This window comes from Musca domestica, unplaced genomic scaffold (genome assembly GCF_030504385.1).
Source record: "Musca domestica strain aabys unplaced genomic scaffold, Musca_domestica.polishedcontigs.V.1.1 3, whole genome shotgun sequence".
NCBI classification, from domain to species: Eukaryota; Metazoa; Arthropoda; class Insecta; order Diptera; family Muscidae; genus Musca; species Musca domestica.
The window spans coordinates 26,324,784-26,385,731 of NW_026712299.1; the positions used below are offsets into that span (position 1 = coordinate 26,324,784).

General features: G+C 35.1%; 2 protein-coding genes across 3 annotated transcripts; one reads left to right on the forward strand and one right to left on the reverse strand.

The window, feature by feature from the left end:
* Positions 1-16,257: 16,257 nt before the first annotated feature.
* On the reverse strand, positions 16,258-23,783 carry LOC101887577 (D-3-phosphoglycerate dehydrogenase). The gene is made up of 6 exons (XM_005183040.4): positions 23,535-23,783; positions 23,340-23,390; positions 22,436-22,590; positions 17,740-17,959; positions 17,491-17,623; positions 16,258-16,973 (listed from the first exon to the last, which is right to left on the reverse strand). The coding sequence occupies exons 1-6, from the start codon at positions 23,616-23,618 to the stop codon at positions 16,618-16,620; spliced, it is 999 nt and encodes a 332-aa protein (XP_005183097.2). The 5' UTR covers positions 23,619-23,783; the 3' UTR covers positions 16,258-16,617.
* Positions 23,784-30,594: 6,811 nt separating this feature from the next.
* LOC101887902 (kinesin-related protein 4) lies at positions 30,595-60,488 on the forward strand. Of its 2 annotated transcripts, XM_005183042.4 has the most exons (11): positions 30,595-30,977; positions 31,563-31,685; positions 31,769-31,883; positions 33,205-33,439; positions 33,502-33,830; positions 33,889-34,479; positions 34,712-34,927; positions 51,324-57,141; positions 58,928-59,246; positions 59,321-59,850; positions 60,021-60,488. In XM_005183042.4, exons 1-11 carry the CDS (start codon positions 30,839-30,841, stop codon positions 60,144-60,146), a joined length of 8,541 nt encoding a protein of 2,846 aa, XP_005183099.2. In that variant the 5' UTR covers positions 30,595-30,838; the 3' UTR covers positions 60,147-60,488. The 2 variants fall into 2 exon arrangements, with proteins under 2 accessions (XP_005183099.2, XP_011292344.2); XM_011294042.3 differs by lacking the exon at positions 34,712-34,927.
* The last annotated feature ends 460 nt before the right edge of the window (positions 60,489-60,948 follow it).

Here is a 60,948-nt window from a genome sequence, read left to right on the forward strand (position 1 = left end):
AATCAGCATGTTGACTATATAAAAGCATTCTGAGAGCCATCTAGATAAAATGATTTTCTTCGATACTTACCTCTTTCAGATGTGTTTCTGCTATATTCACTTCTCACATGGTGAATCTCTTTAGCCCCACTCGATATGATCATAATACATTTTTTTTTTTTTTTTTCGGAGGGTGTCTCTGCTAGTGGTGAATATTAAAACTTGAAATGTCACCATCCCATACACAGTTTTGGATTGTGTCTGCGCTAAACTTAGCGCCATCTAGTAGTTCATATTAAAACTAGCAACGCCAACATCCCCAATATAATTCACCGTGGTACATTTCAAAAGACAACATCCCCAATATATTTCACCGTGGAGAATTTACCCTAATCAACATCCCCAATAGAATTTGCCGTGGTACAATTCCCAAGACAACATCCCCAATATATTTCACCGTGGAGAATTTACCCTAATCAACATCCCCAATAGAATTTGCCGTGGTACAATTCCCAAGACAACATCCCCATTAAAATTCACCGTGGTGAATTTTCCCAAATCAACATCCCCAATAGAATTTGCCGTGATAAATCGTGGTGAATTCCCAACATCCCCATTAAAATTCACCGTGGTGAATTTACCCAAATCAACATCCCCAATAGAATTTGCCGTGATAAATCGTGGTGAATTCCCAACATCCCCATAAGCACACTACTGTCGGATCTTCACGAAATTTAAAATGGAGGTGGGGTTAGGGTCAGAATAGAAGCCTATTTCTTTTGGAGATGATCGCCAAATGTTTAGGGGTTGAAATGGACCAAATACTGAAAAAATATCGGATTTTGCAGTAGCTATACAGATCGCAATTATATACCAATCGACGCGGAATTTCGTATGTAGCTAGAGTTTAGGGCGGGGAAGAAGCCTACCAATTAGAGTGGTCACCGGATAATATTTAGCGGGTAAAATAGACCATATCTTTTGAAAATGTTGAATGAATGTTGAAAAACTTCAACATTTTTCATTAAACCGCGAATATTTTAAATCCCCGCGAAATCACTAAACTATGACAAGGTTACTTCTGACCTTTACATTGATGTTAACATCCAACAAATCGGATATATAGCAAAATATGTGCGATATATATATCTATCAAAGAAGATATGCTTGAAAGATCTCTTATATGTCGAGAACGGCTGAACTGATTTCGACAGTTCTCATTAATTCAGAATGGCCTATTGGCAGGAAAGAAAAAACGTCTAAAAAATCGCATAAAAATATCTCTCTAAAGATGAAAATATTGATTTGGAACATTTTCTCATATTTTTTCAATTTTGTCATATTTTTGGCATATTTTCATTTTGAATTAAACATTTGGTAATATTTCTACAGCTAACAAAACTAAGTAGTTAGGATATCATATACAGATCGCATTTATGGCCCGATCCTTACGAAATTTTGCATAAGATTAGGGTCAGAATAGAAGCCTACTCTTTTTGGAGATGATCGCCCTATATTTAGGGGTTGAAGGTCGAAATTATCGCCCGATCCTCACGCACATTTGAATGGGGGTTACCGGACATTGCAAAAACCAAGCAGTTTTGGATGGCCATCCAAAAATATTCAATGTGTGAAATAGTTTGCCAACTTTTGTAAACAAAATACGAAAATGTCCATTTCAGTGACTTTTTGGAGAATTCACAAATACAGGAATGACGCACTTCAGACTATTTCGTTAACGCTGATTTCGTTGAAGAATATAGTCAAATGTCTGTATCTCATATAGATGCGTTTCAATAAAAAACCAATAATAAATGTTAATCTTTTGCCACTTCTGAGAGATTATAGGTCTTTGGGAAATATTGGTTCCAGATCTAGGAAGACCATCTACGTGCAACATCTACCAATAAATTGGAAATTAGCAAATTAGTTTAAGTTGCTATTATTTGAAAATTAGAGAACGGAACCTGATGGTTTTCTTTTATTATTTGTCACAATATCTTGTGGAATTCTTTCGAGTATCTCGCCTATATAAACTGTATCGTTTATTATAGTGTTTTAGGGTATTCAACGGTCGGCTGTAGCCTTTGCTTACTTGTTTTTGTTGGCAATTATTATAAACAATTGTTGTAAATTTAAAATAAAAATTTACTCGAATAGGGTAAATATTTTTTCGAATTACAATCAAATATATTTTCAGCTGTATGGGGTACGGACAATTGTTTGAGACAGTGTATATATATATATATATATGTCTGACTTCAAATTAATTTTGCACCAAATGGGTAATACAAGTCCGAATTTAAAAGATACAAATGCTTCGGCATATTTAGTCCTTTGAACTTTAAATTATAATTAAAATCATAGCGTGTATGATTGAATTCTTCCATAAAAACTTTCAATTGTTATATGGAGCTCTACTAAATTAGCAAAGTGGTGTAGGGTATCATAAAATCGGCCCCGCCCGACTTAAGGACTTTCTTTACTGGTTTCTTTCTGGAGCGGTGTAAGTTCTTGCACTTTTTAGAATTTCAATGGCTTTACCCCGAGCTCATTTTTCAATATTTGCCGAATGGAATATTGCGATATTTTCAGCTCACGAGCCATTTTTCAAAAACTGCGACGCGGGTTTCGATCAAGTCGCTTCTTTACGCTACCAGTGTATAAAAAACCCCGAAAACGCGACTCAAAGAAAGTTATAGAAGGCAAGAAGATAGTCTTATAACCCTCAGAGAAATAATTGAATAGAAGAGAACAAGGAGACTAAACGACCATATTTCCATAGATGACAACAAAGGTCTTCTAATAAAATTCCAAAAAAGGTATTCTCGCAAAATCAATGATATCCTAAATGAATGCAGAAACTATCTACTTACATGTAGACCTACCAATGATACTTAGTAGAGATCGAAAAACTCCTTTTTATGAAAGTCTGAAGGTTTTCTTATGAAAAACTGCAATAATGAGTTTAACGCACAATAGAAGAAACAAGGAATTCTCTTACATAATCAGCAGAAGGTTAATACGGGAAACAGTGGGTCATTATTTAAAATGCTCTTGCCTTGGTTCATATCGACTCGTTTAATATGTGATGAAGTAGGATCACAAGGAGTGGTCCAATATTGTCAACTCTCAAGCAATTAGCCTAATATAAATATTACCATTTGCCAAGCTTGGAATTAATCGGCTACTCCCTGGGTTTTGGCAGTGAAACATGTATCACATATTTTTTGGATTTTGAACTCGTGCAGGGGCAGTACTCTGTTTGACAAAACATTGGGTTAGAAAACACATTGGAATATACTAAGATTGACAAAAAAATAATCGGACACTGACTAATATCGTTAAGGAGACATTGATGAATTTCAGTCAGTCACACAGTCATTACTCTACGCTCTATTTCCTTCGCTCAATACAAAAGTTTTTTTTTTACCAGACAGAATGGACTCATTTATTCCATTTTCACACGTATTCTTATATCGGCAAAAATATTGATATGAGTAAGTTTTACCAAACTTAACGAGAAGGAAGGAAGGAAGGAAGGAAGGATTAGTGCTATATATCCAACATTCACATTAGAACTATAGTTTGTTGATCTATATTTTAGAGATAAAGGAAATTTGAGTAAAATCGCTGACAGGTTTCGTATGCTAAGAGATTCAATATTGAAAGTCATATTGAAGAAATCTCATGCAATAGAAAAATATGACAAAAAAAATAAATAAATTTAACAAATAATATTCACTTTTTCAATACGAATTGGTGAGAATTATCAAAATCACTCCAGCAATTCTTGAGTTATAAGCGGCGTTACTAACATCAGCATCAATGTAGTGGTCTAAAGTTAAATTTTCTTGTATTTGTGATTTTGCTGGAATTAAAAATATTCGTGGTTTACTGGAAATGTTCGTATTTTTTTATAAAAACAAGTTATAGTCTATTTTAAACGCTAAATACTGTCCGCTGACCAAACAAAATCGTAGACTTCTGCCCAGCCCTAAACACTAACCCCCCGACCCGTAGAGCAATTGCAAAATCAAGAAAATTGTCTGTTTTGGGTCTATCCCAACCCCTAAATATTCTGCAATCGTCTCCAAAAACAATAGGCTTCTATTCATTTGGATCTATCTATACAGGGGTAAATCGTCCAAATGTGGATTTTCACCTTATTTTCACCAGGTCAACGTCTTCGTATAGAACTCAATACAACAGTAACTCCATATATTCGACATTTTTAATATTTGAACAGAATTTTTAACGGATTTTATTTTATTATACCCTCCACCATACTATGGAGGGTATATTAACTTTGTCATTCGGTATTTTGACGTACAACCGTACCCACCGAAATTGTTTGAGATGTGGTATTTGAAGTTCATAATGGATGCTACAGCCTGTGACGGAAATTTGTCTATGCATGTCCAGGTCTTCGCACAGCTCCGATATTACGGTACCTCCCTATATACGATATCTTGATGATTTTAGCTACAATAACGGTGAATAACGTTTCGAATGTGAATATGGTAATGGCTTATGACAAACAATGTCTATGTAGGTTCACGTCGTATAGATCCCAATATAACGGCTATATTTGGTATTTTTAAAATTTTAACAGAATTTTTTAAGAATTTTATTTTTTAAAAATTTCCAAATTCGTTCCAAATGGTGGAGGGTATTTAAAGTTCGGCTTGGCCGAACTTACTGCTTTTTAACTTGCTTTACTTTCTTATTTATTCTTATTTTTTATTTATTTATTTATTTTATTTTATTATTTATTTATTTTTTTTTTTTTTTTGAACATTCTATTCTGTACAAATGGTAAATGGTGTGTGTTGACTTCTCTTTCGAGACGAACTAATTAATGATCTGAAGTTTTCAGTTAAAAGGAAAGCCAGATAGGGACTATCACAAACTCACCACAATGCGACGCATTTCGCCGTTGATTAAGCGGCTCATAAGGCAAATTTGGTGTGGATGATGGCTTACAAAGGCCGTTCTCTGGAAAGTGGTATTTATTTCGAAATTATTGCGATTAAGTGTATGCGAATGTAAGAAACCTTCCAAGTTCGACTCAAGTTCTATTATCAAATCTTGTTATACCCTCCACCATAGTATGGAGGTTATATTAAGTTTGTTATTCCGTTTGTAACACCTCGAAATATACATTTTAGACCCCACAAAGTATATATATTCTTGATCAGCATAAAAGCCCCCATGTAACGGTACCACGCGATATTCGGTATTTTGATGATTTTAGCGACATTATTTACCAGAATTGTTTCAAATTTGGTATTTGAAGTTCGTAATGGATACTACAGCCTATAACAGAAAATTGTCTGTACAGGTCCACGTTTTATAACCCCTATGGTACCTCCCTATATTCGGTATTTTTATGATTTAAGCTACATTATAAACAGATTTTTTTCAAGTTTCGCATTTGAATATTGTAATAGCTTGTGACAAAACTCGCCTATGCAGGTCCACGTCGTCGTATAGACCTTAACAGAATTTTTAACGGATTTTATTTTTTGGAAAATTGCCAAATTTGTACCAAATGGTGGAGTGTATTCAAAGTTCGGCCCGGTCGAACTTATAGCTTTTTTACTTGTTATACCCTACAACACTATGTGTTGGGAGTATTATAAGTTTGATTGGGCCAGAATTTATGTAACACCTCGAAATATTGATTTCCCACATAGGAAAGTATATAAGGATCTTCCTAGCCCGACGAGCTGAGTCGATATAGCTATGTATGTCCGTCCGTCCGTCTGTCCGTCTGTCCATGTTAATTTGTAATCACGCTACAGGTCGCAATTATGCCCGATCCTTACGAAATTTTGCACGAAGGTGGGGTTAGGGTCAGAATAGAAGCCTATTTCTTTTGGAGATGATCGCCAAATGTTTAGTGGTTAGTGGTCGCAATTATAGACCAATCGACGCGGAATTTCGCATGTAGCTAGAGTTTAGGGCGGGAAAGAAGACTACCAATTTGGGTGGTCATCGGATAATATTTAGCGGGTAAAATAGACCATATCTTTTGTGTAGAAAAAATTCAAAATTTTTCATTAAACCGCATTAAACGCCATGACAAGGTTACTTCTGATTTTTCCATTGATGTTAACATCTAACAAATCGGATATATTGCAAAATATGTACGATATATATGTATATCAAAGAGGATATGCTTGAAAGATCTCTTATATGTCGAGAACGGCTGAACTGATTTCGACAGTTCTCATTAATTCAGAATGGCCTATTGGCAGGAAAGAAAAAACGTCTAAAAAATCGCATAAAAATATCTCTCTAAAGCTGAAAATATTGATTTTGTAACATTTTCTCATATTTTTTCAATTTTGTCATATTTTTGGCATATTTTCATTTTGAATTAAACATTTGGTAATATTTCTACAGCTAAAAAAAACTAAGTAGTTAGGATTTCAGGATATCATATACAAATCGCATTTATGGCTCGATCCTTACGAAATTTTGCATGGGGATAAGATGAGGGTCAGAATAGAAGCCTACTCTTTTTGGAGATGATCGCCATATATTTAGGGGTTGAAATGGACCAAAAAACTGCAAAATTGTCAGCAGGTCATAATTATCGCCCGACCCCCACGCACAACTTTTGTAGACAAAATACGAAAATGTCCATTCCAGTGACTTTTTGGAGAATATATAGATGCGTTTCAGTCAAAAATCAATAATAAATGTTAATCTTTTGCCACTTTTGAGAGATTATAGGTCTTTGGGAAATATTGGTTCCAGATCTAGGAAGACCATTTACGTGCAACATCTACCAATAAATTGGAAATGAGCAAATTAGTTTAAGTTGCTATTATTCGAAAATTAGAGAACGAAACCTGATGGTTTTCTTTTATTATTTGTCCCAATATATTGTGGAATCGTTTCGTTTACTATAGTGTTGTAGGGTATTCAACGGTCGGCCCCGCTCGACTGTAGCCTTTGCTTACTTGTTTATAGATAAGTTTGTTTTTGTAGTGATAGACTTTTTGTCTACAACAACTAACGCATACACCTGCTATAGTTCAAATCCCTTTACCTGGTTCGGCAGAATTTTTAATTTTTGCTTTGCCTTGTTAAGGAGAAGATCATATGTTTATGATTTTACGAGCTTAATGATCTGAAATTTTCAGTGAAAGAAAAGTCTTGTTTAGTTCGTAATTTCTTTATTTTGAGGGTCAGCAGATGGTATGTATCGCATTCTCCATAAGGCCCTGACGTAGATATGGCATAATATCGATGGGTGCCGCATTCGTTATATGCCATAGCTGACTTCCAACATATCGATATTCTTGATATAATCAACGTATTTTTTCCAGAAAAAAAGATGAATCCATTTTTTGTGTCCTTTTCGAGCTCGAAGGAAGTTTATATTTTGAAATATAAAAAGCAAATCGGAAGAAGATTTTGACCGATTATCTCCAATTACAATAGGGTTCGTCCTTGGGCCAAACAAACGACTTGTGCAAAACTTCACCTGGATCGGCCAATAAATGCGACCTGTACTTTGTTTACAAAAAAACATAGACAGACGGACGGACATACATAAATCGAATCAGAATCAGCCCTTCTAAGCCTAACCCTAACCTTGTGAAAATTTTTGTGAGGATAGGACGATAATTGCAATCTGTATATAATATCCGAAAGTGTTGTAAGGTAAACGATTATTGCAAAATATAACTTATAAGTTAAAATATAACTTATAAGTCAAAAAATCGCATGCGATAAAAAATATGAAAAAATATCACAAAATAATACAAAATCTATATTAACATCATTATTGCCATCTTTTTATGCAATTTTTTTAAATTTTATTCTTTTATGCTAAGAAGCCATTTGGAATTGACAAAATTTGTAAAAATTTTCAGGTGTTGGTCCACTTCATGCGATCATCTCCAACAACAATAGGCTTCTATTCTGGCTCTATCTCCAACTCCATTCTGAATTTCGCGAAGATCGGGCCATAATTGGGACCTGTAGAGTGATTACAAATTAACATGAAAAGACGAACAGACGGACACACATAGCTAGATCGACTCAGTTCGGCGAGGTAGGAAAATCTATATATACTTTCCTATGTGGGAAACCAATATTTCGAGGTGTTACATAATTTTTGGTCCAATAAAAAAAATTATAATACCCACAACACATAGTGTTGTAGGGTTTAAAGCTGGGATAGTCCTCCAAAGTTATTCTTAAACAAGTAAGCAAAGGCTATAGTCGTGCGGGGCCGACCATGTGATACCCTACAACACTACAATAAATCCACTTTTCAACCCCTAAATATATTGCGGTCATCTTTGAAAACAATAGCTCTTCTGAGCCTAACCCTACCCTTTTGAAAATTTTCGTGGAGATCGGAGGATAATTGCAATCTGTATATAATAACCCCAACCCGTGTTGTAAGGGGGAAATTTTACAAAATGTACATTACAATATTATAAGTCAAATTGAAAAAATCGCAAGCGATAAAAAATATGAAAAAATAAAAAAATGTCACAAAATGTTACGAAATCTATAATAACACCATTATTGGCACATTTTTATGCGATTTTTTTAGATTTTATTCTCTTATGCCAAGAGGTCATTCTGAATTGACAAAATTTGTCAAAATCGGTAAAGCCACTCTTGGGATACATGCATTCTAGCTAACATCACCTTCCATTGTATATTTACATTGTATATATTTTCCGATATATATCAGATATATTTACTGTCGGCAGTCAGAATTGACCTCTTCATCTATTTGTGATTTCGCCGGGATTAAAAATATTCGCGGTTTAATGCAAAATTGACTTTTATTTAACACAAATGCTATGGTCTATTTCACCCACTAAATATTACCCGATGACCATCAAAATTGGAAGACTTCTGCCCTAAGCTCTAGCCCCATGCTAACTTCCGCGTCGATTGGTCTATAACTACGATCTGTAGAGCAACTGCAAAATCAGGAAATTTTTCAGTATTTGGTAAATTTCAACCCCTAAATATTATGCGATCATCTCCAAAAGAAATAGGATACTATTCTGACCAAACCCCACCTCCATTCTAAATTTCGTGAAGGTCGGACCATAATTGCGACCTGTAGAGTGATTACAAATTAACATGGACAGACGGACGGACATACATAGCTAGATCGACTCAGCTCGGCGAGATAGGAAGATCCATATATACTTTCCTATGTGGGAAACTAATATTTCGAGGTGTTACATAATTTTTGACCCAATCAAACTTAATGTTGTAGAACCATTAAGTCTATAAACATGGATTATTTAATATCATATTTGAAAGACGCCAAAGACATATATTTCTAAAGTTTTTATACCCTACACCACAAGGTGGTCAGGGTATTATGTCTTTGTGCATTTGTTTGTAACAGGCAAAAGGAAACGAGATAGACCCATAGTTCCTTTTGATGATCTGCATAGAATCACATTCTGAGTCGATTTATGCATGTCCGTCCGTCCGTCTGTCCGTCCGTCTGTCCATGTATTTTTGTAAACAAAGTACAGGTCACATTTATTGCCCAATCCACATGAAATTTTGCACAAATCATTTGTTTTCCCCAAGGACGAACGAATAATCGGTCTAAATTTAGATATAGCTCCCATATATATCTTCGTCCGATTTGCCTTTTATTGTGCACCAAACGTGTAATATCAGCTCGAATTGTATGGAATTTTGCATATACACCCAAATTAGGCCTGAAAATATGTTTGCCAAATTTGATCCAAATCGGTTCAGATATAGCTATAGCTCCTATATATATTGTTCATCAAATTTGTTATTTTTGTACACCGCCGCCGTAATATGCACTCTACAACAACAATATTTGTGGAAATATATCAAATACAGCTCAGAAATACATCTGCTAAATTTTATCGAGATCGGTTCCGATTTGGATATAGCTCCCATATATAACTACGTCCGATTTACCCTTTTTTGTGCACCAAACGTCTAATATTTGTCCAAATGGGATGGAATTTGGCACTTACGACCGAATTGAGTCTAAATGCTAGTATGTCAAATTTGGTGAAGATCGGTTCAGATATAGCTATAGCTTCCATATATATTACTCATCCGATTTGTTATATTTGTTACCCACAACCGTAGTATGCACTCCGTAACAACGATATTCAGGGAAATATATCAAATACAGCTCAGAAATATCTTTGCCAAATTTTGTCGAGATCGGTTCCGATTTGGATATAGCTCCCATATATAGCTTTATCCGATTTCAAATTAATTGTACACCAAATGGGAAATACAAGTCCGAATTTAAAAGATACAATTGCTTCGGCATATTTAGTCCTTTGAATTTTAAATTATAATTATAATCATAGGATGTATGATTGAATTCTCCTTTTTAATTGTTATGTGGAGCTCTACTAAATTAGCAAAGTGGTGTAGGGTATCATAAAGTCGGCCCCACCCGACTTTAAGACTTTCTTTACTGGTTGTAATATTTTTTTAAGGACAATAAGACCAATAAATGAGGAAAAATCACTTGTACAGGCCTTAAAGGTTTTTAGCTTCTTCTGAAAATATTCTTAAAAAAATTCCCTAATTGTCCTCCAACAATGTTCCCAGAAAATCCAAAACTCTTGCTCTGTTGTACAAAAAACCTTCTTAAACACCGATTTTAAACTGTATGACCCTTCTTTTGGCAATGTCGATTCTAAGCCTTTGACGAAAATTGGGCTGCATAATTCCTATCCACAAACAAACTATTAAAATTGCATAGGCACTTCGCATTTACAGTTCCCACCAAATTTTCCCTTATTTTTACTTTAGTATATTTTGCCAATCTTTCAATGTAATTTTTCTCAACTAATTGCCCACCGGAGAATAAACTTCCAACACATTGTTTTGTTCTGCCAAAATAACTGTTCAATATGAATATTTCAATGCATGTATACAAGTTATCAGAAATACAACATCAACTCCATGGCGAGCTTGTAAATATTTGTAAACATTAGCAGTCGCTTAAAAAACACACACCCACACGCACATTTGACCTATGTATGTACAGCATGTATTTATGACCCACCCAATTGTCTGGCTGCATTATTCACCATGTAATTGGGTCAGCCACATGCTGCGTTTGTTTACATTCGCTGCATTCAATAACAACTGGCATTCAATGCGTCGAGTGACGACAGGATATGCTGCCGCACACAATATGTTTTCGCATTGGAATTTCACATAATGCCAAAAGTCAAAGCGAAAAGCAAAACAAAATTGCAAAAGCGGGAAAATACAAATTGTTGTATTCGATGAATGAATTATTGTGGGTACGGATGTGTGTGTGTGTATCGGAGAAGGTGGTAAGGGAGATGAGGTATGGTATTTACTACATTCTTTTGCAAATATTATGCTGGTATTATAATTCTTTAGAGGAGATTCGACTAGCGTGAAAATGTTCTGTATGCATGTGGGAAGTTGGAAGCATACAACTATGATAACAAGACGAAATACATAGTTCTCAGTGTGTATTGAAGTTTGGAAAGTGAAAGTTATACTAAAGCCAAATTGCTTTAACTCGATGCAAAACATAAACAGTTTTCCATGAGTAAATATTGAATCAGGCACATCTGATTGCACATGTACATTAAAATCTATCGGCCTTAAAGTATGCTTTACTTTATGTATAAAATATTCGGCGTGACTATCCTACTTCATATTCGGCCAGATAGTACTCAACTTGTTTATCAACAGCCGCATGCATTCCAACATTTGGAACAAATTTGGATAAAAAAATAAAATCGGTTAAAAATTCTGTTAAAATTTTAAAAATAACGAATATAGACTTTATAATGGAGTCTATACGAAGACATGGTCCTATATAGGCATTGTTTGTCATAAGTCATTACCATATTCAAATACGAAACTTGAAACAAGTAAAAAAGCTGGAAGTGAGGCCGGGCCAAACTTCGAAAACCCTCCACCATTTGGAACAAATTTGGCAATTTTCAAAAAAAAAAAAAAAAAAAAAAAACAAGTAAGCAAAGGCTTTAGACGTGCGGGGCCGACCATGTGATACCCTACAACACTACAATTTGTTGGAAGTCCCCTTATATCCAAATCCATTTTGGAAGATTTCGTTTTTGAAATAATGACCCGGAGAATTTGGAGATTGGACCATAATTGCGATATGCATATAATACCCTCAAAAAGTAGTGTTGGGGGGTGTAAAAATAAAAAAAAATTCAATTCAAATTGTAAGTCAAATTGAAAAAATCGCATGCGATAAAAAATATGACAAAAATTGAAAAAAAAAAACGACAAAAGATATTCACTTTGTTATTGGTACATTTTTCCGCTATTTTCTTAGATTTTATCGTTTTCTGGCAAGAGACCATTCCGAATTGATGGGAATTGTGAAAATCGGCCCAGCGGTCCTTGATTTATAAGCAGAATAAATAAGATCAATTCTTTTACATATATATTTTACCTATTTTGCTATATATCCGATTTCTTGGCTATTAGCATCACTGTAATGATCAGAAGTGATATTTTAATGCAATTGTGATTTGGCTGGGATTGAAAATATTCGCGGTTTAGTGGACATTTTCCTTTTTTCTAATATAAAAGTTAGGGTCTATTTTACCCACTAATTATTGTCCGATGGCCGCCCAAATTGGTAGGTTTCTACCCACTCCTAAACTCTAACTCCATGTAAATTTTTAAATTGTGACCTATAGAGCAACTGCAAAATCGGAATTTTTTTCTAAATATCGTGCGATTATCCCCAAATACAATAGGGTTCTATTCTGACCATAACCCTATCCCCATTTTCAATTTCGTGAGGATCGGTTCAAAATTGAGACCTGTAGCTTGATTACAAATTAACATGGACAGACGGACGGACATACATAGCTAGATCGACTCATCTCGGCGAGATAGGAAGAATCATATATACTTTCCTATGTGGGAAACCAATATTTCGTGGTGTTACATAATTTTTGCCCCAATCAAACTTTTAATACCTTCAACACATAGTGTTGTAGGGTATAAAAAAAATTAAACAAGTAAAAAAACTGTAAGTTCGGCCTGGCCGAACTTTGAATACCCTCCACAATTTGGTACACATTTAACAATTTTCAAAAACATAAAATCCGTTAAAAATTCTGTTAAACTATTGAAAATACCTAATGTAGCCGTATATTAGAGTCTTTACGATGACGTGGACCTGCATAGGCAAATTTTGCCACAAGTTATTACAATATTCAAATGCGAAAATTGAAAAAAAAAATCTGTTTATAATGTAACTAAAATCATCAAAATACCGAATATAGGGAGGTACCATGGTCGTTATAAATCGTGGATCTGCACAGACAATTTTCTGTCATAGGCTGTAGCATCCATTACGAACTTCAAATGCGAAATTTCAAACAATTCCGGTGAATAATGTCGTCGAAATCATCAAAATACAGAATATCGGGAGGTACCGTTATATGGGGGCTATACGAAGACGTGGACCTGCACAGACAATTTTCTGTCATAGGCTATAGTATTCATTACGAACTTTAAAACCAAATTTGAAATAGTTCCGGTAACTAATGTCGCTAAAATCAACAAAATACCGAATATCGGGAGGTACCGTTATATGGGGGCTATACGAAGACGTGGACCTACATGGCTCGTTTTCTGTCTTAGGATGTAGTATCCATTACGAACTTCAAATACTAAAATTGAAACAATTCCGGTAAATAATAACGCAAAAATCATCAAAATACCGAATATGGGGGGGTACCGTTGCATGGGGGCTATACCAAGACGTGGACCTACATGGCCCATTTTCTGTTTATGCTGTAGTATCTATTACAAATTTCATATACGAAATTTGAAACAACTCAGGTAAATAATGTCGCTAATACCGAATCAAAATACCGAATATCGGGAGGTACCGTTATATGGGGACTATACTAAGACGTGGACCTACATGGCATATTTTCTGTCTTAAGCCATAGCATCTATTACGAACTTTAAATATTAATTTTAAAACAATTCCGGTAAAAAAATGTCGCTGGAATCATCAAAATACCGAATATAGGAAGGTACCGTTACATGGGGGTTATACCAAAACGTGGACCTACATGGCCCATTTTCTATACCAAAAGTCCTGCAGAAATAATATACATTTGAGTCAAATTTTTTCAACCTACTTCATTTCGTTCAGAAGCTAGAGTGATTTGTACAGACGTACGTAATATACCCTCCATGCTATGGTTGTGGGTATAAAAACAGTTTAGTATCACTTAGTACTTTTCAAATAATTATAGTACACATTTTCTTAACCACCTCCATATTTTAACCACAGACACCAACAGTGACATCTATCTTATATTCCGGATAACAGCTCTTTTCCTTCATCCAATACCAAATTTAGTACTTTCGTACAACTATAGTACACAGCTTCAAATACACCTCCATATCCCAATTCCCGGTACTAACAAAGACCTCATTATGAAATTTGAGGATCCCAGCCCTATGCCTTCATCCAATACCAAATTTAGTACCAGTTAGTTCTTTTATATTACAAATTTCCGAAACCAACTCTATATGTCTAAGCTACACATTAACAGCGACTCTGATACAAAATTTTGAAATTTGTCGACAAAAGGATCAAAATTTCCACTGCGCATGAAGCTCATAAAACGCGAAATTAACATACAATTCCATTCAGACTTGGCACATCTCAATATTTCTATCAGCACAAGATCTAATATAAAGATGGTAGAGATCGAACCATTGCTTCTAGTACCTCCCCCACACAGGGCCAAAGTTTTGAATAACCAAAACGAAACGATTATAAAATCCGGTTCCTTTGTATTTCACCCATGCCATTTTTTCTACTAACACAAGATCTGCTGTAAAGATGGGATATATCGGTCTACTCCTTCTGGTACCTGCCCCACAAAGGGTCAAAATTTTGTACATTCGTGAAGCTTATAAAATGCGAAATTAACATTCGATTCCATTCAGACTTGGAACAACTCAACAGTTACATCAACACAAGATCTGTTATAAAGATGATAGAGATTGGACCATTTCTTCTGATACCTCCCCCACATTGGGTTCAATGAACGCCCAAAGAAAGCGAAAAGCATCCAGCTCTCTTCAAATTTCACACATACAAATATTTTTGCTAACACAAGATCCGTTGTGAAGATGATATATATCATGCGAACCCCTTCTTGTACCTCACGAACAACGGGTCACAATTCTCAATACTTTTATAACTCGCGAAACAAGTCAGCGATTCTTTACATCCCGATTTCTCAAGGTGGCCAGGGTATGATGTCATTATGCATTTGTTTGTGACAGACAAAAGGAAACGAGATAGACCCATAGTTTCTTTTGATGATCTGCATAGAATGACATTCTGAGTCGATTTATGCATGTCAGTACATCCGTCCGTCTGTCCATGTACAGATCGCATTTATTGCCCGATCCACATGAAATTTTGCACAAATCATTTGTTTGGCCAAAGGACAAACCCTATTGAATTTGATAAGATAATCGGTCAAAATTTAAATATAGCTTCGATATATATCTTCGTTCGATTTGCCTTTTTGTGCACCAAGCGTGTACTATCGTCCCAAATAGTATGGAATTTTGCACATACGATCAAATTAGGCCTGAAAATAAGTATGCCAACTTTAATCGAAATCGATTCAGATATAGCTGTTGCTTATCGAGGTCGATTCGAATTGGATATAGCTTGTCCGATTTCAGGTTAATTGTGCACCAAATGGGCAATAAAAGCCCCAATTGAAAATATACAAAGTCGTCGGCATATTTAGTCCTCTGAACTTTAAATTACAATTATAATCATAGCTTGTATGATTTAATTATCCCATAAAATAGTTTAATTGTTATGTAAAGCTCTATTAAATATCCGAAGTGGTGCAGGGTATCATAAAGGCGCCTCCCCCCCCCCCCCCCCCCCCCCCCCCCCAGAGTTTAAGACTTTCTTTACTGGTTTTATCTGTATCAGAAGAAGTATCATTAATATTACCGAATGCACTATATACCCAAAATCAAAGGATTCCAAGGAATCTTAATCTGAAAATGTCCAAAACTCCCTTCTTTCCAAATGTCCAAAACTCCCTTACTTTTCGTTGGAAAATTGGACCTTCATTAGAAATTGGACCTTCATTTCATTTTTAATTTTTCAGAAATCAAAATTTGTACAAGTTTATTGACATTTTCCAATAAAAATAATTTAAAATTAAAAAGGCACATGTATTCTTTCAATTTGATTTGTTTTTTAATAATTTGTATATTATTGTTCAATTTCAATTATACAAAAATAAATGTTTAATTTTAAATTTAATTCCATGAAAATACCGATGCATGTATAAATGTGTGAATGTAAAAGTATGTAAACAACAAAATTGATAACGAATGAAAACCAAAAAATAAAATGGCATAGAATATAAAAAAATGGAAATTAACTGATGCAATTTCTATATATTTTGCAGGCCATCAATGTCAGTTAATGGACCCCCAATGATGATGATGCTGTTACTATCGGCGATATGAGTTGGTAGACACCCAGTTTTCCATCCATCAAAAAAAGACAAACAAACAACTCATCATGTCCAATTACTGATAATTAGCCAATACTTCACGATTGATAACCCCCGGATAGCTGGTATAGACTTGTGATTTGCCTGTCAATGCAATAAATTGCTCAGCAACTTCGACGGCCACACGAACTTGAGCCTCCGCCGTACTGGCGCCCAAATGTGGGGTAGCCACCACTTTAGAATGTTGAATGAGTTTTTTGGTGACTTCTGATTTAGGTGGCTCCTCGGGATAGACATCAAATGCAGCACCACCACATTGTCCCGATTCCAGGGCATCGAGCACGGCCTGTTCATCAACAATGCCACCACGGGCAACGTTCACAACCTTAACGCCCTTCTTGCATTTTGCCAAGGCTTCTGCGGAGACGAGATCTAAAGATGGGGTAAAAAGAGAGAGAGAAATTAATGCATTGGAAAATATTAATGTAAGTTATAATTTTGAGAATACACTTTTAGAGAACTTCAAAGTCAAAATCACAATATTGTATGGAATTTGTCAAAAATGGATTTGCCAGAATTTATTTAAATTATTTTATTTTTTGAAAAATTTGTTTGAAAATTATTATTTATTTGAAATTATTAGGTGAAGAACACAAATTTGAAAATCGGAAAAAGTTATTTTTGCTCCGTTCCAGAGCCTGCAGAATGTAAAGATTTTACTACGATAACCGATTTTTCCTTTATGATGTCAAATTGCAAAAGTAGTAGATTCTTGCAGGTTCTGCACCAGAACATTTATAAACTCCTAGACCACCATATTTTGTTTTTAAAATTCATGAAATTGAAACCTTCTACAAGATTAGAATTTTTATAAATTTAGTGGTGTTAAATCCCGAAAGAAAATTTCCACTCGCAACATTTTTGTTCCACTTCTTATTTCTTAACTTACTTCTTGTGGCTGGTATCAATGGGGTATGCACGGTAATATAATCTGCCAAAGGCCAAATTTCATCCAATGTCATTTTTTCAATGCCTGCCGCCTTTGCTTCTTCCTCCGTTGTGATGGGATCATAGCCAATAATCTGCAAGACACATAAACAAAGCCCCAAAAAATGGGTCACAAATAAATATGATGCCAGACAATATGACAATATTTTTGTAGGTTATTTTCATTGAAAAGAAGTAGAAGGTCACATACCCTCATGCCCCAGGCCTTCATGCGTATGGCCACCTCACGGCCAATGCGTCCCAGACCCAATACGGCCAATGTTTTGCCATACAATTCACTGCCACTGTAGAGTTTTCTATCCCAACGGCCCTCTTTCATGCTCTGGACAGCCGGCACAACTGGACGTGCTAAAGTTCCGATGGCAATGCATGTCAATTCACAGGCCGAAATTGAATTACCACCTGGAGTGCTGCGCGCGTGTATGTGTGGGAGAAAAAAAAAACAAAATAAACAAATTGAGGTTAGGTGAAAGGAATTAAGATACGTTTTCAAATTGAAGAGAGATAGAGAGAGAGAAAGAACAAACATCATTAAAGAGATTAAATTGATACGCCATCAATGAAACTTTGTTCTAGGAAGCTTTGTTTTGCAACTCATGCCAATTTTTTTTCATTTCTCGTTAGCCATGCAAAAAAAAAGAACAAATTGTTTGGCTTTATTTTGACTAGACACAAAAATTATGCAAATCAGTCAGCCAGTCTATTGCGCTCACAAAAAGTTTACACATGTCTTATGTTAATTATTCGCCAGATAGCTGGAGCTGTCTGTCTGTTTACTTTTACACTTACTAGAAGATTGTTTGCAAAAATTTTAATGTGTTTCTACTCTGCCAGTGAGAGATGTTCTCTCCGGGGAAAAAGTCACATAAGTCAAATTTTAACTTAGGTGAACTTTGAAAAAACAAAAATTATAGACACCATTCAAAGGTTAATAACTGTCGTCGAGGGGTCGTAATGGAATTGTCAATAACCTGAGGAATTTTTGGATTTTAAATAATATTTTGGAAGTGTAATATGAGGTAGAAACGTAGATTTTTCAATGCCACCCTGCAACAAAATGTAACTTTTTCGATAATTGCAGGGAAAAAACCAGTATACTATATTAAACATATTCTGTCAAAAAATTGTTAACCCTCCGAAGAAACCAAATCGACCCTCGCAATAACTAAATCATATTTTACAGCACAGAAAAATAAAGGATAATCCCATTTTGCTTCAACTTTGTATATCCTAATATTTGCATTAGTGCTAGATCAGGTGCGAAAATGGGAAATATCGGTCAAGTACCTCCCCCACAAAGGGTGAGTAAATATATAACTCTTTTAAAATGTGATGGAAGTGTCCGATTGTCTTGAAATTACACACATCACAATATTTTTATTAATCTAAGGTCTGATATGAAAAAGGAATATATCGGTCCAATCTTTCTGTTACCTCCCCCACAAGGGGTCAAAATTTTGAGAATCCATGAAGCTCCTAAAACACGAAATTAACATCCGATTCCATATAAACATGGCACATTTCAATATTTCCATTGACACAAGATCTGTTATAAAGACGGTTGAGATCGGACCATTCCTTCCGGTACCTTCCCCAAAAAGAATTAAAATTTTGAATTACCAAAACGTTCATAAAATCCGAATTAAGAATCCGGTTCTTTTCAAATTACACACCTCACAATATTTTTATTAGCCCAAGGTCTGGTGTTAAAATGAGATATATTGGTGTACGCCTTCTGGTACCTCCCCCACAAAGTGTCTACATTTTGAGAATCCATGAAGCTCATATAACGCGAAAATAACGTCCGATTTCATTCAGACTTTATACATCAAATTATTTCCATCAACAGAAGATCTGTCATAAAGATGAAGGAAATGGCACCATTTCATCTGATACCTCCCCCGCATAGGGTTCAAGATTTTGAAAAATAAAACGCTCAAAGAAAGCAAAATAAGTAACATTTCTGGTAAAACAAAATCTGCTGTAATGATGATATATATCTGCGAACCCCTTCTGGTACCTTCCCCACAAAGGGTCACAAAGTGTAAAGAAAATATCGCACATGTATCGGCCAGTGTTAGGTATGACAATTAATTATCGATTCGTCGCCATTCGCAGCAATTGGGCTTCTGTTGGTCTACAACGTGGACAATTTGACCGAAGGATACACGTGGACAATTTGACCGAAAATACAGATGGTGCAAAAACTGAGGCCGAACTGTTGGAAATTTGGCCGAAAGATTCACTTTGTTATCAAAAAAGTATGTCCATGTACGAAGCAAATTTTTAGCTCAAATTAAATAAGTAAATAAGCTGAATTGTCGATTTTTGAGTGAATATCGGCCAGAAGTGTCGCAAAAGCTCCATTCAACTTAATAAAAAAACTGCGGTCTATGGGCTGGTGGCATCATTGAATAATACTTCATTAAAGATGTTTCGAATCGTAACTGGTAATGGTGAGCGCTATGTGATATGGTATACAACGCAGCACATCTAACAATGGACTTATTGAGATGAGTCCGATGAACATTTTATTTCACTTTCAGTCCAAATGTATGTATAGCTTCCATATATATATATATATATATATATTATTCCGATTTCTAGGTAATTTCGCGCAAAATGTGCATTATCAGTCCAAATATTATGAATTTTATGACATACCACCGAAATAAAAGTTTAGTTCAAAATTTGGATATATCTCCCTACGTCCGATTTCAAGTTTGTTGTGAACCAAATGTGAAATATGAGCCCAAATCAGCTTACATTTTGACACAAACAACCAAATTAAGTCTAGAAGAATGAATTTGATATTCATTTAAAACGAAGCCGTAATATGCACTCCATACCAGTGATATTTGGTACATAATATCAGATAGAGCCTACAAATTTCTTCGACAAATTTTCGTCCGATGTCGAATTTTTAGTTCAAAAAATGTGTAATATCAGCCCAATATTGGCACCTGCTACCGAATTTAGCATAAAAGTCAGTTTGAAAATTTGGTGAAAATTAGAAAAAGCTATAGCTCCTATGTATGTTTCATCCAATTTAAATTTACATAAGTCCCGCAAGATCGTAATGTGCTCTCCATAACAATAATATTCTTTATAATTTATACCATAGAGCCTATATACAGTCTATAAATGCGTTTGACAAATTTTGTCGAGATCGGTTCAGATTGGGATATAGCTACTACATATATTTCCTTTTAATTTGATATCGAAAAAATTGCAAAACATGTAGATTCTTGCAGGTTCTGGAATAGAGCATATGTTACGATTGTCCGATTAATGGGTGTCCCAACTAGAACGAAACTTCAATTTGTTTTGTAGCTACAGTTCGCAAATTGCGTTCAATTTGGGGCCACAATAATGCTAAGAGATGGATGGATAAATTTGCCGAAACTGGGTCTGTTAGTGATGTAAAGACAAACACTTTGACCAGTTCTATCGACCGAAAATATCACAGCTCTACGTGGTGATGTCGCTTAAACTCCATCCACTTCAATTCGACACCGAGCTCAGCCAGGTTTTGTCCGTCTCAAACTACTGCTTACACAATTTATTCATTGAAAGAGAATTATCTATATAGGTCCATGATATCATATAGTCCACATATAGCAGTACCCCCCGGTATTCGGCATTTTGATGATTTTAGCCACATTTGTCAACGGAATTGTCTGAAAATCCACACATGGAGTTCCTTGTGGGTACTTTATACCTCGACAGAGAATTATCTATATAGGTCCACGATATCGTATAGCTCTTATATAACGATACCCCCGATATTCGGTATTTTGATGTTTTTAGCCATATTTTTCAAAGGAATGGTCCCAAAGGGTTCTTTGTACACAAGGTGTTCTTTGTGAGTATTTTACCCCCCGAAAGAGAATTCTCTATATACGATAACGTATAGCCCCCATATAACGGTACCCCGCGATATTCGGTATTTTGATGATTTTAGCCTCATTTTCCAATCGTATTGTCTGGAAATCCACAGACGGAGTTCTTTGTGAGCACTTTAACCCTGAAACGGAATTGTCTGTATAGGTCCACAATATCGTATATCCCCCATATAACGGTACTCCCCTATATTCGGTATTTCGATGATTTTACCCACATTTTTCAACGGAATTGTCTGATAATCCACACAAGGCGTTCCTTGTGAGCACTTTACCCCCTGACATAGAGTTCTCTATATAGGTTAACGATATCGTATAGCCCCCATATAACGGTACCCCCGTTATTCGGTATTTTGATGATTTTAGCTATATATTCCAAGGGTATTCTCTGAAAATCCACACAAGGGTTTCTTTGTGAGCACTTTAACCCCTGAAAGGTATTTGTCTATATAGGTCCACAATATCGTATATCCCCCATATAACGGTACCCCCGATATTCGGGATTTTGATGATGTTAGCCACATTTCCCAATGGAATTGTCTGAAAATCCACACAATGAGTTCCTTGTGAGTACTTTACCCCCAGACATAGATTTGTCTATATAGGTCCACAATAGCGTATATCCCCCCATATATCGGCACCTTCCGATATTAGGTATTTTAAAGATTTTAACAGAATTTTCAATGGATTTTATTTTTTTGAATATTATCTAATTCGTTCCAAATGGTGGAGGGCATTCAACGGTATTTACGGTCTCTCTCTAACCATCTGTTTTTTGTGTTATCAAGTTTCAGCCCAATTTTCAACCAAATCGTAATGTAATGTGATATTTCGAGTTGTTCGCTTTGAGAATAACTGATCTCAAAATATTAATATTATATAGCTTATTCTCTATTAATATAACTTATTCTTCTTATTCTTCCAGTTCTCTGGAGAACCATAAAGACACTGCCAACAATAATTTAATTGACCGTTGGTACTTACTTTAGGACAATAACTTTGTTCTTTGTTGCTGCTGGTACATCAATATTATCCACACCGGCTCCGGCACGACCAACTACCTTCAAGCTTCCCGCCCCAGCCTCTAAGACCTGTTGGGTGATTTTTGTGTCAGATCTAACAATGGCAGCATCATAGTTCTGAAATGAAATAGTAATCACAATATAAATATAAATGCGATATTTATAGACTGAAGTAGTAGTACCAAATTAATGGTATTGTTAATAGATCCATAATAACATAAGTTTTTTTTCCAGAACTTGCAAAAATATACAATTTCACCATTTTTACCGGGCAACTGTTCTCGAAGCCTTGGCACAACCAAAAGAGATTTTAACTTTAAACGAACTAGGAAAAATGCAACTCTGTGCTAGAACCTTATTATTTCAAATAGGCATTTTATTATTTCATAGGCGTTTTAAATTAGCATATAGAACTCTGCATTCTATGAAATTTAATACATAAAATTAACTAAAGAGATAACAGATTCCCATCTCTGATTTATGTATTTACAATGGATTTACGAATATTAATTTTGTCTAGTAAAATTGAATGCCATATTTGGTCATATTCTCTTGAATTTCACTTCGATTTTTACAACTTTTCAAGAGAATCTTATTTCTGAAAAAATATCCCTTTCCCAAATTTTCTACATAATGCAATTCTCTCAAAGTTATTTCAACAAGTTTTTATATCGTTTTAAGATGGATTCTTGTTCTATGAATGTACGAAATGAAAAATATTTCCTTTACATTTTTCTTTTAACATTTCTTCCCTTCATAACTGTTTTCATTCCATATTTTCATAGAACATGAATTGAGCCTCATGACACCCTAATATACACCAAAATTTATATTTTAATCCATGCAAACAGGAGGCAAATACTTACTTTGACTTCTTTGCAGAGTTCATCCACCGGCAATTTCAGTTTATAAGCCACCTGATGACGATAAACAAAAACAGGAACAACAACAAAAGAGAAAAAAATTGCAATTAAAAATAAATCTTCAATGAAACACACACAGAATTTAAATAATCAGCAAAATATGAAAGCATAAATTAAGACGACGAAACGAAAATTTACATTAATGCCATTCTTTTGCAAAAGCTCCACACAGGCGCTGTCTACGGCATCGCACACCAAGACATTTTTAATATCAACCGGCATTTTTCTTGTTTTCTGTTTTAATTTTCTTAAATTATTTCTCTTTTATGTTCTACACAAAATTGTAGGCTTTAGAGAATTTCTTCTGAACGTAGGATGTGTGATCTCCACTTGTATGTACAACCAACCAACCAACCGGTCCGGACGGTATGCGAAACTCAACTGATTACAGAATTGAAAAAAACCGGCCGCCAACTTTGTAAGACTTGCATTCCATAGCATGAAAGTGGACAATAACAACAGTGACACTGACAGCGGGACAGACGTGCGAACAACAAACAAAACAGCTCACATTGAAAAATAATAAAAACAACGATCTCCAGACTGGACGTACTTAAGGCTTGCACAGTGTTGTGAGATCAAGATTTTTGAAGACAAAATCAGCAAAAATATTGAAAAACAAATTGCATTTTTCAAAATTGTTTGCAAAATGCAATTCTTGTGCGACAAATTTCAAATAGTTACAATTTTTTTCAATAGTTACGAGGAAAATCCTGCAGATTATGAAAGTAGAGCTAAAAAATTTTAGAAATTTTTGGATTAAGATTCCGCGGAATCCCTTATTTTTATATCCCCCACCTTGGAAAGGAGGGTATATTAACTTTGTCAATCCGTTTGTAACATCCTTAAATATTCGTCGTAGACCCCATAAAGTATATATATTCATAATCAGCATAAAATTCTAAGTCGATTTAACGATGTCCGTCTGCCTGTCTGTCCGTCTGTCTGTCTGTTGAAATCACGATACAGCCCACAAAATTTGACGTAGAGCGCCAAAATTTAGCAGAGCAATTTTTATTGTGTCTGGTATAGTCCCCATATGACGATACCTCCCGATATTCGTTTTTTTGATGATTTATGCCACATTTTTTCACGGATTTGTCTGAAAATTGGTATTTGTAGGTCATAACGGGTCCCTGTGCGTGTGGCAAAACATTGCATGAATAGGACCACGTTTTGGTATAGCCCCCATATAAAAGTAACTCCCGATATTCGGTATTTTAATTTTTTTGCCACATTTTTTCACGGAATTGTCTAAAAATTGGTATTTGTTGGTCATAATGGGTTCCAGCTCCGGTGGCGAAACATTGCATGTATGGGCCCATGATTTGGTATAGCCCCCATATAACGGTACCTCCCGATGTTCGGTGTTTTAATGATTTTTGCCACGTTTTTTCACGGATTTGTCTGAAAATTGGTATTTGTAGGTCATAATGGGTTCTAGCTCCTTTGGCGAAACATTGCATGTGTATGTCCACGATTTTTACTTGTTTAACCCTGAAGCGAGTCTTTTTGATCCTTTCTTTAAATTAGGGTTAAAAACTTCCTTTAAACGGGATCGTAGCAAGTCGAAATATTCTACAAAACTATTTGCCATAAAATTCTACTCTAGGTCCTACAAGACGTCAAGAGTCTAAATCCTACATATACTCTAGGAATTCATATACATTTAAAATACTTTCCGTTGTACATATATTAAAAAAAATATTGGCATCAATGTTCTCAAAAAAAATTCCCAATGTTTGTATAATTTTTTTTTCTAACTTTTTTTAAGTTGACAACTGAAAATAACGTAAAATTTATTTTACGCAAAAGATGTCAAAAGAAGAAATGTTTTACACAAAACTTCACTGTTAATCTCAGAAAAAACCATCAATGTGGGTGCAATAGTTTTTAAGAAAATTAGATTAGAAATTTTTGTACTACAGTGCAAATTTTGTGGTACAAAAAATGGGACATATCGGTCCACTTTTGGTGTAGACCCCATGTAAGGATAATTTCGATTTCTAGTATATTTTTTTATTATTTTTTTCATACTTTCCATGTAGTTTCACCAAGTTTTGTCATTTTGAGGTCTACTTTTTGATACAACCCATATAAAAAGACCCCTATAAAGGGTCTTGAATATTTTCAATCAATTCTTAGCAAAATCTGAATTGTACATCTGTGTAATATGCCGTTTCCACACACTGTACCTTGTAAAAAAATATCAGTACTATTTGCCTTATATTAAAGCGAAAATACTTGTTGCCGTGGACAACAGCGTCAATCATAAATGAGAATTTGTCATAAATTATTGTGTGGTCTGACCGATAAGAATTTTTTTCTCAACACGTTCTATCTCTCACTCTTTTGGTATTTTCTCAGACAGATTATATTGCCATCGGCCCTATCAACGGTAATTGTTAGTGTCTTATGCACATGTGGTCTGTGACACCTTAGATAATGAAAATGGGCTATTGAAGTCGATTAACTAATGAAGTCTGATAATCTTTCACAAGAATCAATAGAGATATGGTGGAAATTTTGGTCAGTCTGGTTCATATCTTATCAGTAGAATGTTTCTACATTAACCGGTAATAGCCAGTTAAGAAATTTGGAACATTAATTTTATGACGAACCATGAATTTATGACGGGGGTCATTCACGCTTGTCGTGTTTTAATTTATTTTTATTTGTTTTAAGTGTGTCGCAGCTAGAGATAAAAGCGGGAGATCCTTTTAATATACAAATCTATTGTTTTCTATCGATATTTTGAGTGAATAGAAGATGGTCAATATTTCCCATAAGATCTCTTCATTTTAAAGCTTGAACATCTTAAAAGTACAACTTTTAAATACAAAAGTATTGATACCTTGTTTCACTTGGTATTTTATTAAAATAGACATTTTTAATATCTTCGATAAATGATTAAAGTTAAGATACATAGAAGGTTTTTTACTGGCTTAAGTTATCGGATGGCTTGTTTGTAAAAGAACAAAGAAGCGTAGGGTAAACAAATATAAATTATGGACCAAAATTGATCTAAGTCAACCTAAAACCGCTTTGTTATTTTACGAAGAAGCCAGCCGATAACTTAAGCCAATAAAAAGCCTTCTACATATATATCTGCACTTTAATGTTTATTTGTATATATTGCAATTCAATGTCATATTTTCGTTCATTAATGGCGCCATCTTATATTCAGGCAACAAAAACACCAAAAGTGTTTTTACACTACAAAATGTTATGTAGCAACGTCCATATCATTATTTTATTCAAACATTACATAGCCCCATCTAGATGTGAGTTGTGTCAATGAATTTTGTTTTAAAAGGTTTGGAGCATTACTAAATATTACTATTCTGTCAAAACATATACACAAATGCTCTGTTCCATGATAGAAGAATATAGGTAGATGCATGGTAGAAGAATATAGGTAGACGCATCGACACAGGTGCTGGGACAATGAACTGTTAAACCAATTTTGGAATTGAAACTGTTGAATGAAAAAATTATTTAAATTTGTAAAAATTGTTGAAAAACGCGTACTATAATAATTTCCTAATGACGTCGTATAAGAAAACATATAAAAATCTGCTTGTATTTGAAATGACATTTAAAATTTTTTGACATATCAACGCTTGGAAACATTGATATGTCAAAATTTTTTAAATGTATTTTCAAAAATAAGTTGCTTTGTATATGTTTTCTGATACGACACCAATCAGAGTTTGTTGTGATATGCATTTTTCAACAATAGTTGTGTTCCAGAACCTACAAATTAGTACTAAATAATGCTAATTCTGCTACAACGCGTTCCCGTACTCCAAAAACTAGCAAAACTTGAAGCTCTCTCCAGAAAAAAATTGGCGCTGAGTGGTGCACATTTCTGCTTGTTTTAGCTACATGAATTTGGTCGAGCAGAAATGTGCAAATTGTAAATTTGACAAAAGATAAACTTAAAAACTAATATTTGTCTTGCAAAAAACAAAAAGAGAAAATATGGAGCAACTGATTTATTCACTTTTGGATGATTCCAGGAGTGAAGAGGACTGGCTGAATGAGGAATAAGACGAAGAAAATGGATTGGAAAACAGTGCAAAATTAGTGAAAGGTAAATTGAAAAAATAAGCTTAAAATCAAAGATGTTCGCTTATTACTACGAACATTTTCTTATTATTTTTTAGGTTGGCTGTCTTCCCAACTTGTGGCATTAAGTCTTCTAGCAGTCTTAAGGGCTAAGTACATAAAAAGCTTGAAGTCATGGCTAGGCATATTTTGTGACATTTCACAAAGGGATTACAGAGCCGCATTAAATCCAGCCGTAGTTTTCCATTATAATTTGACATTAATATGACTAGCCATGACTTCAAGCTTCTTATGTACTTAGCCCTTTAACATTAATTTAACCGGCGCCTCCAACCATGTCAGCTTCTCTGGGGTTGGGATTTGAGAAAACTCCACCTCTAAATACTCTTCAACGCATTCTGAAAACAAAACTTTCTAAATAAACAGCGTTTAAAAATAATTATTTATTTTAACTTATTTTCAATACTCATTTTTTAAATTTTGGCGTCCATTTCAGTAAGCTTTCACCAGTCCGATTTAGACTGTTTTCTTTTGGAATTTTGAATGTTGACATTTTATCGCATTTATGCTAATTTTCTGTTCTCTCTGGAAAACTAATTTTACAAATTTGAGTAAATTTTCATTTAAAAATTTGTGGAACAACTAATTTTACAAATTTGAGTAAATTTTCATCTAAAATTTTCAATTTCAAAATTGGTTTGACAGTTCATTGTCCCAGCAGCTGTGTCGATGTGACTACCTGTATTCTTCTACCAACAAATAGTACAATTTTGGGATAAACCTGTATTGTCTTACTATCTTAGATTCAATTTTGTGGAATTACCCCAGTATTCCTTTCATGTTTTGTGTTTTTTTTTCAATCTAAAAATATTGTTAAAAATGTGAAATAAACTAAACCAATTGTTGTATATTTAAAAGTATGTTTGATACTATAAGACTCCTCTATAGAGTTGCATTTTTCCTAGTTTCTTGAAGTTGAGCAACCTTTCTGATTGAGCCATGGTATGTTCCACAACCTGCAAGAGTTTTTAATACAATAACCAATTGCCCTTTATGATATCGAAAAATATTTTAAAACTAGTAGATACTGGAACAGAGCATTTTTTTTCATCGCTTACTTATCGAACTTATGGTAAGTTCACATGACACGTTATTGACTCTCTATGTAGAAAAAAATTTAATCAGCTGGTAGCTCTACTTTACCTCTTTATTGTACCATGTGTTTATGTATACATCTGCGCTTTTTCAAAAATGATTGGAAATTAAAAATAGAAAGAATTGTTTGTGTTAAGTTTTAACTTATGTTTTTCCTATTTTGCAATCGGCAGAAAAGTCAGCAAATAATGCTCATTTAGACTAGTCATTTTAAATCGACTCGATTTCTAAATCCAACTTTCAAAACCTATTTTTTAAGAATACTTTAAAATAATATAAAATGTCAGTCAGCTGTTCTTTGTTTATGTCTACATACGCGCTTTTTACTCAATGGACAAAAGATTTTCCATATCACAGTTCACACTACGATCATCTGCGGAATATTTGAATTATTAAAATTTGTAAAAATAAAAAATGCATATCATAACAACCTCCGATTGGCATCGTATGGGAAAACATATAGAAATTTTGTGGAAGATATGTAATCGATCCCCACATTTACTCAATCTATTTATATTCCTGATATTCTGATAAAAATATTTGAATTTTCATGGGAATGTCTTCTTCTTTTCCGAAAGTTCGAGTAGAGTCTCTTCTCCAGCTTGTGACCAACGTTTACGAGTTTGTTTTTGTTTCCAGCGAAAAATGCCCAACACAAATTATTGTCAAATATATTGTTTATAATTTATATTAAATAAAGCAATATTTTTTCTGCATTTACATTATTTTATTTGTTCCAAATGCTTGCGTTAGTTTTGTCTGTTCCTTTTTGCGATTATTTTAAAATGTAAATAAACGTCATACTATCACAGTTGACAATTTATTTTAATTCCGGTGCGGAATGTAAACATAGCATTAATACACTTCAAAGTTCCTAATGTTTCCCCAAAAATCCTTAATAGTTAAAGCCCATTTATTCGGTTCGAGATTAGCATACTGGGTTTTTTATTATCCAGTGGGCTTATTAGATCCGAAAAATTTCAAAAGTAGTGGATTCTTTAAATTAAAAAAAATTAAATTTTAAAAAATTTAAAAAGCTTACACTGATTAAATTTACGTGGGAACATGGCAATAGTGTCATATACATTCATGCATGGTAGAAAAATACAGGTAGATGCATCAACGCTTGGGAACATTAATATGTCAGAAATTTTTAAATATTTCTTCAAAAATATGTATATTTCTGTATGTTTTCCTACACGACGCCAATCGGAGGTTGTTATAATATGCATTTTTAACACAATATTTACAAATTTGAGTATTTTTTCATTCAACAATTTCGATTCCAAAATTGGTTTGACAGTTCAATATCCCAGCAGCTGTGTCGAAGCGTGAATGCATGGTAGAAGAATATAGGCAGACGCGTCGACACAGCTGCTTGCACAATGAACTGTCAAACCATATTTGGAATTGAAAATGTTGAATGAAAAATTATTTAAATTTGTAAAAATTGTTGAAAAACACAAATTATAATAGCCTCCGAATGACGTAGTATAAGAAAGCATATGAAAATCTACTTATATTTGAAAAAACATTTAACGCTCCCAAGCGTTCATGGCAGAAAAATACAAGTAGATGCATCAACGCTTAGGAGCATTGATATGTCAAAAAAATTTAATGTTTTCTCAAATATAACTATATTTGTATACGTTTTCTTATACTACATCATTCGGAGGCTATTATAATTCGCGTTTTTCAACAATTTTTACAAATTTAAATAATTTTTCATTCAACATTTTCAATTCGAAAATTGGTTTGACAGTTCATTGTCCCAGCAGCTGTGTCGACGCTTCTACCTATATTCTTCTACCATGCAAGCGTTGATGCATCTTCCTGTATTCTTCTGTCATGTATACATTCATGTTCATCTTGCAGCCTTGCCTCTTTATTTTTGCCATGACATCTGCTATCGATAACAAATCGTTTCGATAAAATCGATAGTTGTTTGTCATTTCAATGCCGCTCATTTTGAAAAAAACAGTTGAAGGTGGCGGAGTTTTTGTTTAGTGGTTTGTTGTTGGGAACAAAAGAATCCTTCGTTTAATGTGTGTGGAGCATTTTGATTAAAAACATTTGCAAATTTTTAAACAATTTACGTCTTGGTGTTTTGTTAAGTGATATATAAATGTGAAACAACAATTGATTTACACGTCAAATAAGGTGTCACACAAAAACAAAAATTAACCTAAAAAAGTGGGACAAAGACCTCGGTCGACATGTCTGGAAAAAATTCCATACAAGTGGGCATTAAAGTGCGGCCACTGCTGAAAAAGGAAAAGGATCAGCAGCCGCTGTGGCGTGTAGTGAATAATTCCATTCAACAAGTGGATTCACAAAGCGATCCATATTATTTTGGTAAGAAAGGACAAATGCAACAATCCACCATTTCGAATGCAGTTGCTTGTTTTTCATTTTTTCCTTTGTGGTACAGATATTTTTTATTCCTATGTGTGCATTTTTCGTTCTGGATGTGTATTTTTTCGTGTTGTCATGTATTTAAAAATAACATGCCAAAAGATTTTTATATAAAAAATTCAATGCATTTTGACTTTTGTGTCTACATAATATGAACTTACATGACACACATAACGGTTCTTGATACTTCTTAGTCAGACATATTTATGCATGACAAGGCTGCTGCTGCTACAAAAGCATTTCTGGCACTATGACACAGACGCTGCAGCAGCACCACTAGCTTCCTAGAAGAACTGGGAATAATGCATTTTCTGTGTGTGCCTCTGTGAGTGTTGTGTTGACAAAAATAGAGTCAACGTTGCCTTCCACTATGTTTCTCCAAATTTTCAAAATATCTATTTTTAGGAACTTTCTTTTGGTGTTTTGTGTTTTTAATTAATGGTGGTGTTGATTTGTCTAAACATACAAATTGGCCACCACAGCTGATGGAGATTTATTAAGAATTGTTTTTATTTTTGTTTATAGATCACATCTTTGATCAGGATGCCACAAATCAGCAGATATTCGATAAAATGGCCAAACATATTGTTCATGCGGCGATAAAAGGTTTTAATGGCACAATTTTTGCCTATGGTCAAACATCATCAGGTAAATTTGAATTGTGAACACTTAAGTTACTATGTTAGCTATTCCCAAATGGATGAATCAATGCATGTTTGTTTGATTTACAGGTAAAACCTATACTATGATGGGGGATGAAGATAATCCTGGCGTTATGGTATTAGCCGCCAAGGATATTTTTCGCGAACTTGAACAACTATCTGTACATAGACAATTTCTTCTCAGGTAATAAGGGAAATTACTCTTTTTTCTTATTAATTTTATATTAAATTGTATTAGCATATGAATATAGTGTAATGATCGGCACAATTCCACCCTTGTAAGATTATGTATTTTTTCTTAATATTAATTATTATTTATTAACATTATATGTCCACTTTATACAACTTCAATTGACGTAACAAAATTCAAATGCATTATTTTGGTTGTGGAACTCCTTTGGCTATATTCCTAGATGAAGATGAATGCATACATATTTTGCCCTAATCCAATTATTAGTGTCTCATTTAAACTAAAGAACAATTATAACGTTTTTCAATCGGAGATTCTTGCAATCAAAAAGGTTATCGAAATGCTAAGAGAACTTTGTAATAGCATAACAGGACCAGTAACTATATATGCCCATAGTCAAGCGGTCCTAAAAGTTATCAAATCAAAAGCCATTAAATTGAGAACTATTCCTGATTTAGAGTTTTATGTTGACTTAGACCATCATTTATATTTGTAATCTTGAGAAGAACAGTATGTTACCTCCTATTAATAAGCCGATCTAATCTAAGAATCTCTATAACCCACTGCAGTATCAGATATGTGACCTCACAGTGGAATAACAGTAGTCTTGATTACTGCAGGCTATGTAAAAATAAACAACTAAAAAAGCTGTAAGTTTGGCCGGGACGAACTTTGAATACTCTCCACCATTTGGAACGAATTTGCAATTTTCAAAAAATAAAATCCTTTAAAAATTCTGTTAAAATGTTAAAAATACCGAATTTAGCCCTTATATTATGGTATATACGACGACGTGGGTTTGCATAGCCATCTTTTGTCATAACCATAAAAATATTTAAATGCCAAACTTGAAAAAAATCGGTGAATAATGTAGCTAAAATCATACTAATACCGAATATAGGGAGGTATTATTATATGGGGGCTATAACAAAACGTTGACCTGCACAGACCGTTTTCTGTCATATGCTGTAGTATCCATTACAAATTTCAAATACCAAATTTGATACATTTCCGGTGAGTAATCTAGCTAAAATCATCAAAATACCGAAAATAGGGAGAGGTAACATTATATATATAAAAGTTTTTAGTATTGTCTTACATTTTATTTTTATGCTCTCCACCATATTATATAGCCATTTCGGTTTGATGATGCGGCTTGGGGCTCTCGAAAACTGCTGTATAATATAGATCAATACTGAAATTTTTTTCTAGTTAGAAATTTTTTTTACTAAAATCCTTCTTTTGAACGAATACAACCATCCCTTAAAAAAGAAAATAAATTAACTCATCTATTCTATTTTTTCATATTTTACAGAGTTGGATACATTGAAATCTACAATGAGAAAATTTTCGATTTACTCGATAAGAAAAATCAGGATTTAAAGATCCATGAGACCGGCAATGGTTTAATCACGGTAAACTGTGAAGAACGTATTATAACCTCTGAAGAGGATCTGCTGTATTATCTAACGCAGGGTAGTAAGGAACGTACTGTTGGCGAGACCAATATGAATGAACGTTCCAGTAGATCTCATGCCATATTTCGTATTGTAAGTTCTAAACACAAATCATTTGTAAATTTAATTAAAAGTAAATTAACATATTATTGCAGATAATTGAGTCACGAAAAGTGGATCGCAGCGAAGACGATGCCGTCATACAGAGCGTTCTCAATCTCGTCGATTTGGCCGGTTCAGAACGGGCCGATCAAACTGGGGCTCGTGGAACACGTCTTAAAGAGGGAGGACACATTAACAAAAGTCTTTTGTTTCTTAGTAATGTTATTAAACGTTTGTCCGAAAATGAAGATGATAAATACATTAGCTATCGCGATTCGAAGCTAACACGTATTTTACAAGATTCCCTGGGTGGCAATGCTTTGACAGCAATTATATGTACAATAAAACCAACAGCCATTGAAGAGACTCAATCCACATTGAGGTGAGCATTTTACTTTGCAAAATATACAACATTTATTTAAATACATGTTGAATTCCAGCTTTGCAATGCGCGCCAAAAGTATTAAAAATAAGCCACAAGTTAATGAAACTGTTTCTGATGCCACAATGATGAAACGTTTAGAACGTGAAGTTAAAATGTTACGTCTACGACTGGCCGAAGAACAAAAGAAAAACGAAAGTCAAATAAAAGTGCGTCAATTGGAACAACGCATACGAAATGAAGATTTGAAAATTATTTCCTGCAATTCGTTGCATAGAAATCGTGAAAAGCGGCGTCGGACATGGTGTCCATCGTCAAATTTAAATACATCAAATATACCTTCTGCATTGCCGGTTCCATCGGCACTACCGGTACCTTCATTCCATAATGGTGCGAATAATGGTGGTGCACCCCCATCTCGTCTTCAACCACCAAAGTCATTTTATTTAACGCCATTGATTACATGTAGACCCACAGAGCCACCGCCAGCTCCCAAGCTATCATCCGGAGAAATTATTTCAGAAATCGATGAAGAATTTGCACCGGCTGAAATGATCAATTTCGATAGATTATCACCGTTGTTAACACCCAAAACGAACATGCCACGTTGTAGCATGACACCCAAAGTTACATCGAATTCAAAATTAACGTAAGTATTAATCCCCATTCCCAAAATAACTAACATCACTTGTTATTGCAAAATTCACTTTGTTTCGGAATCACTATTGCGCACCCAGATCACCACTGCACGCAACCTAAAAAATCATTCCTTTTTTATTTTTTCAATTATTACTAATTGTATGTATCATCCAACCAACCATCCATGCTGTTAATCCTATTTTGCTTTTTGTTAACTTAAACACCAAAAAAATGAACCTTAGTTTAGAATCCGTTGAACAAGATTTGATGGAATTGCAAAGCTTTACTAATTTGGAGGATCGGTATGAGGTTCAACATGAAACGGATTTATCATTGAAACAAATGGTCAACTCATTAACGAATCGCATATCATTGCTTGAAAGTGAACGAATCGAATACATTCAACTAAAAGATGAAATTACAGTTACACGAGAACATTTAACTGAGTATGAAACTAAGTAAGTAAATGGACCTACGTCACATCATTGTAGATATATCTTTTTCATTGTTGTTGGGGCTTGTCTTTTTTAATTACGTACAATGTGCAAATGGATAATTGTTGGTTATAGATAATTGATTGTTTTTGTTTGTATCCTATGTTGATCAATAGAATATTTTACATGTGTCGTTTTGTGAACGTTTGAATCAATTGAAATTCCAAATCTTAAAAATTCTACTTAATGTAAAAAATTACTATTAGCTAGAAAAACTATTATAAAAGGGCTCTCACGAAAAACTCATTAATCATTTTAAACAAAACTCACGGAACTATTTTGTTTGATGGCAAGACTCTTCTCAAAAAAGGTTGAATGTTAAACGTTGCATCATTGTTGATAATTGCATGACTGACCTTCAAAACTTTAACATCAGAAAACTATAATATTTTGAATTCTATTGTAATTAAATAATATTTGAAAGAACTCTATCTTATAGGTTAATACTCTCCCAAGGTAAATAATGTCCTAGTCCTGTATATAAGTAAAGACCACTTTTATTTTTGGTTGGTTTTAATGTTGAATTTCTAAGTTATTAGACCTCCTCACAAAAATTTGGTCTTTTTGGTCCAAATTTGATTAGAATCTACATAACCATTCCACCTTATTATTGGCATTTTGTAAATCCCAGATACATTTTCAAATTTAATGGTTTTATTTGGTATTTGTAATTCATAACGAGTAGAAGACCATCTTGAAAAAACATTAAATTTTGGTACGGTATTGGACTTATTGCCTACGTATAGTGGCAACCCCAAATTTGAGAGAATTCATCCGGAAATTATATATTACTTCCCAGCGTATTGTTACAACGCATTGAGAAATGTTCGGTGATAGCGTGGGATTGCTTGTAATTAAATCTGAATTATCTTATTTGTCCGACATAATCCCGTTTTCGTAAGACAATAACCACTTGGTACTGTGAAATTTCAATGCCCACCCTGGGCCTCAATTCTTGTTCTATGAAAATGTGAAATGAAAACTTTTATAAAAGAAAGAAATGTCAAATGAAAAATTGTAAAGGAAATATTTTTCATTTCATATTTTCATAGAGAAGGAATCCAGCAAATGACCATATTAAGTCAGTAATCAGAATTAGGAGGCCCAATCCAAACAAAGACAATGGGTCATATTCTCCAGAATTAACTATAGAGTCAGTAGTTCTGATAAATAACGTTAATTGACAGCCTGTCATTACTCTTAGATAAAATCAGCTCTTAAAAATCACCTCCATCACCTGATTAAGTGGTATTCAATGTTAGTGATTGCACATTACTCGTCAAAATTCGCTATGTACGACAAATTGAAAAGTAAAACAAAGTCTCAAAATCGCTAACCGGTGGCACTTGTTGATCTAATGCTGTAGGTCGACTTTTGGTAAGATATGTGGCTCCACTTAGTCAACGGCCACACTATTTACCACATGGTCTGCGGAGATGAGAACACAGCTGAACGCGCAGGTCGCATGAAATTTAATAACGACCACAAACTACTCCAAGATCGTAGAAGTCGCATTTGAAAATATGTTCGAGTCGTTCGAGCCTGACACAGCTATCTTTGACAAAATGAAAGGTAGGAACAGGGTGCTTAAGGCGCTAGCCGGCAGCACTTGGGGTGCGGATGTGGAGGCAATGCTGTCCTGAGAACTGAGAACAACAGGGGAATCCTCATTATACCGTATGTCAGTATAACCTTACGTCACCAGAATCACATGCTTTCGAAGCAGTGCCTGCTGTATGCGTGCGTGTCTTCCAAACCATTATATGGTGGATAAATCTCCTCCAACTTCCAGGAAAGACCTACACGTTTGCCGTTTTCAATTCATCAAAATTATCATAAAGACTTAAACATTTAAACACGTTCGTCTGTATTAATCACTCTAACTTTCGAAGGGTTCAATAGTTAAAATTTTTCCGATTTTATAATTATTATGGGATTGAAAATGAGTACATCGTTCCACGTTATCTTATAGCCCACATGTTCTTATAGCATGGAAAGCTACCTCCTGATATTCTGTATTTTGATTAATGTAGCCATTTTTTCAAACAGAATTGTTTAAAATGTGGTATTTGACCTTCCAAATGATCACTAAGTTCAAAATGGGCACTACCTTTTCTGGCAGAAAAGTTTGTGTATATGTTCATGTTTTACCATAGCTCCAATATAATAGAACCTCCCGATCTTTGGAATTTTTAACATTAGGAGTTTGTAATGTCTACCACCTCTGTTGACAGAAAATTTGCTAAAATCTCCAGATATATTTTTATTATATTAGCCATTTTTCTCTTGTTATACTTTATACCAAATGTAAGACCATTTAGTAATTCTCATCCACTATACATCAAGCATTTCCAAAACCCGCACATTGTTTAAATTGTACCCCTTACATCAAAGTTCATAATGCCACCCGGTTTGTCCATTCTATACATCATCAAAGGCCCCTATTCCACATTTTCAATTTTCCAGCTCTATCCCTTCCCCAAATACCAAATTTTATACCATTTAGTTCTTTCCGTACTGTTCGATGTCGAGATTTATCACCTTCCGAAAATATCGAATTTTGTAATTTTCATACATTTTTAAGTACACTCCAATATCACCATTTCAAAATTCGAGCTCTATCCGTTCACACAAACCCATATTGTACCAAATATAATAACAGTTCTAAATCCACCTCCGTATATCAAACCCACTTCCCCAACTTGATTCTTATACCAAATATAACGATTTTAGCTTTATCCGATCACATAATAACAAATGGTACCAAATGTTGTGTATTTACTACGTTTATCAACTTATAGTTTGAATTTCCAAAAAAAAAACTTTAGTACATCTATCTTAAAGCCCGTCAGTTTACCTCATTGCAAAGTTCTAGAATTCTACATATACCCTTTTGCTTTTATTGCATTGGCTACTATTTACTAACCTTTTAGCACATTATTGGCTCTAATTTCGAAAAGTTCTGCCTTATCTCAACCCCTACATACTAATATTGACCTACATGCAAAATTTCAAGATTTCAAGTCAAGCGGTTACTATAAATCTTCGTTTGAAGAATTTACTCGGGAATAGAATTATCCTAGGGAATGGGATAAACTTTGCAAAGAAATGGCATTGTAGGTATAGGGGTCATGTATAGAAGTTTTTAGAACCGTCCATGGCCCTGTCGGCTGGGTTTCTGTACAAATTGAAAATAAATAAAGAAAAAATTATTACTTCTTCCCAATTATTGATCTTGAGAATTTCTGATAAAGAAGAATGTACCTTAGACCATCAAAAAAACTCTTTGTTTAATAGTTCATCATAGCTGTGTCCAACTGTATAAACATTTTCAACACATCTCCACCACATGTGGTGAACTCACCATAAAATATTCCCACACACCTTTCTTTTGAATTGCACACATGACCGAGGAGAATACCAACAACAACATCAAAAGACATACGGGTTTTGTCCTCACTTCCCTATTAGTGGGCCTGTGCCTCGCTCCCTCCCGACATCCCCCAACACACTTACCATAACAAACCACATTCGAACCATATGCACAACGGAAATGGCAAGAAAAGAAATGAATATGGGGTAATAAGAGAATCAAGATAAAAACAAAAGTTGTATGAAAATGAAAGAAAAAAATGTAAACAATAATGAAGAATGCCACCTTCACAAGAAGTAGGCAGCAGCATGGGTTTCTTGTTTGTCTCTTCTTTAAGGTGAGTGAGAGTCATTTGATTGGCGCTGCTTGCTGTGGAAGACGGACCATACACGTACTGCTGACTGACAAGACGCTATCGTTTTTAGCAGTACTTTCAGGGGCCAAAACAAAAAATGAGCGAATGCTCCTCCGCCACAGTGAACAGAGTAGTATGTAACAACAAAACACTGGGTAGCTGGCTGCATGGTACAACGTACACTCTGGGTGTTTTGTTATTCGATGATTACCAACAACTGTTTGCAAGTTCACATTCTATTCGATTTGTTGTGTTATACCAATCAGTCAGTCGGTTGTTTGGTCGGTCGGTCGGCGGTTCATTATCGGTTTAATTTAAACAATTTAGAGCTTTTACGCCTCATATGAATTTTTTCGTTACTATCTATTTTGCAAATACGAAATAGAAATCTATATCGAATGTTTGTGTGTGTTTGTTTTACGGGGGGCTTAAACGTTTTTTGATACTGAGGGAACAACCTCAGCACCTCCTCCTCTCCTTACCTTTTTTGAGTGTGTGTGAAAATTGAGTGATAGACGCGATTTAATTTGATATGGATAATGGGTGATGAAGAAGTGCTCGACGAAGAAGACGAGGTAAAATCCGCAAGGAGGTGGTAACAAGCAACAATAACAACGGAGAGCAAGCAGCAGCGTACCTATTTTATATGAATTTGATTTGGTGCACATGGGTGCTATTGTGTGTGTTTGTCATTTGCGATAAAACCTCTTTTTAAGAAACCTTTAATTACGTCAACACATATGTCGGTCGGTCGGTCGATATCGTCAATTTTTTTAAATAATTTCGGCCAACAACGGTCTTTTATTTCAAGAGGCGCCTGCTATTTTTTAACAAACCTAAATTCCAGTTTGAAACAAAAACAATTTGACTTTCGCATGAATTAAGAGGAAAACTGAACTACCTACCTGTGAGTGAGTGAGCTGAGAAGAGGCAACAAGGTAAACTGAACTGCAAAAAAATGTACTAAGCTCTCGGTCATGGCGAATAATATATTCCCTTCATTATGAAGGCATAAAAAAGCTTATGTTGCTGTTAAATGTTAAATTGCAAATTTCATCTATGTAATGACCATTGTATTTTTATATATTTTCGAATAATAGCCCATGAAAAACGTTTTTATTGACGATACAGTGATGGAGATGCCTATCAAAAAATTGTATAATTAAAATCTGCTCGGGAGTTATTTTAAATGTATGGATATTTTAGAAATAAAAACAATATGGGCCATAAAATCGGTAACTTCCGAAAAGTTTTAAAAAATCAGTAAAAGACTATTTGTTGGATAAGTGTATATTGCTTATATCAGTTTAGAAGACCAGTATCTAGCCAGTGTCTTGAACTTTCGGGTCAAATATCCGGGTCCGTCTCTCAAGAAATATTTTCCTGGAATTCCTCTGGAAAATTTTTCGAAATAAACTGAAGAGTTTATACTTAGCTACAGCTGTTCTGCTATGTGTATGGTAAGGGGAAAGAAAAACAACTAGCAGAAATTTAAGTGAGAAATAGCGGGGGATAAGATTCCAATAATTCTAATATTGAAGAATACTAGTCGTCATGGAGCTGGCATACGTTCGGAGAAATAATTAAAAACTTTTGGTTAATTGAAGCGGATGACATAATAGTTTTGATCATCGATTGTTAGATCAATCGACTGGGAACCACCTGGAAGTAATTCGTCGGTTATTTCTTTTTCTCCATAATTCAAAGCTTAATATACTAACATATTTCAAGAAGGGCTTTTTTATAGTCAAGAATGGTTCTCGATTGAATGGAACTTAACTTTGAGTACTTAGCTTTGAGGGCCGCCTGACTATCGTAATTTGTAGTTACTAGTCCTGTTATGTTATTACAAAGTTCTCTTACCATTTCGGTTGCCTTATTGGTTTCAAGAATCTCCGACTGAAAAAAAACGCTACAACTGCAAATGGAGCTGGCATACGTTCGGAGAAATAATTAAAAACTTTTAGATAATTGAAGCGGATGACATAATAGCTTTGATCATCGATCGTTAGATCAATCGACTGGGAGCCACCTGGAAGTAATTCGTCGGTTATTTCTTTTTCTCCATAATTCAAAGCTTAATATATTAACATATTTCAAGAAGGGCTTTTTTATAGTCAAGAATGGTTCTCGATTGAATGGAACTTAACTTTGAGTACTTAGCTTTGAGGGCCGCCTGACAATCGTAATTTGTAGTTACTAGTCCTGTTATGTTATTACAAAGTTCTCTTACCATTTCGATTGCCTTATTGGTTTCAAGAATCTCCGACTGAAAAAAAACGCTACAACTGCAAATAAGTCCCAATGAGAGTTTAATAATTAGATTTGGACAGAATACTTCAGCATCGGTGTCTTTATCTATCTTAATCCAGGTTTTAAACTTTCCTGTTTTTTCCATTTTCTACTAACCTAACTTACCATTTCGGTTGCCTTATTGGTTTCAAGAATCTCCGCCTGAAAAAAACGCTACAACTGCATTTAAGTTCCAATGAGAGTTTAATAATTAGATTTGGACAGAATGCTCCAGCATCGGTGTCTTTATCCAGGTCTTAATCCAGGTTTATTCAACATTGCTGTTTTTCCATTTCCTACTCTCCGACATTTTTTCTCAGATCTCAGACTACATGCAAATTCTTCGTTCGCTTCACTCTAACTCTTTCGAAGACAGCAATGTTGCTAATGGATACATTTTAATGAGATCTTTTCCTTCGATAGTTTCTTGACACTGGAGTACAGTCTGAGGATTTTACCTGACTTATAGACTTCCTTCTTTCCACGAAACCTCATTTGAACTGCTGGGTCGACCATCTCTGCTAGAATAAGTTGGGATGACAGTAATATCCATTTCTCTATCGGACAGAAGCGAGCGGTTGAAAACATCGGAATAATAATGAGAGGTTGAAAACATCGCTTGAATAAGCTCATGATGAAAATACGATACAAATCTTATACAATTGTTTTTGAATCATTTGAGAATATACTTAGTCATCTAAAGATAGACTAGTGATGAGATTGTTTTTTTGTTACGTCTTAATTCATTAATTCATTGAATTTTAAACGACTAATAATTAACAAAATTACATCCGCCTTGCCAATACATATGACATCGAATTTAAGCTGCAACCAAGTGTGTGTGCTAAGTTCAACTAAGCTTTGGTTATAGCGTTCCTAAATAAGTTTTACCCAAGTCTATGGATCTAAATGATACTTGGAATTATTACTAAACTACCAAAATATAGGTTAAATCGGCATCAACCACCATCAATATGTTCCATACACGATTAGGCGACACTACATCCGTTTTATCCCTGCTATAAATTGAATAAGATTTAGTACAATAAATTTTTACTGCATTACAAACCCAACGATGAACTAAATATCTCCTACATGCCATGGTAGATCACACATACAATAGTTCGGCCAGACCCAAACCCTATACTACCTACCTACCACTCTTTCTTTCTTTCTATAAGTCATTGATGTTTCTGCTTCATTAAAACAGTTCAATATAAACTATGCGTATTTAAATATATCCGCTTCTCATCATTGCCAGCCAAGCCATACACAACTCTCATCGTTATAAAATAACCATTGTCGGTCGTCGTACTAGACGAGAGACGACAGTGCGGATAGAAGAATATACCCAGTGCGGAAAAGAAATATACGGTTTCATTGTGCCGTGTGCGGTGCGTTGTATTGCCGGGTGATTATTGTTTATAGTTGGTTGATGTCGTCAGGGGGAGAGAGGGGTGTGTTGTTTTGTGTGCAATGGAATAAGTGAATGCATGAAGATGTGATTTAATGAAATCGAATTAATGAATTGTGTTTTTCATTACAAAAATAACAAATTATTAATTTTTCTATTAGTCTTTTTTTTTTGTGGGAACTTGTTGCTGCATGTGGTAATTTCCATGGATTTAATTTCAATAACGAAAATAATAAAGAAATAGTTGCATTTGAAAACAGTCTTGTAACTGTCGAGTATTGCCGCTTAAAGACTGTCAGCAAGTGATTCGATTTCTTTAAAAACTTATAATACCAATAGCGGCTAGATTATTGTTGTCTGTGAAAATTAAAAGAAATTCATTGTGTGTCATTTAGGTCACAAGTTCATGCCAGAGAGTTAAATAAATGAGGTGTGGATGAAAAATTACAAAACGAAGAAGAACGATGTGTGGTGGGAGGTTAGTGTGTCGCCCGCCCTATTTTAAATAATGGGCACTTTATGAGTGTTGCCTGTGTTTTTGTTGTTTTTTTTGTGTCGTAACAACTGAAAGTCGAAAAAATGTTTATGTTTGTGTATTCAAAATGTGTTTTTTTGGGATTCCAGAATGTTTTTCCAATCGTAAAAAATAAATCAAAATGATAATTATAATTTGTATGCCTCAGAATTTCTTTTCCATAAATTAGCTTGTAAAATGCATTTTAATGTTGTCAATTGTAATACTTTGAATTAGAGATTTTTCAAAACGTCGAGAATGTGTTTTCTATCACAAGAAATAAATCAAAAAATCTGGATGTAAAATGCATTGAAAAACCATTCAAATATGATCGTTTAAAACGGAATTGATAGTTTTTTTTGGAATAGTTTGCAAAAGTTTGTCATTCGTTTAAAGATACACCTCTTCAAACAACTAATACGTAACAAGTGCGCGATAGTCTATAGAAATGTTGTTAATTTCAATATGTCTACCGTAACAGTATCTAAGTGCAAAAAATTAAAGCAAACAAGTATTGAAAGATTCTAATAGTAGTATAGAAAAAAAAATAGTTGATAAGATAAAATAAACTACTTTTCAGATAGTGGGCCATAGAAAGACGTCATATACACGATGTCTGTGACATTGGAATCAAGATGTTAATTAATTTAAATTAAAAAATGGAATATGGACTGAATTCTAAGCCTGCATAATATTTATAAAGATAGATCATAGAAGTTATTAAAGTTTTAAACTCAAATTATAAAATAATATTATTTTCCAACCCTGAAGTCTGAGGAAAACATGAAACCTTTAAAATTAATTTAATATAGTACGAAATCAACATAAGTCAGTATAATATTTATAAAGATAAATTATAGAAGTTATTTAACATTTTCAACTCACCTAGTTAAAATGTATTTTTGAACCCTTATGAATGAGGGAAACATGAAGCCTTTCAAATTGATTTAATATAATACAAAATCAACATAAGTCAGTATAATATTTATAAACTATAGGTTGTTCAAAACTTCCAACTCACCTTGTGGTTCGAAAATGTTATGCCAAAAGAATATTGTGATAATGAAATAAAATTACTGTTCAAAATTTCAGTGAAAATTTTTTACGATGGATTGAGAACGTAAAAATAGTGTAAAGTTCGGACTAGAAGAAATTTTCAGTACCTGCACTCCATCAACTCATAGGAAAGTCGGTTGGTTGACTTAAAATTCAAATTAAATGAGTTGTGGTTACAGTTGCATTGCCGATATGCCAAATACTGTAAAACTGCGGAATATTAATGTGCTAAGCACTCAGTTTAGGACGTTAAAAAAAATTATTAAAAATGTCAAGATGAAATGCGACTAGGACCTTCAATGACCTTAAATCGGCGTTAGGTTACCGAATGTACAGCTACATTGGAATCGGAGACCATTGGTTCGTTGTATTCATCCTAGGAAGAATTAGTTGTGTTAGGAAAAATATAGATCGAGAAAGATGATAGGATCTACGTCTGAAAAGAACTTCAGAGTCTCTATCTCTCACCTACCGAACAGCCTTTGTCTCTACCTCTTCTTCGTCCTAACATAGTCTACAGTAGTCGGGACCAGATTTCGGATATTTGATACTTCAATGGCTAGTCAATAATTGATAGAGGAGAGTTCGTCCTTTTTTCGAGATTGTCGGTCAGATGATCCCAAATATCTTTCTATTAGTTTCCAATTGCCATCTTCAGACATATTCTTCGATGAGAGCCTTTTTGAATCGGCTGATATAATAGCTTATAGGTTCCTCAGATTTATCTTTTTCCATTATATGTCCTGGGACCCAAGAAACCTAATTGAATTCACATATTTTAAGATGGACGTTCTTGCAGTCAAGTTTCGCTCTTCATTTGTTGACAATTGACATGATGGCTTTGTGAGCATCCCGACTATCGACATATATAGTCATGTATAGTCGAATACGCCAGTACCGCTGCGTTCGTACCTTATGGAACCGTCTGCGTGTATGGCCAGAACGACCAGAGGAGAAACCCCGCCAAGCCAATCGTATATTTCTGGTATCGTTAAGTTAATGAAGTTGCAGTCAAAAAAGCGGACATGTGATCACTCTTTGTATCACCTTCACCGACTTGAATGTATGTCCGGAATTTGTGCATGGCCAAATTTCGACTCTTTGATGCTTGAAATAGACACAATGGCTGGATGTTTATTATCACATTCAATACGGATTGAGGAATGCTCTTGAGAGCTCCAGTTATTAGTAAGGGTGCGGCTCTTTACACGGTTGCTAATTTGAACATGAGTGGCCTGGACTCGATGACATACCATCAAACAAGGCACCCTCACGTAAAAACGTGCAAGACCACTGTGACGTGCAGCCAATGTACGATTTGTGGTCGAAGCCTCCAGCTCTTTCTTATATCGTTCCTGCATGTGTAGAGGTCAATGCGACCTTTTTTCGTGCAATCCTCAACGCTTCTGCCCCAGTTTAAACCGTGGTTCTAGGAAAGGAGAGGTTCAGTGTCACATCATCCAGTACTTGCGTTTTATGGAGATTGTTACTAGTTCAATACTTGCAGGGTTTACTTGTCATGAAGTTTTAACAGTTTTCTCTATGGAACTCTCTGCCAAGCTCGAATTAACAATCCAGCTTTTTAGCTTCATATCAGTCCATTCAATCAGGATTAAGGAAATACCAGATGCAGAGAGCGTTGGGGATCGACACGAGCCTCAAAGAGCCTTTATATCGAGAAAAGCTGATATTGTGAAGTTGAAGTTGTCCATATATTCACTGATCAACGTATTAATCGCATTTATATGTTATCCTTACCTCATTCCACAGTCTGGATATCAAGCAAAACCTGAGACAAGCCTTAAAGATTTCCTGCAAGATGACTAACAGAGACTCATATGCATTTTTTTACAACATTTGCCGGTATGTTACCCTAAAGTGTCGAAGGGTATTGATCGCCGATAAGAGCATGGAAAGGCTTATTATCATTTTATGAGTCTCCCTTCTTCCATCTTATGTCGTGGGGGAGGTGTAAATGATTGCTCACTATCACCTACATCCTTATAATCCCGGGAGTGGCGGTCTGATAAAAGGTCATGAGTCTCTAGGCCAAAGTTGCTTCACGTACCATCCATTTATATCTCCTATGGGTTTAGGGTCGTTAGACAGCATTTTACGATATCTGCCAACATTACCCACTATGAATTTACAAAAACAGATCCAAGATTTACGTTTAGTCTTCTTAAACTCAGTTTGAAGTTCTATTTGCTATGTTATATTTATGCATCATATAATTGTACCATCAGAATTTCGGTACTTTAATCCAATTTTTTTCTACTGCCATCCATGTCTGCTGTAATTGGGTATTTTGAGTTCTTAGTGAGTGGGTTTACTCCTCGCCAGAAATAATCAATTTAGGTTCTCTTTTGAGTGTAGCTCTGATATAACCAGACCTTCTGAGTATCAGCATTTTTAAGTCAGATTGTGCTTTTTACATGATAAGTTTTATATATTTTATATATATTGAGTCGTTTTTAGCTTAATCTTTTTGCTTTTAATAAAAAAACAAGTTTTTCTCTCATTAGTATGCAAGCCTCGTAATATTTTCAAAAATTTGGTGTTGCCCATATTTTTGTTGGCCCTCTATGACAAAAGATAGAACATCAAAATGTGCATGTCTTCCATTTGTGAAGTGATTTTCTAAAGTGTTGACTCTTCTCTCCGTGTTAAGCGAATGCAAATACAAATAAAAATACAAAGTTCAATATCTAATTTTAGCAATTTTTATGGAGAATATATTTTTGGTTTTTTGCTTTTTGGCCCTTAATCTATTCTGTAAAAATTACAGTGTTGTTATTACTGTTGCACGAAATACACGCCGCCAATGTGCAGGGCGGCAAAAATAGATTGCTGCTTTGTGTATGTTTGAATGGAATGATGATGATGGGTCGGTCGCCGTGCCTCCCTTTGCAACTTGCACTTGAGTGAGACCATGGCATAAATCTTTTATTCCGCAATCACAAGAAGACATTTATGCTTGTGGTTATTATTTACATTAGGGTGGGACAAAAATATTAAAAAAAAACAAGAAAGTAACTTTATGTCGGGACAAATTGAATTTATTCTAATTTTAAAACTTAAGCAATGTTTACTCCAAATCTCAAGTTAATCTTAATATCAACTACTTATAATTGCATTTCATTTCAAGAATGTCAGTGAGCCATATTATTTGGTATGTAATTTTCATTTGACATATTCCACTCCACCCTAATATACAGTTTTCTTGCATGTTCATCCAGCAGATGACAAATGTGTGGGCACTAATTAAATTTGTTCCCCTACTTTTTAGCATGTAATGTCCCTTGACACCCCAATACCCTACTATAAAATATATATGTCAGACTGATTATTTTTTTAAGCTAATTTTCTTCATAGCTTATTATTTGTTCTCTCTCCCTTTCTCTCTTGCTATTTATTTCTATCTATGCAGTCGCACTTGTTTTTTTTTTATTAGTTTGTGTCTATGTAAATTAGATGTCTTTGTTAATTGTTTTGTTTTTCTTTTTTTTTTTAATTCCTTTTCATATAAGTGGTGAAAATGAATGAATGCAACAGTTAAAAGTTAAAACAGTTTGCATGATTGCTTATCTTTTGATTGCCTGTCAGCACATATAGAGCAGAGTAGAGGATCGACCATAGGAAACAGAACACAAATAATCACTGTAATTTATCTGATTCATGAGATTGTTTGTCTTTTTTTTATTTGTGTTGATCTTATATCGTTGTAATAGTTTCTTATTTGTACCAGTAGAACACTTGGTATTACAGTAAAACGTTGTTAGAACGAATTAAGTTAGGTTGGGAAGGGGTTAAAGTTATGTTAATCGAACCACTGTCACGGCTATTCGGGGTATTGTGACTAAATTTCGTACCAAGTTTACACTGATGAACATGGAACCACCAACATGCTCATGTAAAGTGCGAACTGCAGAAAATATCGCAGCGGTATCGGCAAGTGTTCATGTTGTCTATCAATTATCTACATGTCGCTTTAAGTGTGAAGCCTAAAAAAAAGCTGGTGCAAAAATTTAAGCCAATTGGCCTACCGCAAGTAGAATTTTTGTTCAATAGACTCTTGGAAAGTTGACAGTTATCCGAAAATTGTGTTCAGTGATGAAGATCATTTTTTGGCTTAATAGGGAATGTAGGTTGGAGTCGGCAGTTGCACCACTCATAGGCAATTGGTCCCAAGTGTCCATCATAGGATCAATTAGTTATGATAGGAAAAATGTATAGAAACAAAGAGGGAATAGAAAGATCTAGATCTATGAAGGCTTACCTAGCTTTTTGCAAAACTGTGGATGATGATGCGTTATCTGATATCCGTCTGAGAAGAGTTAATTAAATTAGAGATTATACGTCTCACTTCCCAAATAGCCTAAGTATCTTTCTAGACAACATGAGGAACCTGCAACAGGAAAGATATAAACTGAGAGAGAAGAAGACCATTGATCCCAAGTGCTCATCCTAGGATCAATTTGTTATGATAGGAAAAATATAAACTGAGAGAGAAACAAAGAGGGAATAGAAAGATCAAATCTATGAAAGCTTACCTTGCTTTTTGCAAGCCAGTGGATGATAATGCGATATCTGATATCCGCCTGAGAAGAGTTTGTTAGATCAGAGATTATACCTCCCACGTACCGAATAACCTAAGTATCTTTTTCGACAGCATGAGGAACCTGCAAATCAAATGTTCAATCGTCTCCACCCCTTTTTAAACCCTACAACACTGTGGTTAGGGTATTATGTCTGTGCATTTGCTTGTAACATAGAGAAGACCCATAATTTATTTTGGATGATCTAGATAGAATCACATTCTGAGTCGATTTATGCATGTCCGTCCGTCCGTCCGTCCGTCTGTCCATGTATTTTTGTAAACAAAGTACAGGTCGCATCAATTGCCGATCGAGATGAATCAGTTGTTTGAACCAAGGACGAACCCTATTGAAATTGGAGAAATTCGGTCAAAATTTAGATATAGCTCCCATATATATCTTCGTCCGATTTGCTTGTTATTGTGCACCAAAGTGTAATATTAGCCCAAATAGTATTGAATTTCGTACATACAACCATATCAGTCATGAAAATAAGTATGCCAAGTTTAATCGAAATGGGTTCAGATACAGCTATAGCTCCCCATATATATTGTTCATCCTATTTGTTATTTTTGTCCTCCGTAGCCGTATTTTGCACGCTGTAACAACGATATTTGGGTAAATATATCAAATACAGCTCTGAAATACCTTTGCTAAATTTTGTCGAAGTCGGTCCAGATTTGGATATAGCTCCAATATATATCTTTACTCGACTTCAAGTTTACTGTGCACTAAACGCTTAATATAAATTAAATGGATATTGGCACATACAAACGAATGCAGCTTGAACGAAAATGTTTCAAATTTGGCGAAAATCGGTTCAGATATAGCTATAATTCCCATATATATGTTAATTCCGATTTTGTATTTAACTCCGTCAGAACCGTAAAATGACTCCACAAATAAAAACTTATGCTAAACTTGACAGCGATTTGTTCAGATTTGGATATAGCTCCCATATATATCTTCATCCGATTTCCCATTTATTGGCCCTAAAAAGTGTTATTCAGCTCAAATAAGATGGATTTTGATCAATATCGGTTTAGACAAATTTGGGAGAAATCGATTCCGATGATGATATTACTCACATATAAAGGGTGTTTTTTTTTTTAAGCCCAATAGAACTTGAAATTGTAAAAAATAACACAAAAAATTAAATTTTAATCAATTTTTTTTTATTCGAAAGGTCAATACGTGACATTAACATTTGACATATGGGCACCTCGGCTGTTCTTGACGAAGTGTATTCTGGACGTCCAATTTTGGCCACTTTTTCGAGCACTGCTGGCTGTATATCACGAATAACACGAACAATGCTGGCCTTCAAGGCGTCAATTGTTGCTGGTTTATCAGCATAAACCAGTGACTTCACGAAGCCCCACAGGAAATAATCGAGAGGTGTCAAATAGCACGACCTTGGAGGCCAATTGACAGGTCCACTTCTCGAAATCAACTTATCGCCAAATTTTGATTTCAATAAGTCGATGGTTGCGTTCGCCGTATGGCACGTAGCGCCATCCTGTTGAAACCACATCTCCTCCGGATCTATGTCATCCATATTTTTAAACAAAAAATGATTAATCATGGTGCGGTAACGATCTCCATTGACCGTAACGCGAGCTGCGGCCTCATTTTTGAAGAAATAAGGTACGATGATTTTTCTGGATGTAATGGAGTCTGTAGGGTCTCTTGTGGATTGGTCTCACTCCATATGCGGCTATTTTGCTTATTAACAAACCTGTTAAGCCAAAAATGCGCTTCATCGCTGAACAGAATTTTGCGATAAAACAACGGGTCATTTGCCAACTGCTTTAGAGCCTGATTTTCAAAGTAAATTTGGATAATTATTTAGCGTTGTTCAAGCGTGAGTCTATTCATGATGATGTGTCAGAGTATACTGAAACAAAAAAAAAGTTTCATCAAAATTTAATTTTTTGTGTTACTTTTTACAATTTAAAGTTCTATCTAGCTTAAAAAACACTCTTTATTAGTTTCTTCCGACTTTAAATTGTAACTGCTTTAACACCTTAATACGCATTCAAAAACAATCATGGTTGCTATATTTATTTTAATAAATTCTCCATAAAAACGTTTTTTCTTATGGCCAGCTCTACGAAATAAACAAAGTGGTATGGGGTATCAGCCCCGTCCGACTTTAACCCTTTCTTTACCGGTTCGTCCTCACATAGTCTACGGTAGTCCGGATCATCGTTATCCCATCTTGAGGTCAGATATCTGATTTTGCTATGTGGTCCGTCAATGTGCCCACCACGATTCTTAGATCTTTATTGATAAAAAAGTGTAGGTTCTTCTTTATCGAGATTGACGGCCAGATGACCCTAGATACCTTTTAACCGGTTTCCAAGTGCCATTTTCTGTAAGCTTCTTTGATGAGAGCCTTTTTGAATTGGTTGACATAATAGCCTATAGGTGGTATGACAGCATCAACAATCGGTAGATCAATTGGGAACCAAATCGAGCTAGTTCAGTCTTTGCAGTGTTAATCCCAAACTATTCTCATGGACCTAAAGATACTACTGCACTAGCGTTATTGGAATGGGCCACTACTTTTACTTTTAGTTGATCGAAACTCACTAGTATTTTTCAACTTTAGCTTACATTGTTTTTATCATCAAATCATTTGCAAAAATTACTTTATATGTATTTTAGACTAACAATAAAAGTATTCAGTTTTTCACTCAAGTAAAATCTATATTTTAATAAAATGTCTTTCTCCTTTTTCCCAAAATTTTTACAGATGTGATGCCCTTCAAATACAAGTCAGCAAACTAACATCAGCCAACAAGAGTGCCAACGAGAAAATAGCCAAATATGAAACGGAATTGGCTGTACTAAAGAAAACCAATGAAAAATTGGAAATGGAAAATCGTGAAGCTGTAAATATAGAATTTGAATTTGAAAGACACAAGAACAAAGCAAAACTACGCGAAAACGAGCTGCTTGAAGCTCTCAAAGACAAAGAACGTGAGGTGACACAACTGGAGAAATCCTTGAAGACAGTTGCCAATGAGAAATTTACCAATTCCAAAGAGGAACTATTGCAACTATCACTAACCGAATCGAAAATCGATGAGAACGGTAAAATATGTGTTAAATGCGAAGACCTACAACGTTTGCTAGCCGACAACGAGAAGGTCACACAAGAATTTACCAAACTCACTCTGGAATATGAACAGTTGCGTATCAACTATCAAGAGATCGAAAAGGACAATCAAGAATCTAAATTGAAAATTGAAGAGCTAGAAGAATTGCAGAGACGCGAGAGAAGTGAATGTGAGAAACTGCAAAACGATCTGCAAGTACTGCGCGAAAAACTACAAGACATACAAAGGGAATACGAGCAAGTGAGCTCGGAAAATTCTTCAAAAACCGAAGAATGTATGGCCTTAAATCATCAAGTCGAGTTGGCAAGACAAGAAATGGTGGTGTTGCAAGAGAAATACAATAGTTTGGAACTATCATGGCAAGAACAACAACAATCTCTGAAGGATATAGAACAACAATATGCTGAAATCGAAAACAAATATAAACATTTGCAATTAGAATATGAACAATTGGAGGAGAGTAGCAAGGATCAGTCGTCGGCAACGAAAACAGATTGTGAACGCCTGCAAAGGGAAAACATAGAATTGCAAAGTGAAATTGTGGAACTGAAACATAAAGTTCAAGATGTCCAACAGCAACTACTGGAGAGAGGTGTGGCAGCTGCGGCAGAAGAAAAGGAGAAGGAACAGCCGCAAGATGGTGGTGAGGAAGAAGAAGGAGAACAGATTCCAAATGGTAATGCGACGACGGATACATCAAATCTTCTTAAAGAAAATGAGCAGCTCAAATCCCAACTTTTGGATTTACAAACACAATTTGATGGTTTGCAAAGGGAATATGATGATCTATCCAATCAGCTAATGGACAACCTTCAGGAGAGTGATACTCTCAAAGAACAAAATACCAAATTGGAACAAGAAGTAAAGGTCCTGAAACAAAACTCCGAGGAGGTTTCAAAGGCAGAAGCCGAAATCTGTGAATTGAAATCTCAGTTGGAACGGGTTTTGTCCAGTGAACGTAGATCTATGCTTTGTACACCATCGCCTGGACGTAATTCTTCAATGCGTAGCTCTGGTGTTTGCATAGAAGAAGAATATGGGGAATTTGAGGGTAGCCCTTGCCCTGAGGATGATTTGCTAAAGAAATTCCAACAACTTTCCGAATCGTTGACACAAATCGAGCTGGAACATCAAAATGGCCAGAGGAGGATCTTCAAGACCCCCAAAAACCAGGCTGGCTCCTCACAAACGCCAAACTACAAATTATATTTGCGCAATATAAGCGGTGTAAATAAAATCCAAAAGAATTTCCTAGACGAAATGGAAAATATTCAACTGCAGGGTTCATTTAAACAACATTCATTCCACATTGTGGAATTAAATGCTGAACAGCAGCGTGAGATGGATGAGGAAGAGAAGAAGGGGGAGGAACAGTCAAACGAAGGAGCAAGAACGGCGAATAATTGTGATGATGCCGAAACAAATGGTTGTGAAAATTGCATGGAATTCATAGTCCGACTTCGAGAGCAAATATCCCAATTGCAATTGTTAAATGATGAGGAACGCCAGAGTAATAAGTCTTTATTGGAGAATACCGAACGTACCCTAAGCGAAATGCGTGAGCAAATTAACCAACTGTCAGCTGAGCTTTTGGAAAAATCGATATTTGTGGAAAGATGTGCCTGTAAGACATATCAACAGCAAATTGAAACACTGGAAAAAGAAAAGGCTGACATGACGGTGGTGTTTGAGGAGCTGCAAGAAAAAGTCAATAACTGTACATTTGATTCATCCATGCTCATGATGAATTGTACTCTGAATGGCGAGACTAAATCGTTAGCACCTCCTGTGGTTGGCGATTTACGCAAAGAACTGGAACAATTGCAAGCCAAAGAGCGGGAAATGTCCGAGACATTGGAAAGCCAAACTATTATGTTGGAAGAGTTAACCCAACGTAACCTTGATCTTGAATCAGATATGAAAACAGCCCAAGATCAATACGAAGAAAAGGAGAAAGAATACAAGGAACGTTGCAATCAATTGCAATTGGAAATGTTGGAAAAATTGGAAGTGTCCGCCAATGAATATAGGGATAATATGAAAAAATACAACAAGGAATGGGAGGATAGAAAGGATGCTTATGAGGCCACCATCAGAGAACAAGAGGAGCAGCTGCAACAATTGAAACAGGAGCAAGATGAAACCACAAAGCGAGCCCAAGAGCTGCAAGAACAAATGGAAAAAGTGAAAAACGAATACAATCAATTGCAAAGTGAATATTTGCAATCCAAAGATGAAGGAGGCGACGGAGATCATGTTAGAACAATGGAGGAGCTAATAAATCTCAAAACACAATACTCTGAATTGCAAACCCAACGTGAAGAAGCCTTGCAGCAACTCAAGCTGGCAGAGGAAACATGTCAATCCGTTAAAGTTGAATTACAACAACTGACACGAAACTTTGAAGAATTGCAGGTTCAGCGTTTGCAACTTCAAGAACAATGTCGTCAACAAGAAGAAGCTTTGAGAGAATATGAAGCGGAACAACACAACAAAGATCAGCTGCAGAAGCTGCAACATGAATATAATACGATGCATTCCCAATTACAACAGGCCTTGAATGAGATGAAAGAAAAGGAAGACATATCTCAAAAGTCCAAACAAGAACTTAAAGAAGAGAGAGAAAAACTTACACAACTGCAATCTGAATATCACGGAATCCAGGAAGAAAAGAATCTTTTGGAAAAAGAATTTGAAAATCTTCAAGAACATAGAACACAATTGCAATTGGAATTGGATAGAGCAATGGAAACCCTCAAAGAAAATGAAGAAATGTCCACGGCTGTTAGTCAAGAATTGGTGAAAATGAGGCAACACTTTGCCACAATGGAGACACAGAACTTCGATTTAGAAAATCCTCCAAAATCTTCCAGTGAAATCTTTAAGGAACTACAAGTATATTTAGATAAGGGAGTCGTTCTCTTGAAAGAGAAAGTAGAACTCGATCAGCAATTACTTCAGCTCAGAGAAGACTACAAACAATTGAACGAAAAACACAATGAAATTGTTAAAGAAAAGCTAACACTTTGTGATGAAAAAGAAGAGATCCAATTAAAACTTTCCCAGTTAGAGGAAAAGCTCAATGGAAACGAGGCTCATAAGGACGTCTTACAACAGCTAACGGAGGAAAAAGATCAATTGGCTATGGAACGTCAACAGATTCTACAAAAGCTACAGCAAGCTGAAATTCAAATCCAAGAATATTGTAAAGAAGATTCAGCCCGAGAGGAACTGATACAAACATTCCAAGCTAAAATTGCCACATTAGAAGCTTTGCAGAATGAAAAAGATGATTTTGATAGTCAAAAATCTGAATTGAATGGTAAACTTGAAAGGTTAATTGAGGAAAAGGAAAGTCTTGAGAAAAAGCTAACCGAGCTACAAGAAGCCAATGAAAATCAAGAAAAACTATCCGACATGCATTTAAATACTTTGAGGGAGGAAAAGTCTGCATTGGAAGAACAAAAAATGCAATTGGAAGAACAGTTAAAGAAATTGGAGTCTGTGGTGGAAGAGAAAACATCTTTGGAAAATCGCTTGGCTGAGCTTTCAGAGCTCGAAATTGAAAAGGCATTGCTAGAAGATAAGCTACAAGCCATGACAACTGTGATAGAAGAGAAGACCTCCCTGGAAACTAAACTTGCCGAGCTAAGTGAAGAAAAATCATTGCTGGAGGAAAAACTCAAAACTTTCGAAACTGTTGTTGAAGAAAAGTCGGCTTTAGAGGCTGCGCTTAAAGAGCTGCAATCACAAAGGGTTGCCTTGGAGGATCAAGTGAAGATTTTGGAATGTGTGATGGAAGAAAAATCTTCGCTGGAATCAAAAGTCAATAAGCTTTCCGAGATGGAAAAACAAAAAATGCTACTGGAAGAAAATGTTAAAAATTTGGAAGCTGTTGTAAAAGAAAAGGACGCATTAGAAGAACAAATTCAAACATTACGCGAGATTGATGAAAAACACCAAGAAGAAAATCAAAAACTAAAGAGTGAATATGAAGAACTGCAACAAAGAATTAAATCATTAGAAGAGCAGTTGCAGCTGGTTCAAGTTGAAAAAGAAAAACTGCAGGAAGAATTGCTGCAACTTAATGATAAAATTGCCAGCAAAAATGAGGAGCTCAGCGCCTTTAATGAGAGAGAAAGCACACAATTAAAGGCATACGAAGACTTACAAACAGCTCTGAATACACTCACAACCACAAGTTCAAACTTGGAATTGGAGAAGTGTAATCTAGAGCAACAACTTCAACAATGTAATACTGAATTACAAATGTTGAGAGGCGAACAGGGTGCTCTCGAAACTCAGTTAAGCCAATTAACTGAAGAGAAAAAATCTCTCTCTGAAAAGTGTTGTCTACTTGGCGAAGAAGTGGCCACGCTCAAGGATCAGTTGAAATGTCTAAAAGAAAAGGAAAAGGTTGAGGAGTTACTTGAACAAATGATTCAAGAAAAGGCTGACCTGTCACAGAATTTACGTTTAACCAATGAGAAACTGGAAGCCAAACAGCAAGAACTTGATTTGCTACAACAACAATTCGATGCTAATACCCGGCAAATGGAAATGCTGAAGAGCTCCCTTAGTAGTGCCAGCAAGAAGAATGAAACTCTTGAACTGGAACTGCAAAAATATCAACAACTCGCAGAGGAAAAATCGAAATTGGAAGCCTCCATTGTTGATCTCAAAAATGCGCATGCTGAAAGGCTGTGTTCTCTGCAACAAGAACGTGACACCATACAAATCACAATCAGCAAATACGAACGTGATATTTCCCAATACAAACAACAGGAAAATACCTTTAGCCAAAAGATTGAAAAACTCTCCCAAGAATTGCATGAAACTCGTTCCAAAGCCAAGTCGTATGAAACACTTCTCGTCGAACATGAAGAAGTTGAACGTTCCCTCAACGTTGCAATGCAACAAACGACAGATCTCTCAAATGAAATTAAAAATCTTAAATCTTTGATGGCCTCCAATGCCCAATTGCATGAAGAAACAAATCGCAAGCAAACCGAACAAATTCAGCAGCTTGAATTACAGTTATTACAAGCTTCCAATTCGGAAAGGGAGTTGCTATCAAAGCTTACCACCCTCCAAGAACAATTGCAGTCTCAACAAACCTCATTGCAGCATGAGACAATTGAACTGAAGAATTCGCTGGGTGAACTTCAATTGAAATACACCTCTTTACAAACATCAAATGAACAGCTCCAAAGCGTAAATCAACAATTGGAACAACAACTGCATGAAGCCAATCTCAAACTGCAAGAAGGTGCAATGTTGCAAAATCAACTGGCCGCCCTAAAAACGGACTATGTTGAAATGCAACGTAAAATGGAAGCCACCGTTGAGGAGGCTGGACGTTGCAGTCGTAATTTACGTGATGACCTACAGCATCATAAGGATCTGTTGGACCGTCAGCTGGAAAGCTATAATGCCTTGCGAACAGAGATGGTAAGTAAAGGGGTTGTTCCACTTGAACTAAAATTGTTTTGTATTTTTAAGAGGGGTTGGGTAAAAAACACCAGGTTAAATGACAACTTAGTCAAATCTAAGGTAGTTAGCAAGTGTAGGGTAGCCTTGAAGAACAGTAGGAGGATAATTATATTGTGTTAGATACTAGGACTCCCCATTTTAATAGTTTTGGTTTTGTTTTCAAGGATGCACAGCTACATAGGAGTCGACAGTTGTTTCATTGTTAATCCTAGAAAAAATATTGGAGACGAGGGAACATATAGAATGTAAAATGTTGGATGAATTTTTTTTAGGAAGTTGGGTTGCCTCTTCAAGATATCCTGTTGGTAAACCTATAAATGATAATGAGATCAACGTACAAGGAATATGCTAGTTTCTATTTCCCATCTATCACATAGTCTATATGTCTTGTCTGATAAGACATTTATCACACATACAGCGATGATGAGTACACAGCTGGATATGCTGGCCGAGGTGCACAAAATTCCGACCATTGCGATTCTAGGATCACATTCGATAGCATGTTCAAGTCTTCTGCGCAAACCAACCATATTTGCTCTAAATTAAAAAGTATGAGCAAAAACCTCAAGGCACTAGGAAGGCAGGAATTTTGAGTGCGTAAAAGTGTAAGTCATCCAAGCCATTATATTGCGGATAGAACTCCCGTACCCAAGAGTGTCAGTAAGCACCTGTGTGTTCAAAGCGCAACAAAGTTTGTCCCCCGGTTTCCGCAGTATCAGCTAATTTCCCACCGCTTGAAACTAAGCCAAAGGATCCAGTGGCTGGTGATTAGCATCGAAAGTAATCTGAACTCAATCTCATTTCATCAGATGAGACACTATTAGCTGTGGGAAAGACCTCCGTGACATGTACGACTTATGACTTAGTGTGCGATAAGACCCTTTGTACGATCTTCGATGCTCCTGGCCCTGTTTAATCGCCGATCTAGGATTGTAGCGAGATTTTTGGATTGTGTCAGACCTGACATTATGAAGCTATATAAGTCGAGGTTGATTTGACCCGCAACTTCATATCGAAGAACTCTACAGTATCCTATGCTGAAACCTTGCTATTAGTATACTAAGGTCAGATGTGGAAATGGACATATTCTAAATTAAAACTTAAGAAATCTTAGAAAAATTATAATTGGTCTTAGGCTGAAAGGAAACCCTATTTTTGTACCCTCCACCATAGTATGGAGGGTATATTAAGTTTGTCGAAATATACATTTTAGACCCCACAAAGTATATATAAAATTCTATGTCGATTTAGCGATGTCCGTCCGCCTCTCCGTCTGTGGAAATCACTCTTGCTTTCGAACGAAATGAAGTAGATTGATAAAATTTTTTTACTCAAATATTATGTCTGCAAGGCTTTTGGTATTAAAATTGGGCCATGTAGGTTCACGTTTTGGTGTAGCCCCAATATAACGGAACCTCCCTATATATGGTATTTTGAAGATTTTAGCGACATTATTCATCGGAATTGTTTCAAATTTGGTATTTGAAGTTCGTAATGGATACTGCAGCCTAAGGCAGAAAAATGTCTGTGCAGGTCCACATTTTGGTATAGCCCCCGTATAATAGTACCACCCTATATTGATGATTTTAGCTACATTTTTTTTACCGATTTTTTCAAGTTTCGCATTTAGATATTGTAATGGCTTATGACAAAAGTTACCTATGCAGGTCCACGTCGTCGTTAAGACCTTAATATTACGGCTACATTACTCAAAATAATCACACCATATTTTATTTCTTTGCAGGATCTTAAAGAACGCGCATTTGATGAGGAAAAACAACAACTTACCAACACCATCGAAACCCTTCAAGCAACCACAACATCTTTGGAAGAGAAAATACGTGAAATTACCATCAACAATTTGAATTTGGAACGACAAAGCCTGAATACATCAGGCAACACTTCCATGGATGTGGCCAATACCTCTTCCAGTTCTCCACGACCACGAAAGAGTTTAGATGCACTAAATATCAGCGATAAACGTAAAAACAGACGCTTGAGCACATTCGATGAACGGCGATGTGGTATAACTCAGGAAAAAGAAACGATGACCGATCCAATGGGTAAGTTTTAGAAGAATACAATTATTTTTGGCACATGAAACTTATGAAGAATAATTTTTCTCTCTTTTTTGCAGTTGCATGCAAATGCGAAGAACTGGATCGAAAGCTAAAAGAATGTGAACGTAATTTGTTCATACGCGAAAGTCAGGTCACCGCCTTGAGTATGGAATTGAAAAACCATCCATTGAAAGATGAAAAGGCCGCTCTAATGAAACGTCTGCAAGAGGAACAAGAAAAACTAAAGCGTTACAAACAAAAAATCTATGAACAAACACAAAAAACTGAAAAGGCCATGGCCGCATTGGCACAAGTTCAGGCTCAGTTACAAGCACAAGCTGCGGAAAAGAAAGCTGCTACAACGTCATCGGAATCCAATAATACACCTGTGATAGTGGTCGCAGACACAGTGGATGTTGAGACACAAACAGATGGTGATATTAGCACTTCATTTAATACCTTGCAAGGCAAATATAATGATTTGATAAATATTTGTCGCTATCGCAAAGATCGCATTAAAGAATTGGAAGAAAGAATTTCACAAAAAGAAAATACCGATGGAAATTCAATGAATACGTTAGAGGCGACACAAATGAAGATGTTGAAGGTAAGTAGTGTAACTTGAACTGAATTTACATTTTTTTACTGGGTAGGTGGTGATAGATTTTAAACCAATGCAAAATTTTGTAACCTATCTGTTTAAAGTTAATATAATTTGAGTTAATTCTCAAACTTCATTTTTTTTCTAATTTGTTTTTTTTTTTTCTCCCATTTCAGAGTCAGTGCGATTCAATGAAGAAAGAACTAAATCTTCTCCGAGAGAAATATGAAAATGCAAAAATTGTTCTACATACACGCCGTGAAGAAATCCAGAGACTGCGCTCACAACTTGGGCAATCCTAATCTAAATCTAAGTGGCATTTATTACTGTGTAATTTGTTTTATAATCATTTACAATTGTTGGGTCTTCCGAGCTGGCCGGGGATCCCTCCACCCCCATTTAAATAATCTATGTAATTTTTTGTCTAGTGTACTTAAATTTAGTTATTGCACTTGTCACTAAAATAGAATATGTTTGAATTGTTTGCAATTTTTATATATACCATGTTGAATAAGTAATGAATACTACTATTAATTATGTTTGTTCTTTTTGTTTTATTCTTGTGAAAACAAATGCTGGTCCTCCCAAATTTCAATGCGTTCTCCACTTTCTCGTCCCCCATGAAAAAAAAAAAAAAAACAAAATGATGTAAAATATTTATACTATACATGCTTGTTAACTGTATTTAACTTTTTACGTTCTTTGTAATGAATTATTCTCGTATTCGATTTAAGTTTATTTATTTTCTTTACATTATTTTTAAAATAATATGTTAATTTATATATTTTATATGTTTAAAATAAAAAACAAATTAATTATTGTAAGTTTTTCTCATTAAATTATGTTTTTGTTTTATTAGGAGAATGGTCTCCTCTAATGAAGCGGGTGTGCCAAAACATCCCATCTTCAGTTATGTTATGATGAAGTATCATGATTTTTGAAAAATGTTTGCTGCTTCTTAAATCTTAAAAAATACTCCGTATTAGGAAAAAAGTTGTGTATAAAAATCTTTATATTCCATTTCATTTTTCCAATTCCAAGTATAATAAAAATTCGGATAATTGCATCCTGAACTAATTAGACCAAACCTGGTCAGGGTTGTTT

Excerpts from the sequence above, each read along its gene's own strand:
- LOC101887577 (XM_005183040.4), bottom strand. The coding sequence starts at position 23,618 with ATGCCGGTTGATATTAAAAATGTCTTGGTGTGCGATGCCGTAGACAGC. Across the intron at positions 23,391-23,534 it reads TGCAAAAGAATGGCATTAAT|GTGGCTTATAAACTGAAATT; the intron begins GTAAATTTTCGT and ends TATCGTCATCAG. Across the intron at positions 17,624-17,739 it reads TGAAGGCCTGGGGCATGAGG|ATTATTGGCTATGATCCCAT; the intron begins GTATGTGACCTT and ends TGTGTCTTGCAG.
- LOC101887902 (XM_005183042.4), top strand. The coding sequence starts at position 30,839 with ATGTCTGGAAAAAATTCCATACAAGTGGGCATTAAAGTGCGGCCACTG. Across the intron at positions 30,978-31,562 it reads AAGCGATCCATATTATTTTG|ATCACATCTTTGATCAGGAT; the intron begins GTAAGAAAGGAC and ends TTTTGTTTATAG. Across the intron at positions 34,928-51,323 it reads TTAACTGAGTATGAAACTAA|ATGTGATGCCCTTCAAATAC; the intron begins GTAAGTAAATGG and ends AAATTTTTACAG.